The sequence below is a fragment of the Salvelinus sp. IW2-2015 genome, linkage group LG15 (genome assembly GCF_002910315.2).
Source record: "Salvelinus sp. IW2-2015 linkage group LG15, ASM291031v2, whole genome shotgun sequence".
Classification (NCBI taxonomy): domain Eukaryota; kingdom Metazoa; phylum Chordata; class Actinopteri; order Salmoniformes; family Salmonidae; genus Salvelinus; species Salvelinus sp. IW2-2015.
The window spans coordinates 7,265,236-7,337,324 of NC_036855.1; the positions used below are offsets into that span (position 1 = coordinate 7,265,236).

Consider the following 72,089-nt stretch of genomic DNA (forward strand, 5'->3'; position numbering starts at 1 on the left):
TTACAGTCTGTTCAGTAGCAACAAATACAAGCGGCGGTCCGACGAGGCGGCGGCCCGACATCATCCTCACCATCGAGGAAGGAGAGAGAGGAGAGGCAGAAGACAAGCAGAAGACAATGATCGCCATGGTTACGCTAGGTTACGTTTACTCAGAACCAGCATAGCCTAAACCATAGGAACTAAACCATAGGAACGCAGGACTGTTAGTTATGTGGATATTTTTTTTTTTATGTAATGAAAACATTTGAAGAACTTTAAAGAATGAAAGGACAAAAAGAAGAAACCCAAAGGATATTTACAATTTTTCTTGCAATTTTGATGATGGAATCTTGGAATGATGTGCCTTTTTAAAGAAATATTATTTTAAAGAATATTCTTATAAAGGGACACTATTTTATAACAAAGCCAAAGTGGATACCTTCTGTTGGCTACTGGGAAAGTGTGCTGGAGATGTACTTTGGACCAAATAATGCATTCATCCGCAACTATACGATTTTCTCCATTTTATACAGACAGGAGAGCGTTCAACTCTTACATTGGGAAAAAGATACAGCTTTTGTGAAAATATAGCGCTTATGTTATGCAAAAKAATACAATTAATTTACAAATAGTCTGTGCTACGCAGGCACTGACAATCAAATGAATCCACAATACTCAATCCATCTCTCTCTTCTCTACATTATTCCGGAAATTACATTTCAAAGAAAGAGGTTCCATGCTTGGGTTTATCTTGTTGTTACACATGATTACTGTATGCATTTTATACAGAGTTTTTCATCCAATACCACGCTTGGGACTGTCCGATGACACACGTGACTGACCAATCAGATTTCAGATCACAGAAAGAAAAACTGAAACATGGCGAAGGCCCATCCAATCAGAATTTAGATTGCTGGAGACCTTTTATCACTAGCTCTTTGTCATCAGCTGCAGTCTTCATCCCGTCTCATCCATAGATATATAAAGAATATATGATGCGTTGATAATGGGTTAATGTTTGTGCACATCCATTTAACACTTTTGCTTTCTATTGTATGTTGAGAAACTAGAGAGGAGATTTCTAAGTATTATCTGACTGAGGGCCAAATGAGTGTCTCCTCCGAGGCCCTAAAGGCCTTATACATTGAAGTGAAGCCATCGACCTGTAAATTATGTGGCTGTGTTGAATGAAACTATAGAAGGGAAAGGAGGGTTATGGAATGTATGTTTTCTAGACAATATAACCTGGAATTCCTTGCTACGTTTACAACAAATGCGAGGTATTTTAATGTTACTAAAACAATGTTATAAAAATCCTTTAAAAAATGAGCTTTGCTTCTGTTCTGCCTGAGGGGGTAACTTTTCTGTTTCCTGACACTGTAGGTGACTCAAGCTCTTCGCTTCCATGTGATATTTTCTTAGGTCAATGTAAAACTACTATTGAGAGAATGTACTTAGTGAAACACTTCGAAAGACTTGAACAAACACCTTTTTTAACAAAAGATACAAATAATTTATTTTTCAAGCTGCTCTTCCTCTTCTTGCTACGTTATTGTTTTGTAAGTGAACTATTCTGACGATGCAATCACTTGGTCTGACTAGTCTCAATACTACACGTATTTACATGCTTTGTAGGAGACAGCTAACATCGCAGTATCTGAGTCAATGTGATGAAGATATTGCTTTACTACACACTACGCTAGACAGGCCTTATAGTATGACATTTAGGGGTCAACAATGGACCAAAGAGTAGGGCTTCAATCAGCTGAAAGTGCAGTGTTTCCGTCACAATATCACCAAACACTTTGTACAGATTTAGTGTTGCACAATTGATGACGGTCATCCAGCAGTTGTTGTTTGTCTTTTTTTATTTGTTGTGTTTTAGCATTAAAGTGCACATAATAACATTTTATATTTACAGTATAACTTTTTTTTTTACAATGTGAAAGTCTGGGATGTTTGAGAAATACATTTTTTAATTAAACAAGACTGTTTTACGTGCTCTCAGTCACCAAAGAAATAAAAACAAAAGTTTGCCAATTTTACTCGTGTCTCCTTTTTGTTTGTAAGGTCACCACCATTACATGTATTAACAGTCTGGGGCAGGCTAGGTTTCAAAGCATGTTACAATCCATGGTTTAACGTTCAGCAGTAAGCTTTGACTTTTACTGTGATCGTGGTGGTCAACAGGACTTCACTTTGTTAGTAGTACAGTCTTACTACCAGCAGGTAGCGCTGTTCAACATTGAACTAGTTGCAAGACATGCCATTTACTGCTCAAAGCTTTGTCTACAGAAACAGTTGCTGTCAATGAACTGGGATGGCTACTTTCACTTGAAAATCTTGAGTAACTCCTGAACATTTGTTCCTTGCGACAATGCAACATGTATCCAGGAGGTGTCCTATTGCTGCCTGAACGTTTGAATTAAAATAGATATGAAAGTGTGAGAGATATGAGAAAACAAAATGTATTGAATTAGAGAAAATATGATGGCTACCGAATTAGAGAAAATATGATGGCTACCAAATCAAGACTCCATATTGTTGTACAGTTCACATTGTAACACAACCCTCTCACAAGTCATGACCTTTAAGGTATTGTTCTGCTTTCCATACCATTATCATCTGAACACAAATCCCTAATGGGTTGGAGCCCTGCACAGCACGCTATTACAGTTCACCAGCGCTTTTGTGCACACATCCTCGCAGGGAGAAACATTACATGTGAATGTGTAAAGTGTATTGCACTTATTCCACAAGCCCCTCTACTGACATACGTTCAGGGAGAGGTCATTGTTAGACTGAGTTTGAATTATGGTCAGCATATGGAACAGAGAGATGAGAAATTGTCACTCATGTCCAAATGAATGTCATTGAAGAAAGAGTAGTGTTCATACATCACACACTTGTTTTATTAACGTGTTAAATTGTTCCTCTTGGCTCCGGAGCGCTGGTCTGTGCTGAGAAACACAGAGAAAACAGGCTGATGCTCAAGCCTTGGCCAGTGACCCTAGGGTCAAAGACAGTACAGAACAGAGGTGGATATATCACCGCCCTGTCTCCACAGCACACAATGTTCACTTTTAGGGGACACAGGTGACCATTCCTTTAACAAATTTAACAAATGAGGTCAGAAGCACAGGTCTTTTCGGGTACTGAGCAGGGAATATCAGTGAGGCTCAAAACGTTGGTATGGGTTGGAGCCTTCAATGTTTTGTTGGAGCATCTGCGTGTGGGGGCTTTACTTTTCTACCTATGCAATGCCTTAAAAATAATTCTGTACAAATAATGGTTTAAAATAGGGGGGCCTGTGCCCCCTTCAGTTCCACTGAACATCACGCCATTGGTCCCCAGCGCCTGCTTATTGAGAAGCTCTGTCTAAACAGGGATCAGCAACTAGATTCAGCCGCATGACGATTTTTTCTGGAGTGGATGGTCGGGGTGGCCAGAACATATTAACAAATCATTTGTAGACTGACCAAATTGACCGCAAGAAGCTCAAACATTTGCCCAAAACATAATAATTCTAAACCTGATTTCCTGGTGTTTTTACAGTATTTTACCATTACCAATTCACCATTATTACATACAATAACAGTGAGTAGATGAATGCAATCTTTGTATTGATTGAGGTTTGTGTACAGTTCTTATTGTGAACATTGCTGCTCTAGCTGTCATTAGCATTACAGGCCTCTGGCTGGATGTCCCACGGAGAGAAACCCTTCAATCTTCCTCATGAAACAGACATCCCGTTAATAAGCTCAGGAAAAGAACACTCTCTCGGTGGGTTTCTCTGGGATATCGGAGGCTTTCTTCCCTCTTTAGAAAAAAAGAGAAACATTTTGGAAAGGAAATGTGCGCCGGATTGTCCTGATAGTCTCAGGGTCTGTTTCAGTCTGATGCTCCATGTCCATCGTTTATTCATTACTTTGGCATTTCCTCAGCCGTGTAACATAATCTGGATATCAGTGACAAGCATGAAACATGGAGAGGATTTAGCCCTGACGCACACACACACATGCATGGGCACGCGCAAGCAAATGCACATGCACACATACGCACGGACATTTAACAAGCCCCCACGTTGTCTGTATACTCATGACTGCTTTGCTTTGTATAATAAAACAGCATTGCTCTTCACCTCGCCGCCATTGTTTTTTGTGGCTTTAGTGATATTCCCTGCCATCTCCTTGGCGTGTGCAGCAGTGTATTTTGAAGCAGTCTTGAAGGAGTCTCTAACACAACCTTTGGAAGTGGCATGTCAATGGGTTCTTGGGATAGTCAAACAACACCCTTACATTTGTCTGGCTTTTCCATCTGCTGACACAGTAAATGTCTCCCCGCTGAAATAGACCACAAATAGAACCACTTGGAGAGACAGCTCCCTGTAATCTACTTGGTTGGCTAGGCAACACTTAGCATACCAAAGCAAAGGAGGTAGAAGTTGTCTGTCTCTGTCCTGCTGCTCTCTCACTTCTTAAATAACAGTCAGTTGAAGCACAGCTGGCAGATCTCCCATGGAGAAGTACTGTATTAACAGCTGGCAGATCTCCCATGGATAAGTACTGTATTAACAGCTGTCAGGTCTCCCATAGAGAAGTACTGTATTAACAGCTGTCAGGTCTCCCATAGAGAAGTATAAACAGCCGGTAGGTCTCCTATAGACAAGAATAAACAGCCAGGGAAGATTAAGGGGAAATACACTTATTTTCTATATATCAAATCAAATGTTATTTGCCACATGCTTAAACAATAGGTGTAGACTAACAATGAAATGCTTAGTTACGGGCCCTTCCCAACAACGCAGAGAGAATATATAGAACTAATAGAAAATAGAAACATAATAAATACACAATGAGTAACAATAACGTGGCTATATACACTGGGTACCAGTACTGAATTGATGTCAACAATATAGATAATAAACAGTAACAGCAGCATATGTGATGAGTCAAAAGAGTTAGTGCAAAAAAGGATCCATGCAGATAGTCCAGGTAGCTATTGGTTAACTATTTAACAGTCTTATAGCTTGGGGGTAGAAGCTGTTTAGTGTCCTGTTGGTTCCAAACTTGGTGCATCGGTACCGCTTGCCGTGTGGTAGCAGAGAGAACAGTCTATGACTTGGGGGGCTGGAGTCTTTGACAATTTTTAGGGCCTTCCTCTGACACCGACCGGTATAGAGGTCATGGATGGCTGGGAGCTCATATGGACTACCCTCTGTAGCGGCTAGCGGTTGAATGCCAAGCAGTTGCCATACAAAACGGTGATGCAGCCAGTAAAGAGGCTCTCAATGGTGCAGCTGTAGAACTTTTTGAAGATCTGAGGACCCAAGTCAAATCTTTTCAGCTTCCTGAGTGGGGAGAGGCGTTGTCGTGCCCTCTTTACGACTGTGTTGGTGTGTGTGGACCATGATAATTCCTTAGTTATGTGGACACCGAGGAACTTGAATCTCTCGACCTGCTCCACTACAGCCCCGTCGACGTGGATGGGGTGTGCTCGGTGCTCCGTTTCCTGTAGTCCATGATCAGCTCATTTGTCTTGCTGACATTGAGGGAGTGGTTGTGGCCCTGGCACCACACTGCCAGGTCTCTGACCTCCTCCCTGTAGGTTGTCTCATCGACGTTGGGGATCAGGCCTATCAACGTCATGTCATCTGCAAACTTAATGATGGTGTTGGAGTCATGGGCGGCCATGTAGTCGTGGGTAAACAGGGAGTACAGGAGGGGACTAAGCATGCACCCCTGAGGGGCCCCCTTTTTGAGGGTCAGCATGGCAAAGGTGATGTTGCCTACCCTCACCACCTGGGGGTGGCCAGTCAGGAAGTTCAAGATCCAGTTGCAAAGGGAGGTGTTTTATCCCAGGGTCCTTAGCTTAGTGATGAGCTTGGAGGGCACTATGTTGTTGAATGCTGAGCTGTAGCCAATGAACAGCATTCTCATGTAGGTGTTCCTTTTGTCCAGAAAGGGCAGTGTGGAGTGCAACAGAGATTGCGTTATCTGTTGATCTGTCGGAGCGGTGTGCAAATTGGAGTGGGTCCAGGGTGTCTGGGATGATGGTGCTTATGTGAGCCATGACCAGCCATTCAAAGCATTTCATGGCTACAGACGTGAGTGCCACAGGGCGATAGTCATTTAGACAGGTTACCTATAGGCCTGGTCTTGAGTGTCTTATGGCTCACACAAACCCCCTCCACACTTTTTAGGCTATTATTAAATCTATACCATGGTTGCACATTTTCATATCACAAAATATTGATTTGTAACTGGTTTCTGAATKGGACTTTGCAGTGTAAGTGGAGCCTTTTTTTATATCAATCCCTACATTTATATCCTAGTGTTTGATACACATGCAATATTAAAGCCTTATGCAGGCAATTTACTTTCAATATAAAACTTCATTGTACACAGAACATGGAGACAGGAGAGTGCCCTTCATTTTGCCAACTCCTTTGCTCCTGCCAGCAGCGTTCTACTGCACCAAGGGCAACCTCGGCATTTATAGAAAGTAGACACATAATCCATGTATGTTGGTCCAGATCCAACGACAACAGAAATACACAGAACTACCATTAAATGGAGGGGAAAAAGTCACAGCGTCAAAAGTTTATTACCAAGTCTTTATTTTCAGTTTGGTCTTTTGTTCAAAAAGATAAATGGCATTAGAAAACAAAAAACACCTCCACCAAGGGATGTGTGCATACAAAGGTAACACAAATGTGAAAAACGCCAAATATGTGTATCATGCTTTAGAAAAGTCTGTTTCTTTTTTATGTGACTGCAGTTAGTAAACCAGGTTCAATCAAATAACCACATGTCACCTGTGTCAATGCCATCTAGGAGAGTGAGAGAAAGGTAAGCCTAAACGCAACACAAAAAGAAAATAAAGATCACCTCCTTCATTTGTATATTCAGTTTTACTGACCAATATTGTCTACACTAGGCTAGTGGTTATGGCTATAGTCAACACACATCTCAGTTGTCAACCTCCTGCATGTCCAGTGGGTCCATTTTAGTGTTGTAATGCTGAGGGAACACTGTAAAACATTTAACATAATATGGAGACATATAGAAGTCACGTGGTATTTCTAGTCACTCTCTTTATTTACCACTTTATATGCACTGCATATACAAATATTCTGGTTAATGCCCTTGGATATTATCATTCCAGAATGAACTTCACAAGAGGCAAATCTCAAGTGTGAGTTAAAATTGGTAGCAAATACTTTGTGATTTTTTGATCTTCGAGTCTGGACTGGACCAACTTATTCGAGTCAGGATTTAAGTCAGACCCTGCGTTTCATTGATTTGAAGACAAAAACTGCTCAACATTGTAAAAAACAAAAATCCAATTGGAAACTCTCARAGCGGATGCCTCTTATGTGATGCCGTACAATCAACACTATAGTAGGTTGAGATTTTTCCTTCACTGACATTTAGCTGAAATTATACCTAGGAATTGTAGCGATTTCAATCTGAGAATTTTGTCCAATATAATACTGTACACTAAGTAAGGTTTGGGTGAGGGGCAAGTGTGGGGAGGACATATTAAGATTCTCTCAAAAGAGTTACAAAAAAAACTATTAAAAACTATTTGACAAAGCAATATGCCACACATAGTGACATAAAAAGAACATATAAACACTTTGTAAAAAATAACAAAACGGGTTATATTAGTTACAATAATTGCTCAGTATGACTTTTGATGATCTATTGATCTAAACTATCTATGAAGAGGAGTGACAGTCCGGTACACATACATTCATGTTATGCTTTAAACAGAAATGTTAAAAGATCAGATCACAGTTCATAAAGTTGAAAACCACCCCAAAGGATTCTTAGTAAGAGGGGGAAGTATTTAGATGTTGAGGAGAGACATGCATTATTAAAGTAACACTTGCAAAAAGGGTCTATGAGTTAGCAGACAAACTTTCCTGAAACTTTTTTAAACTTTGGAACAAAATCCTACACGCTTAGAAAAAAAGGTGCTATCTAGAACCTAAAACGGTTCTTCGGCTGTCCCATAGGAGAACACTTTGAAGATCCCTTTTTGCTTCCAGGTAGAACCCTATTGGGTTCCACGTAGAACCCTTTCCCCATAGAGTTCTACATGGAACATAAAAGAGTTCTACCTAGAACTAAAAAGGGTTCTACCTGGAACCAAAAAGGGTTCTCCTATGGGGACAGCTAAAGAACCATTTTGGAACCATTCTTTCTATGGGTGTAGTTCACCGTTTCAGGACATACAGGAAAGTTAGCTTGCTGACTTGAATCTCCTTTGTGAAATGTTAGATGAAGATTCACTTGAGATGGGGATTCACACGCTTAGAAAAAAAGGTGCTATCTAGAACCTAAAACGGTTCTTCGGCTGTCCCATAGGAGAACACTTTGAAGATCCCTTTTTGCTTCCAGGTAGAACCCTATTGGTCTCTTATACACATCTAGATGTGTATAAGAGACAGGTATTTCTATGGGTGTAGTTCACCGTTTCAGGACATACAGGAAAGTTAGCTTGCTGACTTGAATCTCCTTTGTGAAATGTTAGATGAAGATTCACTTGAGATGGGGATTCAAATTTGATTTTGTTGTTGTTGTTGTTATTTGTTTGTCGTAGTTTGTGGTAGCATTACCGTGCAAGTGTTACTGATAACAGAACTGCCATAGTCAAACTGTGGTTATTATGTTAATGAAATTTAGCCCATAAACTGCTTGATATGCATGTTAGTTAGACCTGATGCATTTTGTCACAGACAATCTTTTTCATTTTTTGAAACTTCAAAAGCATTCCCTGGCCAAATAGAGCATAAACGCTCCAATCATTATTTCTTCACACACTCAATTTGTGGAGGACAAAACAAACGAGGATGATGTAACTCATCCAGGCCTGGTCTCTGTCACAATTTCAACCATGGTGATGTGTTATTACATGACGAGGAATAACTCTTGTTTCAGCTTACAAAATATATTTAGGTCATTGCAGTATGAAAATTTGTTTTGACAAAATTCATAGTTTGTAAGAATTTAAAAAAAGTTAGCACAGTTTTGGTAAGGTAATGAGCTCATGCTAGTTCATGCAAATTAATTCCCGACATGTATTGGTGTTATTGTTGTCATTTTATTTCTTTGGTGGTTAAGTTGGTATTGTGCACAGGGCTAAGTCCTGGCATTCCCTCTTCACTGCTGGCCCTTGAAGCAGTAGACACCAAAGAGCTTTTGCTTCTTGTCAGGGAATCCCACAAAGCGCACGGCCGCCTCTGTTGGGCTGCAGTTCATGCGGGGCCTGGAGATGGGGTAGCGGACGCTGCCGTCAGCCAGCCAGCCAGAGTCGCAGCGGTCATAACCGTTCAGCTTCCAGGCAACGTACATCTGGGCCACATTGGCGATCTCAGCCCCGTCATCCTGGCATGCCTGAACAGCCTCTGCGAACGTCAGCTTGTCGGGTTGCACCAGCCAGTAGAGATGACCTGAGGTCGGCCAAAAGTCAACAGAGGATTTGGGTTGGGGGTATTCTGCCTCACTTTACAAAAGGGTCTATTAGCTATGTTGATGAACTCTGCCCTACTGCAATGTATGTCCATCTATTTCTGCTACTTGAATAATTGTGTCTCAATGATACATAACACACTGAATTTTTAATGATCAACTGGAAAACAACCACACGAAGGAAACACCAACTCACCCTTGAGGCCAGAGGTGAAGCAGAAGACATCGTAGTGGCTCTTGGACTTTTCAGGCTGGCCGTAGTTCCTCAGGCCCGCCCTGGCGTTGGCACCTCCACAGGGCCCTCTAGGTTTGGTGATGGGGTACTGCACGGACCCGTCGTTCAGCCAGCCGGCGTTGCACCAGTCCATGCCACTCCTCCAGGCCTCGTAGAGCTGGTCGAAGGAGGCCACCACAGAGTCCTGGTCCAGRCAAGCCTGCTCGGCATCGTGGAAGTTGAGGTTGTATCGGCCCAGCCGTGGGGAGTAAGGGAACACCACACCTGGGAATGACAAAGGAGCTGGGGTTAAGTGAAAATGCTCTTGAAGCCGGTGTTTGGAGAATATATTGACAAGGGGGTTGTTTCGTTGAGGGCGCGGCAAACTGTGCCAATATATCCTCCAAACAACTGGCTTCGAGGACATTATCACGTTTATACAACAGGTTAACAACAAATTCAAATAATTATTGATAGAATTTCATGAAAAACTTTATTTTGATTAATTTATTTTTGTTCTTAATCTATGGACGTGACCCAGTCGTTCTAAATATTCCGTTGTCATAATGACTGTTAACGTTCTTATCCCTTGCTTGCCAGCTAGCCAACTTCGGCTAACACAGTCATGACAAACAGTGCAGCCAGAATAACAGCAATGTAGCTTCATTTGTGTTTGTCTAAGCTGTTGTCTAGCGATTTTTTGGGGGGATGTATCCATAACAATGAGCTAATGATGCACGATATCGCCTGGCATAGAACATTTGCTTTCTCGCCAGAGGAGCTAGCCAACTACACAGCAAACACAATCATTTCAAACTGAAACTGGAATGACAGCAAACTAGCTGCGTTGCGTGTCTTTATATTGTCATTTCTTTGTTTATATCCATAAAAATAATGCTGATTCATGATTTCGACTGGCTGAAAAAGCTGCCAGCCTGTCTGTCTCGTCCGAATTTCAGTATTGAAACAATGTTGCAAATTTTGGAGAGAGACAGACAGTAAGGTTTATACAAATCTCCGCTGTTGAAAACCACCAAATGTTAGTCTAAAAGAAATGGGAGATCATTTCTAAATGACTTTTACAGTGGAGATTAACTTCATAAATTGCCTGGCTGGGCTGATGAAACAGTAGATTGTGCAGTCAAATGGAACAGTAAATAGGCATTTTAACGTCACAGTTATAGCCGGGCGGTAACTTGACGAATAGACACTGGTTGGAACGTGGTTTTAACCAATCAACATCCAGGATTAGACCCCCCATTGTATAATGTAAGATTAATTGTTCTCGTTTAACAAGTTGGATTTTTTTTTTTTCCTTTTTATGACAGATACTATTTTGAATGTATCCTTTAATGTAATCACCACAGTGGATAGAAACCCGTTGCATAGTTACCCATGCTGTATACATTCGAAGTCGGAAGTTTACATAGACCTTAGCCAACTATATTTAAACTCAGTTTTTTACAATTCATGACATTTAATGCCAGTAAAAATTCCCTGTCTTAGGTCAGTTAGGATCATACCTTTATTTTAAGAATGTGACATGTCAGAATAATAGTAGAGAGAACGATTTATTTCAGCTTTTATTTCTTTCATCACATTCCCAGTGGGTCAGAAGTTTACATACACTCAATTAGTATTTGGTAGCATTGCCTTTAAATTGTTTAACTTGGGTAAAACGTTTCGGGTAGCGTTCCACAAGCTTCCCACGATAAGTTGGGTGAATTTTGGTCCATTCCTCCTGACAGAGCTGGTGTAACTGAGTCAGGTTTGTAGGCCTCCTTGCTCACACACGCTTTTACAGTTCTGCCCACACATTTTCTATGGGATTGAGGTCAGGGCTTTGTGATGGCCACTCCAATACCTTGACTTTGTTATCCTTAAGCCATTTTGCCACAATTTTGGAATTATGCTTGGGGTCATTGTCCATTTGGAAGACCCATTTGCGACCAAGCTTTAACTTCGAGACTGATGTCTGGAGATGTTGCTTCAATATATCCACTTAATTTTCCCTCCTCATGATGCCATCTATTTTGTAAAGTGCACCAGTCCCTCCTGCAGCAAAGCACCCCCAAAACATGATGCTGCCACCTCAGTGCTTCACGATTGGGATGGTGTTCTTCAGCTTGCAATCATCCCCCTTTTTCCTCCAAACATAACAATGGTCATTATGGCCAAACAGTTCTATTTTTGTTTCATCAGACCAGAGGAAATTTCKCCAAAAAGTACAATMTTTTTCCCCATGTGCAGTTGCAAACCGTAGTCTGGCTTTTTTATGGTGGTTTTGAAGCAGTGGCTTCTTCCTTCTTGAGCGGCCTTTCAGGTTATGTCGATATAGGACTTGTTTTACTGTGGATATACATACTTTTGTACCTGTTTCCTCCAGCATCATCACAAGGTCCTTTGMTGTTGTTTTGGGATTGATTCGCTATTTTCGCAACAAAGTACGTTCATCTTTAGGAGATAGAGCGCGTCTCTTTCTGAGCGGTATGATGGCTGCGTGGTCCCATGGTGTTTATACTTGCAATCTATTGTTTGTACAGATGAATTTGTACCTTCAGACATTTGGAAATTGCCCCCAAGGATGAACCAGACTTGTGGAGGTCTACAATTTTTTTCTGAGGTCTTGGCTGATTTCTTTTGATTTTCCCATGATGTCAAGCAAAGCTGCACTGAGTTTGAAATTAGGCTTTGAAATACATCTGCAGGTACACCTCCAATTGACTCAAATTATGTTGATTAGCCTATCAGAAGCTTCCTAAGCCATGACATAATTTTCTTGAATTTTCCAAGCTGTTTAAAGGCACAGTCAACTTAGTGTATGTAAACTTCTGACCCACTGGAAATGTGATACAGTGAATTATAAGTGAAATAATCTGTCTGTAAACAATTGCTGGAACAATTACTTGTGTCATGCACAAAGAATATGTCCTAACCGACTTGCCAAAACTATAGTTTGTTAACAATATATTTGTGGAGTGGTTGAAAAACGAGTTTTAATGACTCCAACCTAAGTGTATATAAGTGTATAAGTGTATATAAACTTCCGACTTCAACTGTACATACAGTAGATAGAAATATACCGTAAATGAAAACATACAGATACACATAAAACATAACATACTGAGGTGAGGAATATGATTCTAAAGCTGAATACAGACCATTATTCCTTTTAAACCAGTGGCACCGTGTTTGTAATTCCAGTTTCAGGAAGTGTATGGAACAGAGGATTTTGGATTTATGTTTTACACACTCGTCCTACTGTCGGTTTACAGACCCAGACATCCAGTGGGATGAAGAATGTGTGTGGTCCTGGGTCTAGACCGGACCAGTCATGAGGGAATGGGGGTTTCTGACATACGATCTGATAGTATATGTTAGTGAGTGTAAGCCATTACTCTTCTTGGTCTTGCGGCTCCTGGTGAGTGTTAAAAGAGCAGCCGTCTCCAGAGAGACAGAGAATCTTCAGACTTCGCTAACTGCCTAACTTCGTGGCTGTCTGCCCCTCAGCAGGGAAGGGAGATTCATCTCACGCAAGCTAGGTGTGATCTCTGCTCTTTTACCAAACAAGCTGTTCATGTTTTAATTAGGCTGCAACTGCCAAGCTACAGATGTATGACCTTAATTTGATCTCCCTGTGGCTTGAGATATTTCCTGCAATGCAGGAACTCTAAAACTTGGAGTGTATTTGAGGTTTAAAAAGGCCTCTGAAGTTTGTAATTTCTACTTTGAAATTTCAGACTTGATATATCCTTACGAAAAATGTGTCAACTCCGACAAAAATGTACATTAATTAAAATACACATAATAATTCACATTTCCTGTTGCTGCAGGATTATTTTCCTGCTGTAGCAAACCGGCTCACATTAAGATCTATGTATGTAAGTATGTATGTAAGTATGTTCGGCCAGAACAACCTGAATGCACTATAATACAAAGTACAAATGGAACTTTCTGGTGTCAATCATTGGGTGGTTCAGTTATGTAATTAACAGCTGTAAAACAGCACCTTGAGTGTGATGGTTTTGTAATGGAAGTAATTCCTTTGACTCAGACTTTGCTGGTCCACTCCTCTATTGTCCTGTTAAATATTTTATTTGTCCGGCCTCCACCCAAATGTAATCCCTTATAAATGTGAAAACCCTGAGGGGAAGGTGGTTATCATCAGGCTCTAGTGATTGTTGACATGTTCTTGGAGAGCACAGAATTTGACCTCAACATCACTTCTTCAGCCTAATGTACTTTGTGTCAGAGATGTAAGAGGAAGCGAGACATTCCACTCCCTCATTTTATCTGGTCCATGTACAGTCAGTTAACTAAGTAGACCAGACCCAGATGCTTTTGTATTGATGCCTAAGGGAGAGCCACCCCTTAATGTCTTTCAATCGTAAACGGCCTGAGTAAGACATCTGCATTTAACCCCCATCTTTGCTTTGTGTCACTGCTACTGTAGCTAACAGAGAGGGTGACATTTGACCACTGCCTGTTTATCCCAAGATAAATCAACCACTTCTCTCTTTACCCTTTGGGAATGGTTAAGAAATGATTAGGAGCCGATAAAGCAAGAACCATCCCTGTAAGACAGTAGATTATCCTGGCATTGCTAAATCAGCATCTGTAGTTACATCTGTTACAAAACCCTGCATCCCATGGTAGCCTAAGTACCCGAGTGCTGGACTGTCAGATGTGTACAGCCGCAAACAGAATAACATTTTGATTTGATTACCGGTACTTTGAAGAAAAATCACAACCAACATTAAGGCTTTTTATTGGACTATTTTGTTCCAATGTTAACAATGGCTAGTTGTACCAGCATGTTTTCATTATGGCTAGCGAACTAGCTTCTCTCTGTTAAAGATCCCTTTTCTTACCCAAGACCCAAATCTCCTCAGGCGTTCTTGGCCCAARTAGGAACAGGGACCATATAATAGTATTGAATGCATTTAGGCTGACTCAGTTTTACCGATAGATGATTTGCCATGTGGTTGTATTTGTGCCACATATTAAAAGGAAGAACAGGACTAATTTCATCATTATACAAATGGTATAAGTAAGGAGGATGTCTGGATAGATGTGGAGTGGTATTAGTTCAGATGGAAAATGTGTTTTAGTTTACTGCAGTGTTAGACTGCGTGAATGTATTCAGCACAAAATCTGAATAAATGAACAAAAGATGTCAGCTCTTTCGTCTTTTGTCTCTCTGCAAAGAAATCAATAATGTGGTGGTGAGGTGTTGAAAATAAGGGAACAGCCAATCCGTGAAAAAGATTTATTGGCTCTGGTCTTGAAACCATGTCTGGTTTCCACCAGACAGTAGTCCATGGGTAGGACTAGGGCGGCTTAAGAGCGTTGGGTCAGTAACCGAAAGGTCGCTGGTTCAAATCCCAGAGCCGACTAGGTAAAAAWATATATATATGCCGAAGTGCCATTGCGCAAGGCACTTAACCCTAATTGCTCCTGTAAGTCACTCTTGATAAGAGCGTCTGCTAAAATGCAAAATACTTTCCCCCCCTGCAGGTCAGGCTACTTGGTCTTGAAAAACKACTCTCTATTTACAGGGTAAAGTATAACCACAACATAAAGACAAAGAAGACAAGATAAAATGGTGGGGGGTGATGAGGAAATGTGGGATGATGCGATGGGATGATGCAATGAGATGACGCCCATCGCAGAGCTGGGGGCAGAAGTAAAGAGAGAAGGATTTACCATTGCTGTAGCCTACACTACCTTGCACCTCCAAGGTAACCTCATGGATGACATCATCAATGCCATCAATGACCTCACAAYGGAACTTTCCCACGTCATCTAGGGACACGTCGCTAAGAACCAGCGAGGCGTCGTCATCGTCGGCCTCCTGCAGGTGGACGCGACCCTGGAAGCTGTCGTAGCTCTTTTTGTGGAAGCCCATGGACACTAGCACATCCTCCTCCAGGGACTCGTCTGCAGACAGCTTGGTCCACTTGATTCTCATGCCCACACTGCCGAAGGACATCCCATGCTGGCGGTGGAGCCGGCATGGTAGAGTGACGTTGGAGCCACGGCTGGCAAACACCTGGTTCTGATCACCAAGTTCAGTCTCTGTGAAAGACAAGAGAAGATGTAGAGTGTGTTAAGATTCAAGATACAATGTTGTATTAATTACTGGTGTCAGTTCAGAAAGGACCGCTTCCAAAAAGCAGACTGACACGTCTGGTAATGTTTTGAGGGAGTAATGGGTTTATGCATACGTATTAATGATTGACTTTCGAGGACATTCAAGTGTACCAGAATAAAGATGGTCCACAAGAATTGTGGCTTTGCATGTGGTTTGTTGGCAAGAAAATAAGTATTAAAGGATCTCTGAAAAATGCACCTCTCAACATTGCCTATAAACCACTTTTTAAAACCCCTAATGACTGTGGCTTGGAGTTGRACAATGTTAATATAGCTATGAGAACTTCAGACTGTTTGTCACAAAACCTCTTTCCCATTGTGGCATGGCTCTGTCTCTTGCAATAATTTGCAGAGCAATTTGCCATGTTCCTGGCACTAGCGGTTGAGTAGGGGAATGGGGGGGCAGTTTAAATTGACTTTACTGTATAAGGTTATCTGTATAGTGTCTTGTGGTAGGGGTGTACCAGTGTGAAACTGACTGTCACCAAAGATTCCTTAGCAAAATCTGGGACTTACAGTAGGTAACATATTGCTTGTTACACAATTGGGTCACACTATATAATGTAGGCGTATTATTTTAATAATTTATGGTGTCTGTGTGTTATAAAACACATGCACAGAAACACACACACACACATATGCACGCACGCACGCACGCACACACACACACACACACACACACACACACACACACACACACACACACACACACAACACACACAGGCGAGCAAGTTCTGCACACAACACACACACACACACACACACACACACACACACACACACACACACTCCCCTTTCTGTTGGGTCCAGTAAGCTCTATCATTAAAGTGGGCCTCTAGTCCTGATTAGATTCCACTTTGGGGCACCAGCCAGTCTCCCGCCTCTGGAGCAAATCACCAGCAGCTGGCTTTCACCAAACTGTATACCACCATCCACTCTGGCTTTCACCAAACTGTTTACCACTGCCAGCTCTTGCTTTTACCAAAGTGTATACCACCAGCTGCTCTGGCTTTCACCAAACTGTATACCACTGCCAGCTCTGGCAGTTACCAAACTGTATACCACTGCCAGCTCTGGCTTTCACCAAACTGTATACAGTACCACCGCCAGCTCTGGCAGTTACCAAANTACCACCGCCAGCTCTGGCAGTTACCAAATTGTATACCACCGACAGCTCTGGTAGTTACCAAACCGTATACCACAGCCAGCTCTGGCAGTTATCAAACTGTATACCACAGCCAGCTCCGGTAGTTATCAAACTGTATACCACAGCCAGCTCCGGCAGTTATCAAACTGTATACCACCGCCAACTCCGGCAGTTATCAAACTGTATACCACAGCCAACTCTGGCAGTTACCAAACTGTATACCACAGCCAGCTCTGGCAGTTATCAAACTGTATACCACCGCCAGCTCTGACAGTTATCAAACTGTATACCACAACCAGCTCTGGCAGTTATCAAATGCTAGTTTATTACTCATTAACCCCGAGATTAAATGTTTGTCTTTCATCCGGGCCAGCTGACTTATGTAAAAAAATTGTTGGGCATCCCACCAGGGCAGGAAATAAAGTCTTCCATTGATCAGTTTACAAAAAAAAACTATTCCCTCCCTCCCTTCTTCCCGGCCTCCCCCCTAATAAGGCCACTCTTCATTTCAGAGAGTTAGGTGCTATTAGTCACGCCACCCTTCAGTTCAGAGAGTTAGGTGCTATTTAGTGCCATAGGCACTAGACGTATATCGGCAGTCAGACGACGTTCATTTACATTTACGTCATTTAGCAGACGCTCTTATCCAGAGCGACTTACAAATTGGAAAGTTCATACATATTCATCCTGGTCCCCCGTGGGGAATGAACCCACAACCCTGGCGTTGCAAGCGCCATGCTCTACCAACTGAGCCACACCGGGACCAGAGTTAGGTGCTATTAGTCATGCACCCTTCAGTTCAGAGAGTTAGGTGCTATTAGTCATGCCACCCTTCAGTTCAGAGAGTTAGGTGCTATTAGTCATGCACCTTCAGTTCAAGAGAGTTAGGTGCTATTAGTCATGCTACCCTTCAGTTCAGAGAAGTAGGTGCTATTAGTCACTCCATGTGAGTTCCCACAATCTCCCTGACCTCTGTTAAGTCTTCATGAGAGTGGTGCTTTGTGGGGATTCCACCTAGTGGTTGCCTACACACATCTCTCTAAACCCAAGCCGAGACATGATGGATGCACATGGCCCATGACCCCCTCACCACTGGTATAGCCCCAATCAATAAAGCCTTGGCAAGAGTCCCAGGAAATTCAGCACCTTGGGCCAGACAGAGCAGTCAATGGTCACCACACATCAGCCTCTTCTTAAATACACTACATAGCAAAAGGTACAGTTGAAGTCTGAAGTTTACATACACCTTAGCCAAATACATTTAAACTCAGGTTTTCACAGTTTCTGACATATAATCCTAGTAAAAATGCCCTGTCTTAGGTCAGTTAGGATCAACACTTTATTTTAAGAATGTGAAATGTCAGAATAATAGTAGAGAGAATTATTTATTTCAGCTTTTATTTCTTTCCTCACTCTCCCAGTGGGTTAGAAGTTGCCATACACTCAAATAGTATTTGGTAGCATTGCCTTTAAAAGTTTAATTTTGGTCAAATGTTTTGGGTAGCCTTCCACAAGCTTCCCACAATAAGTTGGGTGAATTTTGGCCCATTCCTCCTGACAGAGCTGGTGTAACCGAGTCAGGTTGCTAGGCCTCCTTGCTCGCACACGCTTTTTCAGTTCTGCCCACAAATTTTCTATGGGATTGAGGTCAGGGCTTTGTGATGGCCACTCCAATACCTTGACTTTGTTGTCCTTAAGCCATTTTGCCACAACCTTGTTAGTATGCTTGGGGTCAATGTTGCCATTTTGCCACAACTTTGGAAGTATGCTTGGGGTCATTGTCCATTTGGAAGACCCATTTGCGACCAAGCTTTTACTTCCTGACTGATGCCTTGAGATGTTGCTTCAATATATCCACATMATTTTCCTCTCTCATGATGTCATCTATTTTGTGAAGTGCATCAGTCCCTCCTGCAGCAAAGCACCTCCAAAACATGATGCTGCCACCCCCGTGCTTCACGGTTGGGATGGTGTTCTTCAGCTTGCAAGCATCCCCCTTTTTCCTCCGAACATAACGTTGGTCATTATGGCCAAACAGTTCTATTTTTGTTTCATCAGACCACAGGACATTTCTTCAAAAACTATGATCTTTGTCCCCATGTGCAGTTGCAAACCGTAGTCTGGCTTTTTTATGGTGGTTTTGGAGCAGTGACTTCTTCCTTGCTGAGCGGCCTTTCAGTTTATGTCGATATTGAACTAATTTTACTGTGGATATAGATACTTTTGTACCCGTTTCCTCCAGCATCTTTACAAGGTCCTTGCTGTTGTTCTGCGATTGATTTGCAGTTTTCGCACCAAGGTATGTTCATCTCTAGGAGACGCGTCTCCTTCCTGAGCGGTATGACAGCTGCGTGGTCCCATGGTGTTTATTCTTGCGTATTATTGTTTGTACAGATGAACATGCTACCTTCAGGCGTTTGGAAATTGCTCCCAAGGATGAACCAGACCTTGACTGATTTCTTTTGATTTTCCCATGATGTCAAGCAAAGAGGCACTGAGTTTGAAGGTAGGCCTTGAAATACATCCACAGGTACACCTCCAATTGACTCAAATTATGTCAATTAGCCTATCGGAAGCTTCTAAACTCATGACATCGTTTTCTGAAATTTTCCAAGCTGTTTAATGGCACAGTCAACTTAGTGTATGTAAACGTCTGACCCTCTGAAATTGTGATACAGTGAATTAAGTGAAATAATCTGTCTGTAAACAATTATTGGAAAATGACTTGTGTCATGCACTTTGACTTATTCCACATTTTGTTGTGTTACAGCCTGAATTCAAAATATATTAAATATATTTTTTCTTACCCATCTGAACACAATACCCTATAATGACAAAGTGAAAACATGTTTTTACACATTTTTGCAAAATACAGAAATATCTCATTTACATATGTATTCACACCCCTGAGTCAATACTTTGTCAAAGCACCTTTGGCGGCGATTATAGCTTTGAGTCACCTTGGGTATGTCTGTATCAGTTTTGCACATCTGGATTTGGGGATTTCCTCCCATTATTCCTCGCAGCTTTTCTCAAGCTCTGTTAAATTAGATGGGGAGATTTTCAATGGGATTCAAGTCGGCTTTGGCTGGGCCACTCAAGGACTTTCACATTCTTGTTCTGAAGCCATTCCAGCGTTGCTTTGGCTGTATGCTTGGGGTCATTGTCCTGTTGGAACATAAATCTTCGCCCCAGTCTCAGGTCGTTTGTACTCTGAATCAGGTTCTCATCAAGGATTTGCCTGTATTTGGCTCCATTAATTGTTCCCTCTATCCTTACCAGCCTCCCARTCCCTGCTGCTCAAAAGCATCCCCATAGCATGATGTTGCCACCACCATGCTTTACGGTACTGATGGTGTTAGACGGGTGATGAGATGTGCCTGGTTTACTCCAGACATAGAGCTTTTCATTCAGGCCAAAGTGTTGCATTTTTCTCAGGAGTGCCTTCCTTCTGGCCTCTCTCCCATAAAGCCCAKATTTGTGAAGTGCTGTAGAGACTGTTGTTCTTATGGCAGGTTCTCCCATCTCAGCCAAGGAACCCCCTCTTTTGCCCTCAGAACAGCCTCAATTTGTCGGGGCATGGACTCTACAAGGTATCAAAAGCGTTACACAGGGATGCAGGCCCATGTTGACTCCAATACTTCCCACAGTTATGTCAAGTTGTCTGGATGTCCTTTGGGTGGTGGACCATTTTTGATACACATGGGAAACTGTTGAGTGTGAAAAACCCAGCAGCATTGCAGTTCTTCACACAAGCCGGTGTGCCTGGCACCCACTGCCATACCTCGTTCAAAGGCACTTAAATATTGTTTCTTGCCCATTCACCCTCTGAATGGCACACATACACAACCCATGTCTCGACTGGCTCAAAGCTTTAAAATCCTTMTTTAACCTGCCTCCTCCCCTTTATCTACACTGATTGAAGTGGATTTAACAAGTGACATCAATAAGGGATCATAGCTTTCACCTGGATTCACCTGGTCAATCTATGTCAYGGTGTCCTTAATGTTTTGGTGTATATATATTTTTTAAACAGGACAAATCTGTTGGCACATGCCCCTGTGCCCCCTATGGGTATCACACCTCTGTTGACATTGCTTGTTCTGATATTGCTGCAGTGGAGGGCAGGACAGCTCATAATAATGTCTGGAATGGAGCAAATGGAATGGCATGTATTAGCTACCATTCCACTTAGTCCTCCCCAATTAAGGTGTCACCAACATTAACGTTCCACCAACCTCGTTCTGATAGGTCTTCATTTCTTGTTCTTTTTGGATTAACTTTTGGATTAGGTGTGTATTGTTATTTTATTGCTAGATATTGCTGCATTGTTGCAGCTAGAAACATAGGCGCTTCACTGCACCTGCTATAACATCTGCCAAACTGTGTACACGACCAATAAACTTTGATTTGATGCAAAGCAGACTTTTCACATCCCCTTCCCTTTGAGCAGAATATGTCTGGAGAAATAATCAGCAGCATTTGGTGAACACTAAGTCCCCTTTTGAGTTATAGATCAAATTGTCAGTACTAACTGGTGTCCCAGTGGCATCCTAGCCAGTATCCCTTCCTCCCTCTCCTTCTGTGTCTGACTATCTCCTGGTGCCTCTTTAATTTGCTCTGAATCTCTCTACATCTGTCTCTTCCTCTATTTTTCTTCCTCTTTTGTATCTCTCTTGGGTTCTGTTCCACATCTGTCTGGCGGAGGCTCACTCAGAGAGTCGTATAACCGYGGGCTTCTTGAGCCACACCAAAGCCATGACTTGAAAACGGTTCCACTGGCTCTTCAACGGGAAAATACTTTTCAACATGGATGCAAGAACCACTACCAGGCGCTCCAGGTTAAATGCCTCCCGGTTCAGTCATCTTTCCCTCCACCCCAGCTTCCTCCACCCCTGTTTCTCACCGCAAACTCTAAATCCCAGAACCCAATTCTTCTATGCACACAGAGCACATAGTCGATGCGTGGCTGGATTTACTAGCATGGCCTATACATTATCAGTTGCAACTATCCTGTAGACTGATTTAAAGAACAGAAGTGGGGCTGCCTTACACATTTTATCTTCCTCTATAGCCCTAAATCCAACTGCTCTTTCCTCCACCCATCCCCTCATTACCCACCAAACGCACGCCAAAGAGTATATCCCACTTCTGCTACAGAATGACACAATGGCTCCTCATCAAAAGCACCAGGCGTGCATGACCCCAGCGTCCCTGTGGAACACCTTCGACACCTGGTAGAGTCCATGCCCCGTCGAATTGAGGCTGTTCTGAAGGAAAAAGGGGGTGCAACTCAATATCAGGAAGGTGTTCCTAATATTTTGTACACTCAGTGTATATCAAGCCTTAGCTTATTTACACAGGGCTATTTGTTTGGCAGGTAGCCTAGCAGTTAAGAGCATTGGGCAAGTAACGGAAAGGTTGCTTGTTCAAATCTGTCAATGTGCCTTTGAGCAAAGCACGTAACCCTTATTGCTTCTTKACGTCGCTTTTCATAAGAGCATCTGCTCAATGACTAAAATGTCAATGTAACGTATACAAACTGTTCATTAAACCATTACCAACCATTTCCCCCCCACTTATTCACTAATCGAATTAGCATAATAAAACAATCCCCATTAAAATCTGTCTGTGGAAGGTGGCAGAGGTACAGCACTGTTTGTCAGACCAGGACACATCCCGGAAATTGGTCTTCTCCAAAAAACATCTGAATTGTACAAACTAATATGGCACCTCGATGGAAAGATGAGACTCTCATGAATATGATGGTGTTCTCTGTTTTTCTCTATGACACCCATCTTTCTTTCCATGTATGAATCTGTTATTCAAATGAAATTGTATTCATCACTTGCGCCGAATAATAGTGAAATTCTTGCTTACAAACCTTTTCATGCTGAGTAAGAGGAATAAAATAAAATACACAAGAATGGAGCTATGTACAAAAAACAAATCAATGTGAACAGGTATGAGGTACTTGCGGTAGATACAGTTGAAGTCGGAAGTTTACATACACTTAGGTTGGAGTCATTAAAACTAGTTTAACAACCACTCAACAAATCGCTTGTTAACAAACTATAGTTTTGGAAAATCGGTTAGGACATCTACTTTGTGCATGACACAAGTCATTTTTCTAACAATTGTTTACAGACAGATTATTTCACTTATAATTCACTGTATCACAATTCCAGTGGGTCAGACGTTTACATACACTAAGTTGACTGTGCCTGCAAACAGCTTGGAAAGTTCCAGAAATTATGTCATGGCGTTAGAAGGTTCTGATAGGCTAATTGACATAATTTGAGTCAATTGGAGGTGCACCTGTGGATGTATTTCAAGGCCTACCTTCAAACTCAGTGCCTCTTTGCTTGACATCATGGGAAAAGCAAAAGAAATCATTCAAGGTCTGGCTCATCCTTGGGAGCAATTTCCAAATGCCTGAAGGTACCAAGTTCATCTGTACAAACAATAATACGCAAGAATAAACACCATGGGACCAGTCAGCCGTCATACCGCTCAGGAAGGAGACACGTTCTGTCTCGTAAGGTGAACATACTTTGGTGCAAAAAGTGCAAATAAATCCCAGTACAACAGCAAAGGACCTTGTGAAGATGCTGGAAGAAACAGGTACAGAATTATCTATATCCACAGTAAAACGAGTCCTATATCAACATAACCTGAAAGGCCGCTCAGCAAGGAAGAAGCCACTGCTCCAAAACCGCCATAAAAAAGCCAGACTATGGTTTGCAACTGCACATGGGGATAAAGATCATAGTTTTTGAGAAATGTAACCTGAAAGGCCGCTCAGGCCACTGCTCGAAAACCGCCATAGAAAAAGCCAGACTACGGTTTGCAACTGCACATCGGTACAAAGACCGTACTTTTTGGAGAAATGTCCTCTGGTCTGATGAAACAAAAATAGAACTGTTTGGCCATAATGACCATCGTTATTTTTGGAGGAAAAAGGGGGAGGCTTGCAAGCCGAAGAACACCATCCCGGTGGCAGCATAATGTTTTGGGGGTGGTTTGCTGCAGGAGGGACTGATGCACTTCACAAAATAGATGGCATCATGAGGCAGAAAAATTAGGTGGATATTTTGAAGCAACATCTCAAAACATCAGTCAGGAAGTTAAAGCTTAGTCGCAAATGGGTCTTCTAAATGGACAATGACCCCAAGCATACTTCCAAAGTTGTGGCGAAATGGCTTAAGGACAACAAAGTCAAGGTATTGGAGTGGCCATCACAAAGCCCTGACCTCAATCCCATAGAAATGTGTGGACAGAACTGAAAAAGCGTGTGCGAGCAAGGAGGCCTAGAAACATGGACCAAAATTCACCCAACTTATTGTGGAAGGCTACCCAAAACATTTGACCAAAATTAAACTATTTAAAGGCAATGCTACCAAATACTATTTGAGTGTATGGCAACTTCTAACTCACTGGGAGAGTGAGGAAAGAAATAAAAGCTGAAATAAATAATTCGCTCTACTATTATTCTGAAATTTCACATTCTTAAAATAAAGTGGTTATCCTAACTGACCTAAGACAGGGAATTTTTACTTGGAGTAAATATCAGAAATTGTGAAAAACTGAGTTTAAATGTATTTGGCTAAGGTGTATGTTAAACTCAGACTTCAACTGTACGCACATGAAGGCAGGGTAAAGTGACTAGGCATCAGGATAGATAATTATAAGAGTAAAATAAAGAACTGAGTAGCAGCAGCAAATGATGAGTGTAAAAATGCGTGAGTGTGTATGTACAGTGCTTTCGGAAAGTGTTCAGACCACTTGACTTTCCACATTTTGTTACGTTACAGCCTTTTTCTAAAATGTATAAAATCTATATTTTTCCCCTCATCAATCTACACACAATACCCYATAATGACAAAGCAAAAAGAGGTTTTAGAAATGTTTGATCTTTTGTGATCCCAAAAATGTGATTCTTCAGTTTTTAAAAAACTAAAATATCACATTTACATAAGTATTCAGACCCTTTACTCAGTACTTTGTTAAAGCACTTTTGGCAGCGATTACTGCCTTGGATTTGACGCTACAAGCTTGGAACACCTGTATTTGGGGAGTTTCTCCCATTCTTCTCTGCAGATCCTCTCAAGTTCTGTCAGGTTGGATGGGGAGTGTTGCTGCACAGCTATTTTCAGGTCTCTCCAGAGATGTTCGATTGAGTTCAAGTCCAGGCTCTAGCTGGGCCACTCAAGGACATTCAGAGACTTGTGCTGAATCCACTCCTGCGTTGTCTTGGTTGTGTGCTTAGGGCTGTTGACCTGTTGTAAGGTGAACCTTCTCCCCAGTCTGAGTTCCTGAGCACTCTGGTGCAGGTTTTCATCAAGGATCTCTCTGTACTTTGCTCTGTTCATCTTTCCCTCGGTCCTGACTAGTCTCCCAGTCCCTGCCACTGAAAAACATCCCCACAGCATGATGTTGCTACCACCATGCTTCACCGTAGTGATGGTGCAAGGTTTCCTCCAGACGTGATGCTTAGCATTCAGTCCAAAGAGTAAAATCTTGGTTTCATCAGACCAGAGCATCTTGTTTGTCATGGTTTGAGAGTCTTTAGGTGCCTTTTGGCATACTCCAAGCAGGCTGTCATGTGCCTTTTACTGAGGAGTGGCTTCCGTCTGGCCACTCTACCATGAAGGCCTGATTGGTGGAGTGCTGCAGAGATGGTTGTCCTTCTGGAAGGTTATCCCATCTCCACAGAGGAACTCTAGAACTCTGTCAGAGCGACCATTGGGTTCTTGGTCAGGGAGGCCCTTTGGCCAGCCGGCCAGCTTTAGGAAGAGTCTTGGTGGTTCTAAACTTCTTCCATTGAAGAATGATGGAGGCCACTGTGTTCTTGGGGACCTTCAATGCTGTATAMATTTTTGGGTACCCTTCCCCAGATCTGTGCCTCGACAGAATCCTGTCTCGGAGCTCTAAGGACAATTCCTTTGACCTCATGGCTTGGTTTTTGCTCTGACATGCACTGTCAACTGTGGGACCTTATATAGACAGGTGTTTGTCTTTTCAAATCATGTCCAATCAAGTTGTAGAAACATCTCAAGGATGATCAATGGAAACAGGATGCACCTGAAATCAATTTMGAGTCTCATAGCAAAGGGTCTGAACACTTATGTAAATAAGGTATTTATTTTTWAATTTTTTATAAATTTACAACAACAAAAAGCTGTTTTCACTTTGTCATTATGGGGTATTGTGTGTAGATTGATGAGATTTTTTATTTATTTAATCAATTTTAGAATAAAGCTGTAACGTAACAAAATGTGGAAAATGTAAAGGGGTCTGAATACTTTCCGAATGCACTGTATATGTGTTTGTTCTGTGTCGGTATGTGTGTGTGTTCTATGTGTGTGTGTCCGTATGTAGTGTTTGAATGTGTGAGGGTTTTGTTTGGGAATGACAGTATAGTGTGTGAGAACGTATGTATTTGGTGTGTATATAAATTCTAATGAGGGCGGGTAGGATCAGTGCAAGATAGAATCAGTGCAGATAGTTCTGGTGACATTAAATGACCATTTAGCAGTCTGGCTATTTAACAGTCTTATGGCTTGTGTGTAGAAGCTGTCAAATCAAATCTTGGAGCCTGTTTGTTCGAGAGCCGATGCTCCAGTACCGTTTGMCGGACGGTAGCAGAGTGAACAGTTTATGGCTTGAGTTTATGAACAGTTTATGGCTCTGACACCGCCTGATATAGAGTTCATGGATGGCAGGGAGCCCTCAGTGATATACTGGTCTGTCCACACCACCCTTTGTAGCTCTTCGTGGTCAAGGGCGGTGCAATTGCAAAAGCAAGCAGTGATGCAGTCAGTCAAGATTCTCTCGATGGTGCAGCTGTCAAACCTTTTGAGGATCTGAGGGCCCATGCCAAATCTTTTCAGCATCCTGAGGAGAAGAGGCGCTGCATTGCCCTCTTCACAACTGTGCGGGTGTGTGTGGACCACGTTAAGTCCTTTGTGATGAGGAAAGCCAAGGAACTTGAAGCTCTCAACCTGTTCCACAACAACCCCATCGAAGAGCTCTCCCCTCTCCCCAAAATATTTTTCTCCCCAATTGGTAGTTACAGTCTTGTCCCATCGCTGTAACTCCCATATGGACTCGGAATAGGCGAAGGTCGAGAGTCATGCGTCCTTCGAAACACGACCCTGCCAAGCCTCACTGCTCGCTTAACCTGGAAGCCAGTCGCACCAATGTGTCGGAGGAAACACTGTACATCTGGTGACCGTGTCAGCGTGCCACAGGAGTTGCTAGAGCTCAATGGGACAAGGACATCCCGGCCAGCCAAACCTTCCCATGACCTGGACGACGCTGGGCCAATTGTACATCGCCTTATGGGTCTCCCGGTCGCGGTCAGCTGCGACACAGACCGGGATCAAACCAGGATCTGTAGTGACGCCTCAAGCACGGCAGTGTCTTAGACCTCTGCGCCACTCGGGAGGCTTCTTTCTCATATAGTCCACGATCCGCTCTTTGGTCTTACTGACGTTGAGGGAGACGTTGTTGTCCTGGCACCACACTGCTAAATCTCTGACCTCCTCCCTGTAGGCTGACTCATCGCTGTCGATGATCAGGACTGTCAACATTGTGTTAACACCACTTGATGATGGTGTTGGAGTCGTGCGTGACCACACAGTTGTTGGTGAACAAGGAGTACAGTAGGGGACTAAGCACACACCCCTGAGGGGCTCCCGTGTGAGGGTTGTTGCAGTAGGATGGTATCAGGTGAGCCAAAGCTAGAGATTTCCTTCACACTGGAAGTAGCACACCAGTTGTTATTTTTTTWAAAATTTTAAACACTTCGCCTCCTTTCGATTTTCCTAAAGCCACCGACCGATCCTGCCACTGGATGGAGAATCCACCGAGTACTACGTGCATAGCTTCATCATCCAGCCACGTTTCAGCAGTAAGACATATAATATAGCAGCTTTCAAGTTTCTATGACAGAATACTCTTGTTGAAGTTGAAATCAAGGATTAGTAACTGGCGATCTGATGTCCAGAAGTGCTTCGCGGTCATATGTGATAATAATATGAACTTACTGTACAAAAAAGGTTAAGATAAACATAATGAATTTCACTATATTGGAACTCGTAAGATGTCGTCCTTCTCCGTCTGCACCATCTTCAGTGTGTTTCTACGGGGCTAACAGCAATAAGGCCAAATTCAATGCTTCATCAAATAGCTTTTTGTCATTTATTTTTCATACCTATAGGGGTCCAAAAATGTTAAATTAAATAGTTCAATGATCCTGAGTATGACCATCCACATGTTAGCTTAGTAGAAACCCCGCCCCGGGCCCTTAGAACTAAGGCTTTTGAAGGTGGGGGTTGAATGAAAAAGAGGAGAGAATAAGTAAATGACCACATGTGCATGACAAAAGTACAAAAGTACCGTAGTAGCCATGACCTACTGCCATTTTACGATCATATACAATTCTCTCTCCATAAAATGTTATCGTACTGAGTGATTGAAAACAGCTGTATCTGAGAGAGTAATAAATTGACAGTAACATCATAATGGTCCAACGTTGCCATGTGACATACATGTTCAGAGTCTACAGGCACTTCATAATGTTATCCTAACCTAGTGTTCATTAACTTAGTTTTACTGTGGTCTTTGAGACGTTGAAGAGCAACCGAGCAAGTTGATTAGTCACTAATTAGCCTATAATCTTGAATCAGTATGTATACAGAGAGTATGTTACACAGCTGTAACTACATGTGTGTCATCCAGTGTAAAACCACACCCACTCCGACCAGCTAGACATGCTATCCTTTACAACATCCTGCAGCTCTGCTCCTGAGTCAACAGGGAGATCTAGTTAACAGGCAGCTGTGACCAAGGTATACGCCTACACACACACAACCCCGTACGAGCCCAAAAAACGTGCACTCACTCTCATACACGGACACAGGTGTGTACGAACACATGCACACACATATACACACCTCAACTCTCTTAAACACACACATACTCTGGGAATGGTACTATGATGTCACCATGACTTCTTGGCTGTTGCCATCGCCTTATAAATCAGACCTGTCTTAAAGTAATTGTTCAGTGAAAAGCTCCCTTTTAAAAGTTAATATTCTCTTAACTCATACCCAAATAATGTTGTTGACTCATCATATCCTGGTATTTGTGGCCAAAGCATAAATAAAACATTTATTAAAAAACAGCTCAAACTTGTATCTCAAACAGACCGTTTAAAAAAATGCTTGATATTTCCTCATAGAGAATGATGTCTCCTGCCTCATTGGCTGAGATGGCCAATCAGCGGTCTACTCGCAATAATATTTTTAATGACCAGTATACGTCCACACCATTCTGTTGTTGGGGTTGGCCCGTATCATTACAACACAGAAAATCTGCTTTTTAACATAGTTAATTATACTTTTGGAAAGGAAATATTTTCACTCATATTTTAATTAATTATAGATCATATTTCATAGAAATGTGGAAAAACTGGACAGTTACTTTAAACTTTCACATCAAACTTCACTTGCTGTACCAGCATCACAGCCCCCTCCTGACACAGCACCAACCCCCTCCCAAACAAGCCCGAGCCCAAGCCCCTTCCCAGGCACCAACTATGTCAAAGCCACAGCCTCACCCCCAACCCTGCCTGAGTCCAAGCCCAAGCCCAAACCCCAGCTCCAGCCCAACCCTGTATAAGTCCCATCCCAGGCCCAGTTCCAACCAAACCCTACTTAAGTCCAATCCCCAGTCCTGTCCAATGCCCAGCCCTGTCCAAGCCCCAGCCCTATCCAAACCCCAGCCATGTCCAATCCCCAGCTCTGTCCAAGCCCCAGCTCTGTCCAAACCCCAGCCAGGTCCAATCCCCAGTCCTGTCCAAGCCCCAGCCATGTCCAAGCCCCAGCCCTGTCCAATCCCCAGTCCTGTCCAAGCACCAGCCCAAAATAATCCCCAGAGTTAACAGACCATTACCTCAGTGGGAAAGGGAGAGTAATTTGGCTATAGTTCAGCTCTATACGTTTTACTGTGGCTGTTAATCTTAACCCTGTTCTTGTCAAAATGCATGTACCACTAAGGATTCCCACAGGCTCAGAGGCCTGGGTGAGTCAGTGGAGCAGGCAACGCCCCTGGCATAAGTGTACATTAAGGCTTCTTTTCCATAGGGTTAGAATAAAGATCTACTGTATAGATTTGGGCTGGGTGCCGGCCAGAGCCAAGGTTATGACATCATGGGGCTACACACACATACACACACACACACACACACATTTCTGACATCATCAGCCCACATGAGTAGAACAAACTTTTGCACAGACAGGACAGAATCTCATCTACAGTCTCTGAGAAAGTGCATTTTCCTACTTGGCCGTGTTTCTCTGTCTGCCGTGCTACTGCTCAAATCCCCTGAGTCAGCCTGACAGACTGAAGAAATTACATCTCTTACTACTCTTAACCTTGTACATTGAGACTCTGGTTTGAGCTAGACCAATGTGTTTCTTAGTGGTATTTGACTATTGCATTTGGCAGTAAGATAACCCACAGTATTTGATTTAGGCTACAGGTGCTATTTCAAATAATACTTAAGGATGTAGCTGGAGCAGGTGCAGTCTGAAAAAGTACTTTTCCAATTTCCCCCTTCTCACTCCCTTCTAATAGGAATGCAGTGGGGGAAAACATAATAGACATAATAAGCACGTAGCTACAGTTTATCAGAACACAATTTTGACAAATTCTGACCTATAAGTCCATTTTTAAAATGCATTTTGACGAACTTTGTAAACGGCTAAAAATCAAGCTAGGCTTCCTATATAGAAACAGAACATGTTTGTCCTCTACAAATAGAAGAAAAATTGTATTTACATGCATGCTACGGCATCAACACTGAAATSGCTGGATGCTACTTATCATTGCGCACTTAGGTTTATTACGTGTGCTAGCTACAGAACTCACCACTGTGTTTTTTATCAAAATGTGAGTTGGACTTCGCTGTCCGTGAGACGAGAACAACATGCTCTCGTGTTTGTCTATAAAGCACTTCTGAATAAGCTACCTTCTTATTTATCATCACTTATCAACACTATAATTATAATTCATAAAACCAGGTCTCAAGCATGGATTACACTTGAGGCCCATGCGATCTCCACAGAGTTGGGTATGGCTGCCTTTTCCTGTTACGCTCTTTGCCTATGGAATAGCCTGCAGACTAAGCTTAAACTTGAGACTCTTTGTCCCCCTTGCTCATTTTAAATATTTATTGGAGCATTTTTATTTTTGTATTGCTTGTAACTGTTTCGGGTAATGCAAGTTCTTGTGCTGTTAGTAGAATAACCTATGTGTAAATGAAATCTGTTGCTGTATTTCTTTTGTGTTATCTGTGATCGTTTTGTTAAGTTTTTTATTCATTGTACCTAAACTGTATGTGTAAACATGTATACGCAGGGCCCAGCTGTAAAAGAGACCTTGGTCTCAGTCTGTGTTCCTTGTTGAATAAAGGTATAATAATAGTAATAATAATTTGAGCTACAATGGAACAGTGACTCATTTTCAGAGTAAAAAGAAGGATTTGGCCACATTTAAATTCTGAAAATAATAGTTTTGTCCAAATATACAGTGTAAAACCAGTAGATTGTGACGTGTGGACAGTGACCCTTGTGAGTGACAGCTGATTTATGTTCAGCCAGTGGCCAGCCGTAAGCAGTTGATAAGTCAGTGGTGAGTCAGACTGTGTATGCAGCCCAGAGAGGCTTCTATTACCAACCACTACAATTACCCTGCTGTTATAAGTCTATGGTACCACTTTACTGAGGCCCCATAGTACACACACATGTACAGACACTACATACACACCCCTGTACCCACGCACGCAACACCCAACACACACACACACACACACACACACACACACACACACACACACACACACACACACACACACACACCCACCACACACACACACACACACACACACACACACACACACACACACACACACACACACAATCTTACCTGCTGTGTAGGCTGGTGGAGAAGCAGGGCTCTCGCTGTACACACTGCTGGTCAAGGAAAGAAAAACGGTGCAAAGCAGGGTGATCATTTTCTCTTTTTTTTTTTCACACCAAGGGGCCTCTTCACTGGAAATGCAAAAATAAAAATCACACTAATTAGCAAGGTTACAAAGGAATCAGAATCAAGAGCTCTTTGTTTGTTTTCTTTATTTTCTTTCTTTTATGAGGTGTGCCAGTAACCCTGGAACAGCGGCCACCGGTAGTGCTACTGGACAGTTTGGACTCCACAGATATGAGGTCTCTTTTATTGTAGCCCAGCATGGCTGAGACCACTCCCCCTCCCCATCGCTCTGGCTCTACATAGCTCTGTATAGGCTTCACTCAGCCACGTCATTTATGAACAGCTCTCCTCAACCTCCCCACAACGTTATGTTCCTTCACGTTGGCCTCCCAGAGGGGCAGAAAAGGTACACTATATTGGCCTCAAAGTGTCCCCTTTGTTGATATGACACCTGCAGGACTTAGTTCACTGAACAAAGAAACACCTCCAGGACTTTGGGGGGGTGAGGGGGGGGGTGAGGGGCGTGAGGAGTGGTTGGTGAGGGGTGGTCTTTTCTAATAGTTTTCTCAGCTTTCCGGATGGTCCTTGAGTGACAGCACCATTGGGAGTGGAGGAACACACCGTAGACGGTGCCCTGGGCCTCTCGATCATAAGAGTTGCTACAGCTGGGGAAATAGACACTTTTTTCTCTCTCTATTTTTCCTTTACACCCCCTGAAATGTGACAACACCCCTGTCACAGAAGACCCTATGGGCCCCTGTTGTACAGACTAAAGCCCTAGCTAATGACATCCTCCCCACCTAGACCGCCATCCACCAGATATCTTACATAAGATCTGAACGCCAAACATAAGCTAATCCAAAGCAAATTACAGTAGTGAGTTCATACGTTTTCTTATTATTTCATACTGGTCCCACGTGGGAATCGAACCCACAACCTGAGCCACACAGGACCTAAGTTAGTGGTAGTGGTGGGATTCAGTTGAGATTGACCTAAAATGCAAGGGAATTCAATGTACGGTTCATGAGTTGCAATACCGCATAGATTACTGCCTGACAGGCTGACTACAATGCTTGCATCGCGTGCGCGAGCGTTGCAAAATAAATGTAGATATCTAGATTATTAAAGTATTGCGGCCAACAAGCGTCTGCGTTGCCAAGGGCTAAAATAGAAGACTAGAAGGAGAGATGACTAGAAACGATTCGGTTGACAGTTTTATGTGTGGTTTAATTGTTTTATGTGTGGATTAATTGTTGGAGTAGAGGACCTTGTGCATTTTAGGTAAAATAACAACAATGTTTATATCCCAGGACAAATTAGCTAGCAACAGCAAGCTAGCTAAATAGAACAGGGTATGTACAGGCTAGAAAGTAGATATAACGTATGACTCTGGGGGATTTTACCACAACATAGTGTTCTCCTCTAATGAAGGCTAGCTAGCTAGCACAGTCTTGATTGAGATACTTTTCACCCACAGTTTTTTTTTTTTTTTTTTTTTTTTTCACCTTTATTTAACCAGGTAGGCTAGTTGAGAACAAGTTCTCATTTGCAACTGCGACCTGGCCAAGATAAAGCATAGCAGTGTGAACAGACAACACAGAGTTACACATGGAGTAAATAAACAAGTCAATAACATGGTAGAAAAAGAGAGAATCTATATACAATGTGTGCAAAGCATGAGGTAGGCAATACATCGAATAATTACAATTTAGCAGATTAACACTGGAGTGATAAATCATCAGATGATCATGTGCAAGAAGAGATACTGGTGTGCAAAAGAGCAGAAAAGTAAATAAATAAAAGCAGTATGGGGGTGAGGTAGGTAAATTGGGTGGGTAGTTTACAGATGGACTATGTACAGCTGCAGCGATCGGTTAGCTGCTCGGATAGCAGATTTTTAAAGTTGTTGAGGGAGATAAAAGTCTCCAACTTCAGAGATTTTTGCAATTCGTTCCAGTCGCAGGCAGCAGAGAACTGGAAGGAAAGCGTCCAAATGAGGTTTTGGCTTTAGGGATGATCAGTGAGATACACCTGCTGGAGCGCGTGTTGCGGGTGGGTGTAGCCATCGTGACCAGTGAACTGAGATAAGGCGGCACTTTACCTAGCATAGCCTTGTAGATGACCTGGAGCCAGTGGGTCTGACGACGAACATGTAGCGAGGGCCAGCCGACTAGGGCATACAGGTCGCAGTGGTGGGTCGTATAAGGTGCTTTAGTAACAAAACGAATGGCACTGTGATAAACTGCATCCAGTTGGCTGAGTAGAGTATTGGAAGCTATTTGTAGATGACATCGCCGAAGTCGAGGATCGGTAGGATAGTCAGTTTTACTAGGGTAAGTTTGGCGGCGTGAGTGAAGGAGGCTTTGTTGCGGAATAGAAAGCCGATTCTTGCTTTGATTTTGGATTGGAGATGTTTGATATGAGTCTGGAAGGAGAGTTTGCAGTCTAGCCAGACACCTAGGTCTTATAGATGTCCACATATTCTAGGTCGGAACCGTCCAGGGTGGTGATGCTAGTCGGGCGTGCGGGTGCAGGCAGCGAACGGTTGAAAAGCATGCATTTGGTTTTACTAGCGTTTAAGAGCAGTTGGAGGCCACGGAAGGAGTGTTGTATGGATTGAAGCTCGTTTGGAGGTTAGATAGCACAGTGTCCAAGGAAGGGCCGGAAGTATATAGAATGGTGTCGTCTGCGTAGAGGTGGATCAGGGAATCGCCCGCAGCAAGAGCAACATCATTGATGTATACAGAGAAAAGAGTCGGCCCGAGAATTGAACCCTGTGGTACCCCCATGAGACTGCCAGAGGACCGGACAACATGCCCTCCGATTTGACACACTGAACTCTGTCTGCAAAGTAGTTGGTGAACCAGGCAAGGCAGTCATTAGAAAAACCGAGGCTACTGAGTCTGCCGATAAGAATATGGTGATTGACAGAGTCGAAAGCCTTGGCCAGGTCGATGAAGACGGCTGCACAGTAATGTCTTTTATCGATGGCGGTTATGATATCGTTTAGTACCTTGAGCGTGGCTGAGTGCACCATGACCGGCTCGGAAACCGGATTGCACAGCGGAGAAGGTACGGTGGGATTCGAGATGGTCAGTGATCTGTTTGTTGACTTGGCTTTCGAAGACCTTAGATAGGCAGGGCAGGATGGATATAGGTCTGTAACAGTTTGGGTCCAGGGTGTTCTCCTTTGAAGAGGGGATGACCGCGGCAGCTTTCCAATCCTTGGGGATCTCAGATGATACGAAGGAGAGGTTGAACAGGCTGGTGATAGGGGGTGCGACAATGGCGGCGGACAGTTTCAGAAATAGGGGGTCCAGATTATCAAGCCCAGCTGATTTGTATGGGTCCAGTTTTCCAGCTCTTTCAGAACATCTGCTATTGGATTTGGGTAAAGGAGAAGCTGGGGAGGCTTGGGCGAGTAGCAGCGGGGGGGCGGGGCTGTTGGCCAAGGTTGGAGTCGCCAGGAGGAAGGCATGGCCAGCCATTGAGAAATGCTTGTTGAAGTCTTCGATTATCACGGATTTATCGGTGTGACCGTGTTACCTAGCCTCAGTGCAGTGGGCAGCTGGGAGGAGGTGCTCTTGTTCTCCATGGACTTTACAGTATCCCAGAACTTTTTGGAGTTAGAGCTACAGGATGCAAATTTCTGCTTGAAAAAGCTGGCCTTTGCTTTCCTGACTGACTGCGTGTATTGGTTCCTGACTTCCCTGAACAGTTGCATATCGCGGGGGCTCTTCGATGCTATTGCAGTTCGCCACAGGATGTTTTTGTGCTGGTCGAGGGCAGTCAGGTCTGGAGTGAACCAAGGGCTATATCTGTTCTTGGTTCTGCATTTTTTGAACGGAGCATGCTTGTCTAATATGGTGAGGAAGTAACATTTAAAGAATGACCAGGCATCCTCAACTGACGGGATGAGGTCAATATCCTTCCAAGGGTACCCGGGCCAGGTCGATTAGAAAGGCCTGCTCGCAGAAGTGTTTTAGGGAGCGTTTGACAGTGATGAGGGSTGGTCGTTTGACCGCGGACCCGTGGCGGATACAGGCAATGAGGCAGTGATCGCTGAGATCTTGATTGAAGACAGCAGAGGTGTATTTGGAGGGCAGGTTGGTCAGGATAATGTCTATTAGGGTSCCCATGTTTACGGATTTAGGGTTGTACCTGGTGGGTGAAGGAAACACTTGCAGACAAACCTCAGGGACAAACGTAGATCCAGGAAACACAGCCACTATTCTGCAGCCAAACTTACCATTCAACCAGTTCATTTTGGATGTGAGCAGATTTCAGCAGTATTGTTTTGCTAGATTAATGCTGCAAACTAATTTTCTATTGGAAAAATGGTGTTAGTATATTTGGACACACAATCAACGTTTAAGGACGCAACTAATCACTTCTGTTCCCTAAACACTGGCGTTCTCGGTTACTTTGGCATTTCATGAATTTTAAATAAGGTCAATGCTTAAAAATCAGATTTTCCCAGGCATTTTTCTTTCTGTTGTACAGATTTCTTGCATCAACTTTGATCTTCATGTGAGTGTCCAAGCCAAAGATCACTGACCATGAAACAGATCCCTCCCTAACAGTGCAATGAAAACCAATTTATTGTGTAGAAGTTCAGCGCTGGCGAATTGACCTATTACAGACCTGATGAAAGACTGTTAAAAAGCCACCCATTTAAAAGATGAACTCACAGCTAGGGCAACATGACAACAGCACGAGTAACGTAAATGTCCTGCAGAGTGTCCATGTGACGTGACATGACCCAAATGATGTAATCAGCACAGAATATGTATGGGACTGCAGAGGAGAAAACTATACGTGAAGAACCACAAAAGGGTTAATGCATTAATTTGGATGGATGAATAATGCTGAACGCCCCTGATTTAATAGCACTGCTTAGCAATGGGGAAAAGTCCAACGGAAACACAATTCAACCAGCTCTAGTCCAAGTTGCAATAAAGGCTGCAATGGAAAGTAGTCATCAGCACTTTGACAGTTGGGCAGCTATATACAGTGCATAGGCAGAGTCATTTGTGTGGTTGGGTACTGGGTATGTGTGCATGTGAATGTGTAGGTGTGTATGTGTGTGTGCGACGTGCATGTGTGTTTATGACTATCTGCAATAACTCATTGTGCATGCATACGTAAGTATTTCTTAGTGTGTCCATTAGCTTGTCCATCTGTATACTTGTGGGGGGGTGTTTGTGTGGGAGAGTACATGCTGAACTGAAAGGATGTATATGGAATGTCCCACCTAAAGACCCTTCGCCTTAGTGTCAGGGCCATGAGCAGATTCCCAGCTGGCTCGCTGAGGTCTGTGCTTCCTGCACTTGACAGGGTGGTATGGTTCCAGTTAATATACATATAGCAGCTTCCTGGGATCCTTCCATCGGGGGCCGCAGGACAATGGTTGTCTCAGACCCCTGGTGTTCCTTTACATAAACCTTCACACAGAACTGAGGAGAGCAGGTCAAGGCTGAACTAGGAAAGGGTGTCCATGTTAGCCACCGCCAAACATGTGCTTCTAATCATCGTCACAGACACAACATGTGATTGGGGACAGGACTATTGCTGGTTAATAACGCTCAGACAACGTGCTGCTTCTCTCAACATGAGGACAGGATGGGGACAAAAAGGGGAGGATGAGCTTAGTGCGTTTGGAGAGGGCTGGACCCATACATGAGCAGAAGTGATGAGACGCCTCACAGATGGTGTATCATGGTTTCAGCCTCGCTTCAGTACAGGGAGGAACAAAAACACTGTATTTTGTTACGCCATGTTATAATGGACGTACTTTGTCATCTGATCCTTATTAAGGATGGCTCGACTCACGGTAGAGTTGCCTTGGCACTGCGTCCCCATTCGTGTGCCATCTGTGCGCAATGCCTGGCATCCAGGGTGGAAATAGCCGTAGTGTCCTATGCCCATGCCAGCTCCTTGTCACTGCACATCATATCAAATGCAACAAATGCTAAAGATTCATTTGGCTCATCTGTTTTATTTCAGATGGAAACACACAACCATACATTACAGTTATAAAAGCACCACTCCATGAACAAAGAGGTTGCCACCGTGAAACAACCATCATGTGAGGAACAAAGGCAAATGGATGGAGCGCAAGTACCCACAACCCCCTCCAAGAACAGCACCGATCAGTCTTTGATACTCTAGGTCAGAGGGGTGTGATATATGGCCAATATACCACGGCTAAGGGCTGTTCTTATGCACGGTGCAACGCAGAGGTGCCTTATTGCTAATTTTAACTGGTTACCAATGTAATTAGAGCAGTGAAAATAAATGTTTTGTCATACCAGTGGAATATGATCTGATATACCACAGCTGTCAACCAATCAGCATTCAGGGCTCGAACCACCCAGTTTATAATATACAGTACACATAACACACAAGGCATAAAACACACCTATAAGATCCCAGTGTAAAGTCCCCTTTCCCTTTCCCTGCCTTTCCCAACCCCTTCTCTTCTCTCTTTCTCTCTCTTTCTGAAATCCTGGCTCTTTCCCTTGGCCACTGTGAGTTCTCTTTGGGGGGCATGGAAATATAGCTCCACTTTGGCCACAGATGTCGAACATTCTGGCCAAGGACCGTCGGAGCATCACCATAATTGAGCCCAACATGAGTTATCACACCTCATATGACTGCTTATGATAGTACAGTTGAAGTTGGAAGTTTACATACACTTAGGTTGGAGTCATTAAAACTCGTTTTTCAACCACTCCACAAATTTCTTGTTAACAAACTATAGTTTTGACAAGTTGGTTAGGACATCTTCTTTGTGCACGACACAAGTAATTTTTCCAACAATTGTTTACAGACAAATTATTTCACTTATAATTCACTGTATCACAATTCCAGTCGGTCAGAAGTTTACATACGCTAAGTTGACTGTGTCTTTAAAAGGCTTGGAAATTTTCAGAAAATTATGTCATGGCTTTAGAAGCTTCTGATAGGCTAAATGACATAATTTGAGTCAATTGGAGGTGTACTTGTGGATGTATTTCAAGGACTACCTTCAAACTCAGTGCCTCTTTGATTGACATCATGGGACAATCAAAAGAAGGAAAAAGGGGGAGGCTTGCAAGCTGAAGAACACCATCCCAACCGTGAAGCACGGGGGTGGCAGCATCATGTTGTGGGGGTGCTTTGCTGCAGGAGGGACTGGTGCACTTCACAAAATAGATGGCATCATGAGGGAGGAAAATTATGTGGATATATTGAAGCAACATTTCAAGGCATCAGTCAGGAAGTTAAAGCTTGGTCACAAATGGGTCTTCCAAATGGACAATGACCCCAAGCATACTTCCAAAGTTGTGGCAAAATGACTTAAGGACAACAAAGTCAAGGTATTGGAGTGGCCATCACAAAGCCCTGACCTCAATCCTATAGAACATTTGTGGGCAGAACTGAAAAAGCATGTGCGAGCAAGGAGGCCTACAAACCTGACTCCGTTACACCAGCTCTGTCAGGAGGAATGGGCCAAAATTCATCCAACTTATTGTGGGAAGCTTGTGGAAGAATACCCAAAATGTTTGACCCAAGTTAAACAATTTAAAGGCAATATTACCAAATACTAATTGAGTGTATGTAAACTTCTGACCCACTGGGAATGTGATGAAAGAAATAAAAGCTGAAATAAATCATTCTCTCTACTATTATTCTGACATTTCACATTCTTAAAATAAAGTGGTGATCCTAACTGACCTAAGACAGGGAATTTTTACTCGGATTAAATGTCAAGAATTGTGAAAAACTGAGTTTAAATGTATTTGGCTAAGGTCTATGTAAACTTCCGACTTCAACTGTAAATCATGATGCTACTGCAGGGAGCTATTGGGAAGAACCATTTACAGTCTTTGGTGTTATGTTTCTGCCAGAGTTGATCGTAACAGCATTGGATAAATGTAGGGCTCATAATGGGAAAAATCTGATCTTTACATTTTCCTGTAACCTTTTGATTGTTTAAAGAGCCAAACTTTAATGATTACACCTCTTAAGACTATTACATGTAACAGTTAACCAGGTCATCGTTGGATGGAGACTCACCACTGGGTCATCAGCTATTGGCAAGGTTCACTCTGTCTGTGGCTCTCTCTTTTGTTATTTTATTTGATGAAACAAATATTGACTAAATACGTGGGGGTTGCAATGGAAGAGATCAGTTTYCACATATTATTGAGACGTCATTTCTTGCAAAGCCTTGGTTATTTGTGGTGGTGCCTAAGCTGGCAGTCAAGGGGCAGTGAACTTTCTTTCATGCCAGCTACTTGCTGGCTGTAACCCCACAGCTGGCGTAGAATAGAGACATTGAGAGTGCTACAGAGGGACATGTCTCCATGGAACAGTATATATCTGAGTCACTAACCAAGTTTCCATCAACAGTTTTTCTGCGAGTAAAGTCTTACCGTATAAATAAAAAAATCATGACAGCTGGGATGGAAACAGGRAAATTTGCTAGAATTTTTATATTTTTATTTAACCTTTTTCAACTAAGTCAGTTATGAACAAATTCTTACTTACATTTTTTTTTATAAATGCCGACAGATAATTTGTTTGTTCGACATGGTGGGATCTTTTTGTGTCTGTAAAATGTATTACATGAGAAATGGCGGTGGAAATGCCTTTATGTGTGAATATTGATATAATAACAATTGCATCGAAGTAAACTTGGAGTCACTTGATGATATGGTGTTTGGTCCTCCCACTACGACTCGGGAAACCATGCAGTTTATTAGGCTACAGATTAAATAAATGATGATGAACTTCACAGTGGTGAAAGTGCACGGTGATGTTATTGCTCCTTTCCAATAMATATCGAGGGTCTTATTCTGGTGACATGATGATCGATACTTGACTGCCATTTGACCAACAGAAATATTCTCGCTCTTATCCATAATAATCTCCTCATGTAGACTAGCCAAACTCGCCCAGCCTATCTGCATTTTATGGGCGAGCTGTTGGCTAAAGCCCACATGCCAAGACCAGACTAGGCACATTTTCTATTTAACACAACTTTCTTTGTGTCAAAACTGTTGGTATATCGGTAGAGTTAAAAATGCGATGGAAACATATCGAACATTTAATTTTTATTTGGTACATGAAAACCTATCCGAAAAAGTAMATTTTGKGTGCACTATGTCATCACGCACCGAACTTTATCCGCAACTTTAGTCCATTTGTTGGAAGCACACCACTAGTGGGACATGCTCATATTTTCTTCATGCAGGTCTACAATATTCGCATGAAAATCTGTCGCCAGTTGAATGGAAACCTAGCTACAAACACGTTGTAAAACAAATTACCAATGGTCTAAATGCATTACGTGGAATAACTAGAGTTGCCATATAGTCAGCCATATTGGATTGGGACACAAGGTGAGGCTCTGAAGTGGGCTCACTCTCCCCATCATTTCCAGTCAGGCTCTGGTAGAACCAGTATGGAGAGGAGGAAGTGGTGATCTGTAGCCTGTACATAAGAGTTGGCAGGCTTCCCAACATGTGTCTGGATGGAGACAGACATGTCTATGTTCCTTAACAGTCCGGGGAATTCACTGGTGAGGAACAATAAAACACTATGTTTTTCTCTTCATCCGTTTCAGTTGCTTTTGGAAGGGAGGGCTAAGCATCGGACAATTATGTCTCATTATTAGTTCTGAATGTATGGCGTCTGAAAGGAAAACATTCAAACCCAAAACAATTATTTCGCAAAAAATATCTCTGAAGATAAAGAAAGTGTACACTCCGTAGAACCCAGATGTGATGACAGTGCAGTGTCAGTCTCTTAGAGTTTTGTTTAAGTTCACTGGCTCTCTTCACTGAGCACACTGGTGTAGTTAAAGCACATTTGATTATGGTTTCCTTGAGCGGTAAAGCGTTGTACAGTACAGTCATCATTATCATGTTATATGTTATATTCCTGTATGTAATCATACCTTTAATATGCTAGCCGCACAAATGTGGTGGTGGTCTAGCCTTCTTTACGGTGGACTGTAAGCTTCCCTCTCATGCCCTCAACACCCCCCTTCCCCCTGAACCATCAGCTGAAATATCACACCCTATTGCAGAAATATAGGCAAAGATCCACTGCTCAAGGGACAAGTCCCATGTACAGCATTTGCTCTTCCCTGAATAATTTAAGCATGATGAAACGAGGCCTCTCTAAGGTCCAGGTTCAGATGCTGAGGTGGCACCCATAGAAATATAATGAATAGAATGGGCGTCCCCATTCAAGTCAATGATGGCATAATGGGTTGACTGGCGACCATTGTGAGTGTACCCATAGGCGCAAAGGAGGAAGTAAAAGCAGAAAGTGTACCCATCAATATACGCTGTGATTTGTTGATTCAACGCAACTGACATTTCAAAAAATACATTCCATTGCATGAGCCACATCAGTTAACATCATTTGAATGAACATTCTACATGACCATGGGAATTATGGCATCACAATATCAGGCAGCCACAGTCCCAGTCGGTATTCATGGGTTGCACCTCTGTCACTCGGTCACTTCGTTGCCATTGTTATCAACATTCTACAGACGCCACAGCCACACTGATGCTCAAAAATAGAACGTGGGCTAATAACATTGCACCGGGGCTAATGACTGTTTCATCTAAATTACACTATAGAGGCTTTGGGAATACAATGACATTGGTGAAGTCTGCACATATTTAGTGGGACGCAATTTTGCCATCATCATCATCATCATCTTGTCAAATTTACTTTAAACAGATGGCAATGTTGTCATTGGCTAGCAAAGGTTTGTCAAAAATAGCTAGCAACGCTAACATTAGCTAGCTAAAATCAGGTCTCCCCTCAATCTTAGTTAGCTAGCTAACGTTATACTGCAATTAGTCAATATTGCAACATCAAAATGATGACCAAAAGTTTTCCTACTAATTATTTGCCTTCTTTAGAAATGCCATCGTGTTTTCAAGCCACAGTAATGCACTTTAGACCAAATCTTTATCAGCGCCCAATGAGGATGCATTGAGTAGAATGCTCAGTTGGGCATCAGTCCTAAAACGAACGTTCAAAACAATATTGCGACGCAACGTGCAACCCATCAATAGAGGGTTACAGTTGCATCACAAATCACCTAGCAACCACTCTAGGTGCCATGTTGGAAGACCAGAGTCAGTCTGGAGAAGTCCTCTAATTGTCCACATGGCTGGCTGCGTTCTGCTACCACCGGAAACATCGGGAAGATTGCCCATTATTTTGACCCAGAAAATGGAGGCAGTGAGAGAACCTATTCAAGTACGTAACTATATTTTGAAAATGATCAAAAACAATGTATTATTAGCTAGCTAGATTGCTCCAGGAACTTAATGTGTAGGCTAACTCAAATGAGCTCCTAATGTAATGTTAGATTTCAAAAAACCTTTACGGAAAAAGCACACCATGCAATAATCTGATTACGGCGCTCAGACACAAAAACAAGCCATGCAGATACCCGCCATGTTGTGGTGTCAACAGAAGTCAGAAATAACATTATAAATATTCACTTACCTTTGATGATCTTCATCAGAATGCACTCCCAGTTCCACAAGAAATGTTTGTTTTGTTCGATAAAGTCCATCATTTATGTCCAAATACCTCCTTTTGTTAGCGCGTTTGGTAAACAAATCCAAACTCACGAGGCGCGGGCAAGTCCAGATGAAAGTTCAGATGAAAAGTCATATTACAGTTCGTAGAAACATGTCAAACGAAGTATAGAATCAATCTTTAGGATGTTTTTATCATAAATCTTCAATAATGTTTCAACCGGAGAATTCCTTTGTCTGTAGAAATGCAATGGAACGCAGCTAATTCTCACGGGAGCAAGCGAGACTGAGCTCGTGGCACTCTGCCAGACCCCTGACTCAATCAGCTCTCATTCCCCCCTCCTTCACAGTAGAAGCATCAAACAAGGTTCTAAAGACTGTTGACATCTAGTGGAAGCCTTAGGAAGCGCAATTTGACCCCATAGACACTGTATATTTGATAGGCAATGACTTGAAAAACTACAAACCTCAGATTTCCCACTTCCTGGTTGGATTTTTTCCCAGGTTTTTGCCTGCCATATGAGTTCTGTTATACTCACAGACATCATAATTATATGCATATTCTAGCTTTTAGGACTGAGTAGCAGGCAGTTTACTCTGGGCACCTTTTTATCCAAGCTACTCAATACTGACCCCCAGTCTCAAAGAAGTTTTAAGGAGAAGTTTATCTAAAGTTCCATGTATAACACTTGTATTTTCATCAGCATTTATGATGAGTATTTCTGTAAATTGATGTGGCTCTCTGCAAAATCACCGGATGTTTTGGCGATCGGTTGAAGAGCATGCATTTAGTTTTACTTGCATTTAAGAGCAGTTGGAGGTCACGGAAGGAGTGTTGAAGCACTTGTTGAAGCACATTGAAGCACTTGTGGTCATACTTGACTATTTTTATTAAATGCTCATACTGTAGAGCCCGGAGTGTTACCATGTACCAATGTGGCTGGTAAATAAAAAATTCTTACCCGCCAATGCCAAAATCTACCCGCGTTTGGCAGGTGGCAGGTGTTCATTTTAGGCCCTGGTCATCAGATGCAAAAAGCTGTGAAACCCTGTCTGCAGATGAAGAGGTACCAAAGAATGTCCCAAGAGAATGTGTACCATGGGTTATACGTGTACCTATTTTAGCAAATGTTGTGAACAAAAATACAGTTTAAAGGGTAGGAAGCATGAGGTTTTTACTCACCAAAGTAATATCAGAGTGTGGTCAAATTCTTAGTAACATATTTCTTAACTTATTTTCGGATATATTTGGAACTACCCACAATGCACTATTTCTCAACGTCATATGGAGAGCCGGTGCTACCTAGCTAGTTCCAGCCATAGACATTAAAACCAGGTTCCAGATGGCTAACGTTAGCTACGAGCCATGCTAAATGTAATTACATTCCAAACCAAGTTTTGGCACTGGTGAGCTGCTATGTACATCCACGAAGAAGAGACCATATAGCTATATTCATGCAAAAACCAGCATCTGCTCTTCTCCTGTGCATTTGGTAGTGGTAGTGGTAGAGCCTGGCTGCAGTAATACCCACAATGACAGACTTACAACTCATTTGTGGCCCAAAAACATGGAGCTAGCTTTGAAGTGGGACCGGTTGAAGCGAACCGATTGGAGTAACGTTAAGGGAACCACAGGCATGTCTACTGTATGTGGTGGCTTTGATGGCTATAATCAGTARAAGGCAGGATTTGGAATGAGACTCTGACTGAAACTGTTTTCTACCGACCTAGCAGTGCATCACGAGTGTCATTAGTGATGGAGATAAACCAGGTAAGTTAAATGTGGTAAAACTCTACACTTCATGTCTAACTGAACTAGCTATGCATTTTGTATAAATGATATCTATCCATTATCTATCTAACATTTGTAGATTATTCTATCTATTTAATTGACATTTATTATAAGGTTGCTATCTGCACACTAGTAACGATACAAGTAAGGCTACACTGCCTGCAATGTTTTTGACCAGAAAACATAGCTAACATGTCATACCCTCTCTCTCTGCTAGCTAGCAAGCTTTTCCAGCTTATCAACTTGTGACTGTGTTCCAAAAACATGTCGACACATTGCTGGGATTGAGACATGGGAGCCAGCCAGCCACCTCTCTAACTTGCCTAGCTAGCTAAAGTCAGCTAAAGTTATTTTTGCCTATGGTCCTGTTGGTCAATGTTATTACAAAGCATACCAAAAGTTGAGCACAACAAAATACAGCAAMATTTGGCCAATATCATTGCATTGCATACGAAAAGTTGAGCACCCAGAATTGTCTACCAAATTTGTTTGCCAAATTAGTCTGCCAAAAATGGTCTGGCTAGCTAATTAGGGCAATTGACAAGCTACGTAGCTAGCTAATTATTTTAGCCAATTAGGTAACAACCAAATCCATCTCTATAATATAACATATTATATTAGCATAATATTATTAGCAATATTAGTTATATTATATAATATGGCTTGTATGATGTGATAAATGGTAGCTAGTCTTTATAAATACAATACGCGTTTGGATGATATATTAGTCTGTGAGATAAGATATACTTTATTGATCCCCCAAGGGGAAAAAATTATCTAAGCCTAAATAAAATCATTCGCATGAACATTCAAATCATAGAACACATAGTATAGTACAATTATAAATAATTGTTGTGAAAATAGGCAGTAAATTGATGTTGATTGATGATTAAATCTAACTACTGGTCTGACAATTTTTCAAATAATTGTATATATTTTCCCCCAAAAATCCCCTCACATCTAGTGTCTAGCACCCAGTGTCTAGGATGAGCCTTTTGTATTGAGTGACCTCTTGTGTATGACCTCTTGTGTAGTCTCTGTACCTCTCCAATCTGAAGTGCCGGTCGTATCACATGCATTGGGACCAACTGGCCCGTCTCATAAAGGCACACAGGTGTCATTACTAATGCCACATACAAGAAGCATTGKTGAGTCMTCATCTTATATATCTACCCTAGTTACTTTAGATTTGATATTATGTCCCTTTGTCTTCTCATATGTCACATGTTATACTGCTCACATCACCTGATGACCAGGCAGTTATTGTGAAAAAGCTGTCAATACCAATMATTTATTATCATAAAACCTGAGMCGATTTAATTTGTGTACACATACTGAAATATGTCTAGGCTGTCAAACAATTAACACTATGGCACAATCTCAATTTGTGCAATGCACATTAATTGAAGATAAAAAGTTGGACCTGGGTTTAGAGGAGGAGAACGAGGAAATCTATGACAATGGAGAGGACATGGAGGATGAGGACTACATCCCAGCTGAGGATAAGGGAGATGATGTGTTCATTGGGTGAGTAGTGGTGTGAATATTTTGAATTGTGAATACAACTTTGTTTGCCCTACAGAGTCTGTAAAAATGTCTGACGTTATAATAATGTCTAACATATATTTTATTCACTCTCAGGGAGCCTGAGGCTTCAGCCAGTCTGGACAAGGAAAATAAGTTCATTGTGTTCCATTCCCAACTGATTAAGCTTATCCAAGTCTGTGTTGGGTGTGGTAAGGAGAGTCCAGGGACTATATAAACAGCCAGAGGAACAGCGCTCATCACACAGATCTCCAGGTATTGCAACCATGTGAGGGAATGGTACAGCCAGCCTATGATCGGGAGGGTGCCAGCAGATAACCTGTCCTTTCTGCTGCCATTTTGGTGTCAGGTTGTATGCCAACAAAAGTCCTCTGAATACTTGGTATGATGGAAGTGGCCACCATTCACCGCAGCACATTCTTCCATCAACAACATAACCACCTTAAGCCAGCAGTCCTCAAGACATGGGATGTTGTGCAGAGTGGCACCATCAAAACACTCAAGGAAATGGGTGGAGATCTGGTCTTGGAAGGAGTATCCGCCCCGGCCATTCTGCGAAGTTTGGGACATTCACTTGGGACATTCACTGCTGTTGAACAGAGAATCAACAASATCCTGAACATGGACATTTTTCAGATAAGACATTTACAGTGCATTCATAAAATATTCATTCATAGAATCCCTTTTCCACATTTTGTTACATTACAGCCTTACGCTAAAATGGATGAAATAGTTTTTTCCCCTCATCAATCTAAACACAATACCCCATAATGACAAATGTATTTTAATTACAAATAAAAACGGAAATATAACAATAACATAAGTATTCAGACCCTTTACTCAGTACTTTGTTGAAGCACCCTTGGCAGCGATTACAGCCTCAAGTCTTCTTGGGTATGATGCTAMAAGCTTGGCACACCTGTATTTGGGGAGTTTCTCCCATTCTTCCCTGAAGATCCTCTCAAGCTTTGTCAGGTTGGATGGGGAGCTTCGCTGCACAGCTATTTTCAGGTCTCATCAGAGATGTTGGATCGGGTTCAAGTCTGGGTTCTGGCTTGGCCACTCAAGGACATTCAGAGACTTGTCCCGAAGCCACTCCTGCGCTGGCTTGGCTGTGTGGGTCRTTGTCCTGTTGGAAGGTGAACTGTCACCCCAATATGAGGTCCTAACCTGCTCCAGAGCGCTTTTCATCAAGGATCTCTCTGTAATTTGTTCCGTTCCTCTTTTCCTCGATCCTGACTAGTCTCCCAGTCCCTGCTGCTGAAAAACATCCCCACGGCATGATGCTGCCACCCCCATGATTCAACGTAGGGATAGTGCCAGGTTTCCTCCAGACATGACGCTTGGCATTCAGGAATAATAGTTCAATCTTGGTTTCATCAGACCAGAGAGTATTGTCAGTCATGGTCTGAGAGTCCAAGTGGGTTGTCATGKGCCTTTTACTGAGGAGTGGTTTCCATCAAGCCACTCTTCCATAAAGGCCTGAGTGTTGAAGTGCTGCAGAGATGGTTGTCCTTCTGGAAGGTCCTTCTGGAAGGTTCTCCCATCTTCACAGAGGAACTGTCCCCCAATTGCTCAGTTTGGCTGGGCAGCCAGTTCTAGGAAGAGTCTTGGTGGTTCCAAACTTCTTCCATTTAAGAATGATGGAGGCCACTGTGTTCTTGCCTCGACACAATCCTGTCTCAGAGCTCTACRGACAATTCCTCCGACCTCATGGCTTGGTTTTTGCTCTGACATGCACTGTCAACTGTGGGACCTTATGTAGACAGGTGTGTGYCTTTCCAAATCATGTCAAATCAATTGAATTTATGACAGGTGTACTCCAATTACGTTGTAGAAGCATCTCAAGGATGATCAATGGAAACAGGATGCACCTGAGCTCAAWTTCGAGTCTCATAGCAAAGGCTCTGAATATTTATGTAAATAAGGTTTTTCTAAAAACATGTTTTGGCTTAGTCATTATGGGATATTGTGTGCAGATTGATGAGGGGGGAAAAAAAGTTTAATCCATTTTAGAACAAGGCTGTAACATAACAAAATGTGGAAAAGGTCAAGGGGTCTGAATACTTTCCGAAGGCACTGTAAGTGTCCACATCTAACATGTAGTACATGTGTTTTTACAGAACAGCCTTATATTCTTAGAATATTATGGTTCATTCTGTTTTTAAATTTAATTCCAGACTCTGGCAGTGGGGATGGAGAATATTCTACATGGGGCCTTGATCCTGAAGGACATCTCACAACTATGCCCTGACTACCGGACATCAGGGCTAGAGGAATACCACTTTCTGATGCTACGCTTCTTGCCGAAGCACACYGCCTTCTACAAGGGAATGCAAGCAAGGTTGGTAAAGCCATTTCAAWGTAAGAGTGTAGTCAAGTGTATCAAAGCCCTTTTTCCATTGTTTATCTGTCAATTGTCACCTTCCCATCAAATGTATCCTGTGCTTCTTTTTTGATCCTTTTTTATTTTAGATCATACCTTTCAGCCTTGCATTACAATGAGAAGAGCGGACGAGTGAAGACCAAACCCATATTTCATATTTTATCAAGTCATTATATAAAACATTATTATTTATTTTTTGTCTTTCTCCCTCCCTCTTTCTCTAGGAATCTGATCTGATCCAACATCAGTCTTCTAATGTCACATTGCCATCAACACCTGCATTCACATCAGTCTTTCCATGCAGGAAGCATTGCTGTTATCATATTGGTAACATGCGGTGTCATAATGATTCAAAGCCTAAATGTTTTACAATACGTGAGAACTTGAGTAACATTCTAATTCATTTTTCTTGCTCCCTCTTCCTCTACGAACCTGAATAGCACCTCAGTTCAACATCTGCCTTCTTACGTCGCACTGCCACCTACACACCTGCATCACCTATGCTGATTTCTGTCTGCTAGAGTAGAGCTGTTCCTCTCATTAGGGTTTTGTTACACAGAGTTGTTCTCTTGTACCGTCTGTCCTTGTTTACTTCCCATTACTTAGCTGAGATAATTGGATAAGTGTAAGCAGCACTTTGGGTCCGTAGCAAGCCTGACTCCACACCTACACACCCGCCCGCAAACTATGTTCATCTGACATTGGGCTCCTTGAAACTCCTCACACCAAGTGCTGCACGTCTCAATCATCCATAAAGAAATCTATAAAAATATATACAATTATTTATTGTATTTCAAAATGTTGTTATTGTATATTAACTATCATTATTAAGTGGAATGTGACAACAAAAAAAGACCCATGACAAAAGTAGTGCATCAGTATTGGTACAACAGGGCTCCCGAGTGGTGCAGYGGACTAAGGCACTGCATCTCAGTGCTAGAGGCATCACTACAGTCCCTGGTTCAAATCCAAGCTGTATCACATCCGGCTGTGATTGGCCCAGCATCGTCCGGGCTTAGCCGGGGTAGGCCGTCATTGTAAATAAGAATTTGTTCTTAATTGACTTGCCTGGATAAATAAAAAAAATATATATTTGTAGAAGTGTTGTTTAAAACATGTTTGAATTATTTGAATGGTAACTTGATGCCTGTGTGGAGCATGTTCTCATATGGGAACCTATTTCATATCCCGTTGACTGCACATGCTGGAATTGGCACACCATTGTACTGCCCCAGAYAGACCCAATTCCAGCTGATGAACTGCCTATAGGCAACATGTCTGAAATATCTAGGGAGAAACTTTATTGGTAGGGGGAGTGGCGTAACATTATTTGATTTCATTATTGCACACAATTAGTGAGGATTCTATTTATAGATTAACTAACTTTGTTGACTATGCACTCTGTCAGCCTCCTGGGCGCAGTCTTGCTSGCAGTGTTGCCAATTTAGCRAATATTCAGACCCCTCTTGCGACACATTTTCAAAAAAGCGACTAGCGACAAATCTAGCKACTTTTTTCTGGTGTTATTGGAGAYTTTAGGAGACTGACGTGAAAGCACTCATCATTCCTACTCTTCTCAATGAGCAGCGGGTGCTGCCGTGGGCCCCACCCCTGTCCCAAAGCACTCACAGGCGGCCCAGTCCTCGCGCAGCAGTCCCTCCCAGCTGCAGTCAGAGCAGGGGATGTTCACCCCTCCGTGTCCAGACTGCAAATTAATCGCGCATGCGGGAAGCCGCTGCTGGCTGATCCCGCCCTGGCTTACATAAAAATATATATTTTTTACCTGAATTAGGGCCAGACTAGTTACCATAATTTTCTCACATTGCCATTGACAGTTTTTTTTCGATTGTCTCTTTTTGGTCCATTTAGATTGTTAATGTAGATTGTAACAAAAAAAATAAAAAAATATTATGGTTAAATGTTTTACTGTGACTTGTTGTAGGCTCCTAATTGGACCATAAGATTAAAAACCAAACCAAATTAAGAAACCTAAACTAAAAAAACTAAAAAACTAAGTAACTCCGCCAGAGTGTCTCTTTTGGGTCACTTTTGCTGGTCCCAAGCCCGGATAAAGGAAGAGGGTTGGAATTGTGACATAAAAAAAACCAAGAATCAACAGAAGAAATTTCATTTATAGTTCAAAACATATTTAGGGTGTTTTTTGCTCACTTTTTGTCTCTCCCATGACGTTATTCCCCTCTCCTACAGCGTACATCACAATTACATGCACATGGCCAATTATGCAAATTAGGTGACCTAGTTATGAAGGGAGTGACATTATAGGGTTTATTTTCAGTAGTAAACTAACTAGCTAGCCATATTACCAATCAACATTCCCTACTTGAAGCTTCCCTACCCCCAGTGCGCTCTCGGTGCCTTGCTTCGGGCTCCAAATTGAGAAGGAAAAGTGATCCCTGCCTCAGCTGCATGCTCTAACATTAACAACACCTGGTCTTCATCAGATTCTCCAAAAAGATCAGGACCAGTAGAAACAGAGTTCCTGCTATGCTTGGAGTCGCTGCTTTTGTCTCACATTTTGACATTTCATATCTGGCAGAAGTTTCCTCTGCAGTGATATGCTAGCTGACAAGGCTAGTTAGTGCCTCACTCCCTGGCCCGCCCTTTGTTTGGTAGCTAACTCAGCCTACAGTTTTTACCTTGATGAGCGCTAGCCGACAATATTTAAGTGTCTGCGCTCTCTTTACTTTTTTTATCAGCTGCAGGGTTTTGTTTTAGTTACAGTATGTTCTGTGGGTTACTGCTGGAAAAAGAGGGTTCATTAGAATGAGGCTATTTTATAGGGTTCATTAGAATGAGGCTATTTTACGGTCTCCTTGGTGTTTCATGATTGCAGGTCATCTGTAAAAATATTTTTTTCTTGTTGTCTTTCCTGCCTTGTCAGAGCAGCCAAATACTGCACAGAAATTGACCATGGTGATGGTCAACTAGTTTTAGGCACTGTTATCATGCAGTTTGGAGTAGCCAGGCAGCTGTTGTTGTCTGAAGAGTTGATGCGGTGGGTGGTCTTCCAAAATGGTTGCCAGGAGGCGTTGTACGTCACCTGGCAACCCCCTATTTGATAGAACATCACAGCCCCTGCCCACCTGTGGGGAAAACACCCTGTTACCCCATTGGCTCACAACAAAAATGTACAATGGGGGTCAATGGGAAATAATGTTTGTTTTCCCCAATTTGTGGGCGTGGTCGAAGCGAATCCCTTCTTATGATGCGAATATCGAGTTGGATTATAGTCCCAGTCGGTAATAGATAGAAGGTCGTGGCCCCGCTCGCCTGTGGGAAAGACAACCTGTGAGACATCTAGGTGTACCCCATTGGCTCACAGCAAAAACATAACCTTTTTCGAACGTAATTTTCTTGTCAGATTWTYTTTTTTTTACCCCCAATTTCATGGTATCCAATTGTTAGTAGKTACTGTCATGTCTCATCGCTACAACTCCCGTATGGGCTCRGGAGAGACGAAGGTCGAGAGACATGTGTCCTCCGAAACACAACCAAGCCGCACTGCTTCTTAACACAGCGTGCATCCAACCCGGAAGCCAGCCGCACCAATGTGTCAGAGGAAACACCATACACCTAGCGACTTGGTCAGCGTGCACTGCGCCCGGCCCGCCACAGGAGTCGCTAGTGCGCGATGAGACAAGGATATCCCTAGCGGCCAAACCCTCCCTAACCCGGACGACGCTAGGCCAATTGTGCGTCGCCCCATGGACCWSSCGGTCGCGGCCGGCTACGACAGCCTGGGCTTGAACCCAGAGTCTATGGTGGCACAGCTAGCAATGCAATGCCTTAGACCACTGCGCCAYCCGGGAGGCTGTTGTCTGATTGTTTTAGTCATTTACAAAAATACATTTAAGAAAAGTACAACATGTCTGAYGATTACTTTTCAACATTGCCTGCTCCCGATCGTTCTCACTACTGAGAAACATTTAATATTCTAGGGCTTCCCTCATGCCCATTTTCATGAAGGACCTAGCAGCCACGAGAGTGAATGCTAGCTACTGATCGGAACATTAAACTAGCCAGACCAACAACACAAACGGACTATACAGCTAGTAGTAAGTGGAGTTACAATCGGACTATACTAAACAATCTTCTAGGCAGAGTTGCAAAGAAAAAGCCAAATCTCAAAAAAATTAAGATGGGCGAAAGAACACAGACACTGGACAGAGGGACTGTGTCTAGAAATCCAGCATCCCGGAGTCGCCTCTTCGCCGTTGACGTTGAGACTGGTGTTTTGCAGGTACTATTTCATGGATCAGCCAGTTGAGGACTTGTGAGGCGTCTGTTTCTCAAACTAGACACTCTAATGTACTTGTCCTCTTGCTCAGTTGTGCACCGGAGCCTCCCACTCCTCTTTCTATTCTGGTTAGAGCCAGTTTGCGATGTTCTGTGAAGGGAGTACTACACAGCGTTGTATGAGATCTTCCGTTTCTTGGCAATTTCTCACATGGAATRGCCTTMATTTCTCAGAACAAGAATAGACTGAYGAGTTTCARAAAAAAAATCTTGCTTTCTGGCCATTTTGAGCCTGTAATCGAACCCACAAATGCTGATGCTAGTCAAAGAAGGCCAGTTTTATTCCTTCTTTAATCAGAAAAAYAGTTTTCAGCTATGCTATCATAATTGCAAAAGGGTTTTCTAATGATCAATTAGCCTTTTAAAATTATGAACTTGGATTAGCTAGCACAACGTGCCATTGGAACACACGAGTGATGGTTGCTGATAATGGTCCTCTGTACGCCTATGTGCTTTCAAAAACAAGGATATTTCTAATTGACCCCAAACTTTTGAATGGTAGTGTATATATATATTTTTTTCTCCCTGTCTGTCTGTCTCTCTGTCTGTCTGTGAGTTTATGTGTCTGTCTGTCTGTCTAGAAATATTATAGAGGAGGGGGAAAGAAGGAGGGAGATAGAATGGAGGGCGGGAGATGTGAGAGAGGAGACTGAGAGGGAGAGGGTGATGGAGGGGGGCGTGGAAAGAGAGAGAGTGATATGTTGAGAGAGGAGGGTKTCATGTCTGTGATGCCTTTCTCTGCGTCCATATGGTGTTGTTAATCTTCCCATATTGAATGCAATTTATTCACATAGGCATGTGACACTCATATTTTCCTATTGAGATAAGCATCAACACTTGTGAAGCTTATCTTTTCACATAAACTGTAATGTATTGACATAAACGTCAACCCTGTGACACTCATATTTTCCGATTGACCACAATGTATTGATAAAAAACATTGTGACATTTAGCCTTTTGCAAAAATGTGCCAGGGTGAGTTTACCAGTCAGTTAGAGGTTCCAAGCCTGTTCTATTCATTCTATTTCTATGATGGTGCCATGAAGAAACATGGCTTTAGGGAGACGTCTAACCGATAACATATTAAGATCCCTAATGACCGTGGAGAAATACACCTMCCTTCCCCAAATTGAACCCCGGGAACTAAGTCACAGACCCAACCTAACCCAAAGGACAGTATTATGACAATGGTGGTGAATCATTAGGTCTGCAGCCTGGGRCATGGTTTGGACTGTGAAAGGACAGGAGAAGATGGAAGGCAGGGGRCTTGGAGTGCTGGAGACACAGTGTCATTACAGTGCCATTACGATACAGATGAGCTTCTGTCCTCATCCTGCAAGTCTTTGGATGATGGGTTGGATGAGAGTTTTACCTCATCTGTTTGATAAGCATTCTGTGGTCTTATTGAAACGAATTGATTAGTCTGTGAGTGCTTTCACAGAGCGTTGCTGAGGCTGGATGCCAGATGTAGCTGAAGTCAGCTTCAATGGATGGGAAAGATGAAACTGAAGACAATTGGAATTTGAAAGGGGTGTGTCTTGGGGTAGTGGGTAGAGAGGTGGATTCATGACTATCACTGTGCTTCTAGACGATTCAATGAATGACCAAAGAGTTCGGACAGGGCCAAGTTTACAGCCACATGTTTTTTATTCATAATTGATTTAAGAGGTCGAAAAATTCACACCATCTTTTGGAGTCCAGGGTCCCTTGCCAAGGACATGGGTGGGGCTAGGCAGAACCACCTGGCATTGAAAACAAAAGACAAACTTCAAATGTCTTCTGCGCGTCATGTCAGTTGTTTAATGTTGGTTTTCATTTGAGTTTAATCAACAATCTTTTTATTGTCAGTGAATAGCTTTTACATCATCTACTGTAATTCTCTAGTTCCAATTGTTAAAGACGGCTTTTAGGTATACACTTGCATATTGAAAACACATGGCCAGTGAACAGTGCTGGAGCTGAATCAGAACTGGATGCATTGATAAACGTTAGACGTAAAGGGACTGGAGGGATCACACTAGATTATGTGGTCCTGTGTGGCTCAGTTGGTAGAGCATGGCGCTTGCAACGCCAGGGTTGTGGGTTCATTCCCCACGGGGGGACCAGGATGAATATGTATGAACTTTCCAATTTGTAAGTCGCTCTGGATAAGAGCGTCTGCTAAATGACTTAAATGTAAATGTAAATTATATACTGGGAGCCAGAACACTTTGTCAGTGACCCTAGCGATCTCTTTTAGATTCATTTGAGAAGAACCCCGTCAGAGAACAGCTGGAGAGGGCCAGGGAACAGATGTAGAACAGTGTGTGGCTCAGATGATTCACTTTACTAATCTAATAGTCTACAATGTACCCTAGCAGAGAGCCAAGCTCTCTCCTATGTGAGTACATCATAGAAAGAAAAAGAGCTATCAGATGAAAGGGTAACATGGTGGAAAGTAAGTTCTTACCACGTTCGTTATTATGAGATAGGARAGGAAAATAAGGAGATGAAATGCAGTCATAACAAAACCTGGGTTTAGTAAAGATTTGTCAGTAATTTCCCCCACAGCTGTTAATCTTCTTTCACATTACATTTAATTAGGTCTCCGTACAGCACGGGGAGCCACATATGAAGCAGAACTGATCGGTAGAGTCACCCCTGGTCTAGGTTGTCTCTGCTCATAGCAACACCACTCAACATCTCTCACTCAGTGCCGTTCGACCATGACCAAACCAATACCAATGCAGACCCACAAGCAAAATAGCCTCCGTGCACAGCTTTGAAGATGAGTGAGGATGGGAGATCAACAGTTGCTTACAATTTGTCAGCTGGGAGGTTCAAACAAACATCCACATTTTCTCTCATTAAACATCTCACATACGATCTTCTCCATCCTTCATCAGCTCATCCTACATTAAAAATGTTGCCCCTCACAGACCCAGATTAATCATTTTTAATGGAGACTCTTCATTTAGTATTCTTTTTCGTCCAAGAGCGGGCATAATCTGGCTCCAGCAAAACAGCCCTATATTATGTCGCTGTTTTGTAACCTTAAAGATATGCTTGTGCCCAAATMAAGTCACAGACTCTTGTGTCCTATTCTGGGACAAAAGACTATCCTCAACAATCACTCAACATTTACACTGGGACAGAAACAGCACTAAGATTTGGATTAGCCAAAGTGAGAGCACGCTAGGGTTTGGGAAAGAGTGCGGGTAGCAATCGAGTCATTAGGGTACAAACAGCTCTGAAGGTTGTGCATTTTAGTTATCTATCTATGCTCAAGGGGCTCTTAAAAACCATGTGTCTCGTGGGAGCTAAGTGAAATAAAAACAAGGCATTGCAAGAAAAGTTGCTACTTGTTGTGTGTGTAATCTCTCACGTAATTGGTCAGCTGCTCAATGAAGTTCTGGGTCCATACATGTTAAGAAGAGATCAAGAAATACTAAAACGAGGAGCGAACTGGGACGAGGAGATTCGGTGGCTTATGTTATTCATTGGTATTGTGTCTATACCTAGGCTTTAGCTCAGTGGGCTAATAGAAGATCATGTACATAGAAGATCTGCGTTCAAACTCCATCAGTTAAATGTACAATTCTGGCAATGGAATTGTTTCATAATCATTTTGTTGGGAAATTGTGATTAGCGTGATTGTTCAGAGGGTGTAGTCTAAACCATTTTGGTCCAAGATATATACTAATTTCTGCTAATAGATGGATAATTTGCCCTAGAAAATAAACACTGGTAACAACATCGGTCTCATGAGCATTAAAAGGCAGTTACTTCACTCACTCATACTCACTCATCCACATCATACTGGCTGATGAATAGGGCTGTAACAAACAATARCTCTAAGTACTTTACAGTAATAGGTTTCCAATTAAAATGTTTTTGCCCATTTTTTGCTCKGACTATCTGGGAGTGGTCTTGAGTGGGGAAGGGAAAACTAAAAASTAGCTGTTATTGGCCGAGAGGTTTGGAACTCTCTTTGTTATTGCTCTATCAACCAATTTACTGCATGGTGATGTCGAAAAAGAATGCAAAAGAATACAGTAAGTTGCTCTGGATAAGAGCGTCTGCTAAATGACTAAAATGTCAAATGTAAAAATATGTCACGATTGAAAGCCAAAACTCCTGCCCATGCAAGCCTGCTGATTAGAAAGTCCTTAGTTGCTGGTTGAAAATACAATCTACAATCAGGAAATAACACTGATCAAATGTTTTCACACTTCTACAGTGTTGGTTTCATCAGCTGTTGTATAATATGATATAAACACAGGAACAACAGAATTCTGACCACAYTGGGCCTTCAACATAGGCCCATTGGTAATGCAAATATTCAAGCGTCAATCCCCAAAATTGTTATGCAACATGTTACTGACTGAGTGTAACAAATGCATGGTTAACTACTCTCCTGTGACACCAGTCCTGTCTTAACCACATCCTAAACAAACCTCCTCTTTTGACAGAGGACCCTTTGTGTACCTGGAACAATCCATGCAAACAAGGGCAGAGAGTACAGTATCCTTTCCCCATTTAACTCTTCCTCCTTTACTGGTCCCCCWGAACGGACCCCTGTTTGAATGGCTTTGCTCGGTTCTTGTAGCGGCCATTACAAACCCAATCAATCCCTCAACGTCAGTGCCCCAGTAATTACAGCCATGATACCAGAACCCTCCCACTCCCGTTCCCCCTGCCCATCAGATGTGGCTTCACATCCACATGCAGAGCTCCAGGGTAAAATGGAGGCACCCTGCTCTCCTCCTCCCAACAGAATCTGCCTCCTTCCTCCCTTTTCAAAGACCAGGACGAAACACACAAAAGGAAATGGCAAAGCATTCACGAAAATCAGTCTATAAAAAATAACAGAGAAGGGGGAGGACGAGGGGGGAAAAATAAAAAAATWAAATGTATTATAAACACTCTCGCTCCAAATCGCTGGTCCAAACTTACTTTAGTTCATTATAGGTTTTATAGCGAAGCAGGGGCGTTTCCCAGCATCTGAAGAGCACACTTTTAAGGGCCAGGGTGGCACATGTTCCAGGCYTTTAGCGGGATGTTTCACCTAGGCAGGGTGGCTATCATCACACTCAGAGGTTAGTCCTGGCGGTTTAGGGTCAGTGACTCAGCAACCCACTGACGTGTATTAGCCCTACATGAGAGCTCTACCGCTTGGCACCGACTACACAAACTTAACGGGTGGCGATATAAATGTTTCGAAGGATTAGTGCTAACGTGATTCAGCAAAAATGATGATAATTATGTTTTACTGCAAGCCCCTCATGCGAGGTTGGAGYTTTTTAAACTTCCCACATACCACCTTTCAATTTAGAGCCAAACAGGAAGTGATTGTTTTTCTGGAATTTTAACCCTTCAATTTCCATTCTGGGTAAGTCTGTAAACTCAATGTCCATATGTTTACAAAACAATCAATTAGACAGTGCGTCTCTCTCACCATCTCGGGTCCATTATCACAGCCCCATAAGGAAGTGAGGTTGAGCAATGTTGAGAAAGGGGAAGCAGACCACCCTAAAACTCCCAAACACCATCARGGCTAGAGACCATCCACAAAAACCTCAAATGGGTTCAGTGACAGTGTTGTGGTACAGTCCCCAGCTGTTGCCATTCTGTGCTAGGCATTTCTTTAGAGGTCCTGTAGATTCATCTCAACACCTGTGGGTTTAATGGGGACTTTTGCTTGTGGCTCTTTATCTGTTCCCCTSCCATCAGTCATAGCCTAACTCCTGCCTCTCAGAGACAATGTAACACATACAAGAGAGAAGCCTGACTGACGAAATTACTTCCCTCGTGAGTACTTGACCTGCTCTTCAAATACTTTTCTTCCATCTACCTCCCTTTCCCTGTTAAAATTCCCTCTCCCCCTTCTATTAAACCCTTTCAAACAAGCCCTATCTTCCATTCACATGAACTTACATCAATCACAATTTGAMAATATTGCAAGAAAGAGAACACAAGCAGCAGTTAAAGTGGAAAACTGATCAGAAGATAGTCTGAAAATTCAAAAGTCCTGTCCTCTCCTCTCTTGTTGTAGTGGCTGGCTGTACAGCATGTTCCATGGGTCTCAGCCTGTTTTAAATCAGCCTGTTTAACTGGTTGATTGTGCTGCCAATACAACAGAGCTACAGCTGTCTCTCTCTCCCTGCCTGTGTCCCATTCTGTTCCCATCTAACCAGGGGTCCCTCTACCGCTGCAGCATGTGAATGGCTTCCACATGTTCTCACACAAGAGGGTTAGGGGTGGTGGGGGTGAGGGGAGGAAGGTGGGGGTCTGCACTGTGCTCGGCGAGTTCAYATTAAAGAGCTTTCATCAGTCTTGTATAATGAACCAGATGCTGCAACAGACGAACACTATTGCACTGTCGATGGGGGCAGCTATAGGGATGAGGTTACTTCATGGAATCCATTACTTACAGTGACTTCAGAAAGTATTCATACCCTTTGACTTATTCCACATTTTGTTCTGTTACAGCCTGAATTCAAAATAAATGGAGTAAATAGATTATCTCGCCCATCTACACACAATTCCCCATAATGACAAAGTGAAAACATGTTTTAAGAAAATTTWACAAATTTATTGAATGTGAAATGCAGAAATATCTMATTTACATATGTATTCACACCTGAGTCAATGCTTTGTAGAAGCACCTTTGGCAGCGATTACAGCTGTGAGTCWTTCTGGGTAAGTCTCTGAGAGTGTTCCACACCTGGWTTGTGCAACATTTGGCCATTATTMTTTTCAWAATTCTTCAAGCTCTGTCAAATTGATTGTTGATAATTATTAGACAACCATTTTCAGGTCTTCCCATAGATTTTCAAACAGATTTAAGTGAAAACTGTAACTCGGCCACACAGGWACATTCATTTTCTTTTTGGTAAGCAACTCCAGTGTAGATTTGGCCTTGTGTTTTAGGTTATTGTCCTGCTGAAAGGGGAATTCATCTCCCAGTGTCTAGTGGAAAGCAGACTGAACCAGGTTTTCCTCAAGGATTTTGCCTGTGCTTAGCTCCCTTCCGTTTATTTTTTAGCCTGAACATCTCTGCAGTCCTTAAAAGGGAAGTTAAGTCAAAATACTTCCCTGGTCTTTTGTCACTACCCCAGACAGTTTTTAGATCSTTTGCTTGAGTATTTAGATTTAGGTAATAAGCTGATTCTACTCCCGCCTTCCACATGCAACGTCAARGTCCATCATAAATACCTCCCAAACACACCGCTCTGACCTCCCATGACCGCAATGGTCCTTGTAATGACTTTCTAGGCACAATTTTTCAGCTAACTTATTTCAGTAGGCACATTTTTGCCAATGTATTTMGTTATTTTCTTATATTGAAATCCATTAAGTAGATTAATGCGCAGCARGAAAACAATAATTTTCTGTTATCACTCCCTCATAGTATTTGGTACCTTCGTCAAATTTAATTACAGTAAAGAATGTCACATGGAGAAAGAAGAAGAAATTGGAGGCCTGCCTTGTTTTCAGAATGGTACTGTTGTGCCATATTGATTTGAGCCGGAGTACAGTGATGAAACCAGTCAGGATGCTCTCGATGGTGCAGCTGTAAAACTTTTTGAGGATCTGAGGACCCATRCCAAATCKTTTCAGTCTCCKGAGGGGGAATAGGCCTTGTCGTRCCCTCTTCACGACTGTCTTGGTGTGTTTGGACCATGATAGTTTGTTGGTGATGTGGACACCAAGGAACTTGAAACTCTCARCCTGCTCCACTATAGTCCCATCGATGAGAATGGGAGCGTGCTCGGTCCTCCTTTTCCTGTAGTCCACAATCATCTTCTTTGTCTTGATCACGTTGAGGGAGAGGTTGTTATCCTGGCACCACATGGCAGGTCTCTGACCTAGGCTGTCTCATCGTTGTCGGTGATCAGGCCTACCACTGTTGTGTCGTCAGCAAACTTAATGATGGTGTTGGAGTCATACCTGGCCATGCAGTCATGGCTGAACAGGGAGTACAGGAGGGGACTGAGCACGCACCCCTGGGGGGCCCCCGTGTTGAGCATCAGCGTRCAGAYGTTTTGTTACCTACCCTYACCACCTGGGSGCGGTCCSTCAGGAAGTCCAGGATCCAGTTGAAGAGGGAGGTGTTTAGTCCGAGGGTCCTTAGCTTAGTGATGAGCTTTGAGGGCATTATGGTGTTGAAACCTGAGCTGTAGTCAATGAATAGGATTCTCACATAGGTGTTCCTTTTGTCCAGGTGGGAAAGGGCAGTGTGGAGTGCAATAGAGATTGCATCATCTGTTGGGGCGTTACGCAAATTGGAGTGGGTCTAGGGATTCTGGGATAATGGTGTTGATGTGAGCCATGACCACTAAGTCCTTTGGATTGTTTGAGAACCTGATTAATTTGCAGATTATTGGGTTAATAGGTGATGATATTGGATAAAGGAGTGATAACAATTCCATCTCAATTCAGTCAATTCTGAAAGTAAAACCAAAACTTCAATTCCAATATTTCCCATTGAAGAGCATTGATGGACAATTGGAATTGGAATTTCAATGAGAATAGAACTGATTCAAATGTAATGACCATAAGAATGATAGAGGACTCTGTCCCATTTTGCGTCTGTGTGCGCAGAGTCCTCTATTTATATCTATAAATATCCCCAACCTTTGAACAGTAATTCCGTCATTGCTTTCCTGCATCCTGTCCCAGGACTAATGTCAGCAGTGACCGCCCGACCCTTCCCCTTCGCCGTCTGGAGAGAGAGAAGCACATCGAGAGTTCTTCAGAGGGGGGCCCTTCCCAGTCGAAGGAGCTCTCCGCCGATCCCCAGATTTCGTTCTTGCTCCATACCCCACCACGGGCCACCTGACCTGGCTAGAGGACCACAGCTGGCCTCCCGCTGTCAAGGGGAGAATGGCCACGTGATGCCAATGGCTGCTGGAGGCCAGAGATAGCAGCGGGAGCATTGGTGAAATGGGCGGGATGGACAGGAGGGTTCTGGCTCTCCTGGGACGCAGTCAGCCAACTAAACGTATCACAGCTAGGCCAGAGCTGCAAGGTTTGTGCAACTTCAATGTGACATATTACAGTGTAACATCAGAGGAAAGAATGGATTTTTTCTGCCAACAATTGCCTATTTGATCTAGAGACACGGTATGATGTGTGTATTAGTTGATAGTCCTTCTGACTGCTGGCTCATGTCATGGCTGCTTGTCCAGGTCCACAATTGTGTCCCGCGGAACCTACAGCATTGCCACCGGGGACAGCAGTGAGCAGCTCTTGTGGGACTGTAGAAGTACAACAATAACATAACATCAGCCATACCACTTATAGATCCTGAAGGTTGTCTGGCAGGAAGACAGAGCGATGTCGCCAAAATAACATAGTTATTCTATAGAATAGAAATTCTAAGAATATAATTTTATGCCCATCTGGATGTACATTTTTCTGTACCATTGCTATTGAAAACTGGCCCTCTGTGTTTCTCCTTCTCAGAGAGTTCCTGTATGTGTCTGCAGTGCTGCGGCCCGGCCCGGTCCTGCTCCCTACAAGGTTTTGACGCCAGGCCCGCCAGGTCTTCCTGTTTGAAAGACCCCTCAGGGGTGAGCGTTGCTGCCGTGCTGCTCCCCTCCATGATGAAATGAGGTCTACACCCGCCAACGCAGTCTTAGGGAGCGTACGGGCAGAGGTATGTCTATCCTGAGAAATCAACCTCAACCGCTACCTCTCTCCCAGAATATTCCACATTTATCCCCTACCCCCACTCACTCCAGAATCAAAACGCTGTGCACGGACAACGAAAAGAGTGTTTTGTTAATTTCAAATAGTCTCTCCATTTCAGACTATTTCTTCTTTGGGCGAATGAATACGACCCAGACTGTAAATAGAATGGGTGTGCTCCTCTCTCCTCTCTGCCTCACTCCCACTCCACCCAGTCTCCAGGGAGGCTAAACTGGGGGATCAGCACATAGCACAAGCTTCTAGAGATGGAGGCCAGGTAACCTAGGTCCTGGTGTCCGGGTGGGAGGAATGTGCTTCATTCCTGCTTAGGAAAAACAGCTTTGTTGTCTGGCGCGCTGCCCTCTGTTTTTCCCTCATTACATCACCGTCCACACCACTCAATCAAAATGGTGGCTATTTAGTGAAAAAATGGTAAAGAGTAGGCCTATTATTTTTTGACCAAATGCCCAAACCTCTCTCTATCGTTTACTCTATTCTCTCTTCTCTCGCGCTCTCTCGAATGCCCAAACCTCTCTTGCCGGTCCCTCGCTCTCATCTGAAATGCCCAAACCTCCTCTTGCGTTCCCTCTCCTTTCCACTCGCTCTCTCTCTGAAATCTGACGCCGCCTTCTCTCCCAAAAGATTTCTCTAGTTAGGAAGAAGGTCTCCTTTGTGTTTATTTAGTAGAGCTTGCAGACAAGGCCACCAGAATCACTGTATCCAAGTTAACAGAGCTCAGAGCAAAGTAGAAGTTTGAATTAATCTGTGTTGTATCTCTATTCTACAGATCATGGAGGTGTCACCCCCGTAGACCTCTATGACACCAAGTGGACAATGGTCTCCCAGTTGTGCAATGCAATAGAAAACTGACCAGCTGAAACCGTTCCGATCAGCCATCCCGACCATGCAACAATCAAACGCCACACTAGAAATAACAAAAAAACAAGATCAATCACCACCCAGATTGGGCTCTTATCAGCGTCTGTGACGTGGGTGCAGGAGGGTTGTTGTTCACCAGTTACCGTTAACAGATGAGCTATGTTTCACCCCTCTCTGGAAGTGTGTGATTCGATGGAACCCCACTGTTAAGATCCAGATCTGCTTGCCCCACATGCCCTCCTAACCAGAGAATTTCCAGGTCATTCATTTCAGAGCCATTTACCAGCCATTATCTGCATTGACTGTTGAGTGGTCGATATTTGGTTGATAATCATATTATTAACTCATTTTTGAATAATTATTTCCAGTAGGGATAATTTATTGCCATAGCAACATATTTGTTTCACCCCATTTCCATTCACTGTATGCCATTTTTATCTCTTTGTCAAACATTACAGGTGCGTCTCAGCCAATCGGTTGAGAAAAATTGGCCTCCATATGAAGAAAAGCCTGGGTTTAACGAAATGCAACATGGATCCATGACATACTTTCGGTTAGAGGTGAGGGCTTCCTCGTTACACCCGAAAGCCATATAGCTAAACCTTGGCTTAATAGCCTTTACCTTAAAAAACAAATAGAAATATCTACTGTTCGAGAACACTGCCAAAAAACCCCTCTCCTCCTTTTAAAACCTCTTAACCTGCAGTTCCACAGATATGACATCACAGACCAACTTCTTCTGCTGGCCTCGGCCACGTCCTACTGGTACAGACACTGAAGAAAAATCTCCCACAAAAACTTACCCAGATAAATACTGTGGAACAATGAATACAACTGAATCTGAACCGGGGACGCAAACTCTGTCTAGAGGCGTCAACCGATTTTAATCGGAAATGTCCGGATTAATTAGGGCCTGATTTTACAAGTTTCAAACAATCGGGAAATCGAATGCGGACGCCGATTTGCCGGTTGTTTTTTACACCTTTATTTAACTAAGGCAAGTCAGTTAAAACACATTATTTTCATACGGCCCTAGAACGTGGTAATCTTCCTTGTCAGGGCCAGTAACCGAAGATTTTTACCTTATCAGCTCAGGGATTCAATCTTGCAACCTTACAGCTTAACTAGTCCAACTGCTCAACCATCCTGCCTCACGAGAGCCCGCCTGTTACGCGAATGCAGTAAGACCAAGGTAAGTTGCTAGCTAGCATAACTCTTATAAAAAACAATCACAATCAATCATAATCACTAATGTATAACTACAATGGCTTGATGATGATTACTAGTTTATCTAGCGTGTCCTGCTTCGATATAATCGATGCCAGTGCGCATTCGCGAAAAAGGACTTGTCGTTGCTCCAACGTGTACCTAAGCCATAAACATTCAATGCCTTATCTTAAAGTCAATTACGACAGAGAGATATATTTTTAAACCTGCTATTTAGCTAAAAGAAATCCAGGTTAGCAGAGCAATATTAACCAGTAAATTGTTCACATTCTTCTTCGTTCATTGCACCAGATCAGCAGAGTATTAACTTATGCAACGTTGGCCGCTTGGCTCATTGAACTAAATTTCCAGTAATTTTACGTAATTATGACATAAATTGAAGGTTGTGCAATGTATACAGGAATATTTAGACTATGGATGCCACCCGTTAGATAAAATACGAACGGGGTCCGTATTTCACTAAAAGAATAAACGTTTGTTTTTGAGATTTATAGTTTCCGGAATCGACCATATTATATGACCTAAGCTCCATATTCTGTGGTTTATTATGTTATAATGTAAGTCTATATTTGATAGAGCCAGTCTGACTGAGCGGATGTAAGGCACCAAGCAGCTCGTAAGCATTCATTCAAACAGCACTTTCTGGTTTTATTGCCCAAGCAGCTCTTCGCCAATGCTTCAACCATGCGCTGTTTATGACTTCAAGCTATCAACTCCCGAGATTAGGCTGTGTAACCGATGTGACAATGGCTAGCTAGTTAGTGAGGTGTGCAGCTAATAGCGTTTCAACTTCACTCGCCTGAGACTTTGGAGTAGTTGTTCCCCTTGCTCTGCATGAGTAACACTGCTTCGAGGTGGCTGTTGGTCGAGTGTTCCTAGTGCGACCCAGGAGCGGCTGAGGAGAGGATGAAAGCTATACTGTTACACGTGCAATACTAAAAGTGCCTATAAAACATCCAATTAGTCAAAGGTAATGAAATACAATCATAGAGAGAAAATAGTCCTATAATTCCTATAAATAACTACAACAAAACTTCTTACCTGGAATATTTGAAACTCAGGTTAAAAGAACACCAGCTTTCATATTCTCATGTTTCTGAGCAAGAACTTTAACGTTAGCTTCTTTTTACATGGCACATATTGCACTTTACTTTCTCTCCAACACTTTGTTTTGCATTATTTAACCAAATTGAAAACATGTTCATTATATTTGTAAGGCAAATTATTTTATTTATGTATTATATTAAGTTAAAAATAAGGGTTCATTCATATTGTTAGTGAATTTTCATTATTACAATAAATCTGAACAAAAATCGCATTAATCGTTATCGGCGTTTTTGGTCCTCCAATAAGGTATCAGTATCGGCGTTGAAAAATTTCATAACGGTCGACCTCTACTCTCTGTACTCCCATACCATGACCATTCCATCTCTCTCTCTCTCATTCTCTTCCCTACTCTCTTTAAGAATTCATGTTCTTTGGATTGAGCTGAAACTGAACTGGCACCAGACAATCAGAGATGAGAAAATGTAGGTAAGCAAAAGTGGACCATGAGAACTGCAGAGTCAAATAACCGATCGCGAGTGTTCAACAGCTTCGCCCTGATTGCCACCGCCGCCAGGCATCATCAGAGATGATGAACACATGGACAGTTGTTGGGCGAGTGCAAAGTTAGCGACACCCAAAGATGTACTATCTGCATGGCATGACCCCTTTCCTTTATTTATTCTCATTTAGTTGTCCTAGTAGAAGAATACAATCCAATAAAACTTAATAGATACCTGCAATTGGCTTATGCTCCCATCACCAACAATTGACTGACGAGCAATCAGTTCATACTAATCTTTGTTGGAAAGATACATGTTTTCCTCATCTACATATGCCACCGTGACATCCACAGAAAGAACACTGAAGCATTGGTAGCCAGCAGTGCAATAATCAACATTTATTGCCTATAATCCATCAGGTGTATATCCATCAGACAGTACTTTCCTCATTTGACAAGACACCTTTGTCCAGCACCACCCACCCCAATTCCTAGCAGGTATATCATCAGATGGAGAAATAGGAAGAGCCCCAAGCTCTGCCTGGGACCAGTTTCTGTTCTGTAGCACGTAAAATGGTGGAGGGGGTCAAGAGATTCCAGGTCAGTGTTCAGGGACTCCTTCTACCCGGGGAAAATATCACAGCAGGGCCACCATTCTAGCTGTCCCAGATCTGGGTTTGTGATTTGACTAAACTCCATGAGTCATTGTCAAGCCAAAAACTGTTTGCATGACATTCCAAAAGGAGTTGCAAAGAGACGGAAACAGACTGACACCCAGGCTACACCATTCCACACTGGAGAATTATGTTGTCACAGATAACATTTACAACATTATTACATTGTTGTTAAGTTGTAATTTACTGATCCATCTTCACTGTGGGATCTTGAAAGGCAGCATTTTAATGTTTAATCTGGTTGCGTCCGTCTCCGAGGCCAGGCCACATAATATAGGCAGCTAGGGCAGTCCATTCTAAAGAGCCGTTCACGTTACCCGCATCCCCCTTTAGGATGGTCCCCCACCGTTGTTGAAGACTTCCTGGTCCAAAGGTCATAAGAATCCTGTCTCGATTCTCGTTAAGCTTAAATAGATTTCTCAAAAGAACATATCTTTTCTAGAAATATATTTTTGCAACGCAATAATATTTCTAGTTTAAATGACTAAGAGCAATTGCTAGTAAAAAATACTCACTATAACTAAAAATAACTTCCACTGCAACCCGTTTAGTTGCAGATAAAAAAAAAAAAAAACAGAACCCATTTTCTCTGCATGTACATTTAAAAACTCTACCAGAGAACTGTGATTAGTGCTACACAATGATGAATATTCTGTATCTACCTATTTATGGAAGGGTTTGTTTAATATTCTGTTAGAGAAATTCCGTCAACAGTCATTGGCCCAACAGCTCCCTCTGTTGGCCAGATCAGGGACAGTGTAGCTCGAAAAATACACCCACTGAGGGTTTCATCATCTCTGACTGGACAGCCAGAATGAAAAAACCATTTTTCTAATTTGCTCCAACAAACCGACAAAACCGGCCTTGGTTCCGTGTTCTGAGAGTGGATTTTCTTTTTCAGTTAAGTTCAAATGGTATCCATGAGCCATAGAAAGGAGCGAATGCTCTTTTGCACTGTCCCCCCCCTCTCCATTCTCTATCTCTCCCTCGCTGTCGCCATGTAAAAACAGTACTGATCCCTTAAAAAGTATATTCCTCCGGATTTCATCCAAAAGACACCTACACACAAACCTAGAGATATGAGAGAGAAGACAAACCATAAAACAGCAGACCCAGTTAGTTATTGAAACACTCAGTTCCTATAATTGACACAGCTACTAATACAGTAGTACTAATAAATGTACTGATCATGACTAGTGTCATTGATTTCCATGCACAGAACACACAACAGAAGTAAAAACATGAGGCAAGCCAAGTGTGTGCATGCTAGGAATATGAATTAAGACATAGCAGCTCGCTCCCTTGCAGAAACTCACGCTTTGGAGACTAGCGAACCACCAACAGCGCACCAGAGCCATGGAAGTCCTCCCAGCCCTGAGAACAGACAGAACCCCCCCCAGGTATCACAGAACTGTGTAGCCTACTGAGCTAAAGCCTAGTAGCTTCAGGCATTAGCTCTGGTTTGTGTGTGTGGTGTGTATTTACTTGATGCGTCGTGTGACTGTCTTGTACTCCGTAGATGTTTGGGTAGGTTGAGGACCCTACCGGTAAGAGTGTCTTCTGATCCGGGTAATGTGACTGTCACTGCTGTCTTGTTCCAGATGGAGATTATGTCCTCCATGCGAGGAAAACATGACTGGAAGCATAGTGTTGGCAACAATAGACACTGGAACAGTGAATGTGTGTGTGTGCTGCGTGTGTTTGCACGTCCGGCCGATGTATCTGTGTACCTGGAAGCGACAGACACGCACAGCCGCCACAGATCTTCCTCCCCCACCATAAACCTGTTCCCCAGCATTGGCCAGAAGCAGATTCATTCCCAGACAGCGCAGACGCCGGCCCTTCCTCAGCCGGATGCATCCACTTCCCAACCTAGCTTGTAGCGTCGTCCTAGAGAACACAAGAGAAATAGACACGGGGCATTTAGGCAGGAAACAAATATGTCATGTTCATTAGGGCACACACAAAACAAAACATTCTGCAATGAAAAGGAAAAATAGAGCAATTCCTTATTAGTTTAAGGCAGTCCCTTCTGATCCCGTCTGTTTTTCTTCTATTTGCCTTCCTAATGAATACAACCTGGTAATCGTATAACATTATAAACAGGCTTGAGACAGTGATCTAAGGTCAGCTGATGAGCTCATAAGGTGAAGGATAAGATTCAAAGATTACAGAAGCGAGACATCCCACTCCCCCAATAAAAGAATAACTAAAGTAGACAAGACCCAGCTGCGTATCGCTTGTTCTATGGAGAGCCAGCCACTTAGAGACAGAAATGTGCAATGGTAAACGGCCTCAGTGAACTGATCCCATTATCCCACCATCTTTGTACCCCACCCTCCCCACATGGTTTAATCCCTTCCTTTGAAAGGTGAAGTCGCTGTGGCCCGTCAGGTCGCCCGGACGATCATTTTATAACTGCTAGAAACGCCAGAATTGCTCCACACTGTGGACCGGAGGACAGAATTAGTCTAGAACCTAGATCCATACTAAAAACCTAGATCAGACTGAGTCTAGAAACTGGCAAGGTGAAAGGCAAAGAACAATGTTCCCAATAGGACATGACCGAGGCAAAGCTGCCGATCTGTTTGATGTTGGATTCGTACTCTGGTGCTGGCAGGCGGCCGGGGGTGCGTCTGATTACCAGAAGATAGTTATACTGCGAGGGGGTGCTCCCCTACCCCTGGAACTGCAATCTAACAACAGAGCAGAGAAGAGACAAGATACGGTCATTTACAGGCACTTTAGCCTTAAAGTAACTTATCCTTTATTTAATTTAGGCAAGTCGTTAAGAACAAATTCTTTATTACAATGAAGGACCTTACCACGACCAAAACCCTGGACAATGTGCACCCTCTATGGACTCCCATCACGGCCGGAGTAGTTACAGCCTGGATTCGACCAGGACGTGTAGAGACGCCTCTGCACTGAGATGCAGAGCCCCTTAGACCACGTGCGCCCACTTATTCACACTTACAGTGACTTCAGAAAGTATTCATACCCTTGACTTTTTCCACATTTTGTTCTGTTAAGCCTGAATTTTCAAAATAATATATAATTATCTCGACCTACTACACACAATATCTCCTTATTGTCAAAAAGTGGAATTATCGTTTTCTAAAAAAGTTTGTTATTAATAAAAAATGAAAAGCTATATGTCTTGAGTCCAATAAATTATAAAACCCCTTTGTGATGGCAAGCCAAAAATAAGTAAAATGTCCTTAACAAGTCACAGAATAAAGTTGCATGGATTTCACTCTGTGTGCAATAAAGTTTAACATTATGTATGACTACCTCATCTCTGTACTCCACACATAACAACTAATGTCAGTCCCTCAGTCGAGCAGTGGAATTCAAATACAGATTCAAACCACAAAGGACCAGGGAGGCTTTCCATTGCCTCGCAAAGAAGCACCTATTGGTAGATGGAAAAAATGAACAGACATGGAATATCCCTTGCACATGGCGGAAGATTATTAATTACACTTCTGATGTGTTCCAGTACCCCAGTCACCCAAAGATACAGGCGTCTCCTAACTCAGTTGCTGAGAGGAAGCCCGGGTAAATAACCCTCAGGCGATTATCAAACCCATGACAATGTTGACTTTATCATATATTTTTTTAAAACAGTTACAGAGTTTAATGGGCTGTGATATGTAGATAGAATAAGCCTTGAGACATGGATCAACAACATTGTAGTTCAATTACAGCCCACAATCACTAACCCAAATTGCATGAATACAAATGACAAATCACGAAAAAAAAAAGGAAGGAAGCCTGTACAGGGAAATAACTATTCCAAACAGTCGCATCTTGTTCTGCAACAAGGCACTAAAGGGAATCCTTGCAAAAAAACATTTGGGGCAAATCCAATGACCAACACATTACTGCAGTTACCAGTCTACTCCAGTTATTATTCAAGCAAAGTGGTATGCTCATCATGTTTCTGGCGCTAGGTATTGTTTGGAAGTAAAAAAAAGAAACGGAATGGAGCATAAGCAAACAGACCCGTGGCCAACAAAATAAGATACTCTTTAATCCTTAAGAGTTTTCTAAATAAAAACCGTTCCAGTCTGCTTCCCTTAGACACCAGCACGAGAGAACATAGGACGATCGATCTGCACATGTACAATCTTATATCATGCAGAAAAATACCTTAAAACACGAACAGCCACCATCTCACTCGAGTAGTTGGCATTACCATGAAGAAGACAAGTGAATCGTTACTGAATGCCCGAGTTACAGTTTTGACTTAAATCAACTGTAAAATTCCCTTTTGGCAAGACCAAAAAATTGTTGCTCCTAAACCAATGATCCAAACAACCCAATATCCCAACAAAATAAAAACTAGGCATGCGAGGAAAGGCGCATTTTTTGAAAAATAATAAAGACGGCCAAATGTGTGCAACTCACAATATCCCAGGGGTGGAATGCTACTTATAGGATCTAACAGAAGACATC

The 72,089-nt window shown here is 42.6% G+C and overlaps 2 protein-coding genes and 1 pseudogene across 3 annotated transcripts in view; 2 read left to right on the top strand and 1 right to left on the bottom strand.

Moving 5' to 3' along the window:
- LOC111973961 (versican core protein-like) overlaps positions 1 to 2,024 on the top strand; it is a 63,090-nt gene extending 61,066 nt beyond the window's left edge. The window contains exon 14 of the mRNA XM_070446868.1: positions 1 to 2,024. This exon is cut by the window's left edge and continues 37 nt beyond it. Coding sequence (XP_070302969.1) covers positions 1 to 169 — 169 coding nt within the window. The 3' untranslated portion in view covers positions 170 to 2,024.
- Positions 2,025 to 8,446: 6,422 nt separating this feature from the next.
- Positions 8,447 to 32,262, bottom strand: LOC111974963 (hyaluronan and proteoglycan link protein 1). Of its 2 annotated transcripts, none has more exons than XM_024003064.2 (4): positions 31,967 to 32,262; positions 15,400 to 15,750; positions 9,655 to 9,957; positions 8,447 to 9,439 (listed from the first exon to the last, which is right to left on the bottom strand). In XM_024003064.2, the coding sequence occupies exons 1-4, from the start codon at positions 32,052 to 32,054 to the stop codon at positions 9,150 to 9,152; spliced, it is 1,032 nt and encodes a 343-aa protein (XP_023858832.1). In that variant the 5' UTR covers positions 32,055 to 32,262; the 3' UTR covers positions 8,447 to 9,149. The 2 variants fall into 2 exon arrangements, with proteins under 2 accessions (XP_023858832.1, XP_023858831.1); XM_024003063.2 differs by having other exon boundaries at positions 15,379 to 15,750.
- Positions 32,263 to 62,296: 30,034 nt separating this feature from the next.
- On the top strand, positions 62,297 to 64,113 carry LOC111973962 (uncharacterized; annotated as a pseudogene).
- The last annotated feature ends 7,976 nt before the right edge of the window (positions 64,114 to 72,089 follow it).